This window comes from Brachypodium distachyon, chromosome 4 (assembly GCF_000005505.3).
Source record: "Brachypodium distachyon strain Bd21 chromosome 4, Brachypodium_distachyon_v3.0, whole genome shotgun sequence".
In the NCBI taxonomy this organism is placed as follows: Eukaryota; Viridiplantae; Streptophyta; class Magnoliopsida; order Poales; family Poaceae; genus Brachypodium; species Brachypodium distachyon.
In genome coordinates this window covers 35,517,328-35,587,199 of record NC_016134.3, presented here as the reverse complement: position 1 = coordinate 35,587,199, position 69,872 = coordinate 35,517,328, and the positions used below count along the sequence as shown (strand labels likewise).

Genomic DNA, 69,872 nt, shown 5'->3' with positions numbered 1-69,872 from the left:
TGGTGGTCCTCGCTACGGAGCCTTCTCCGTCTCCATCTCCGTCACCCCGCCTCGCTCTGTCTCCACCCGCCCGGTGCCTGACGTCTCCGACGCCGCTTGGCGCCTCACCCGGTCCTTTGGACTACGAGCCCGCGGAACGAGACTTCTCACCCGCGGCGGAGTGCAGCGACGAAAATGCAGGCCAAAATCCTCCGTCGCCGCCCAAACCCGAAGCCATCTGTACCAAGACCTGTCCCTCGGAGAGCCGCAGCACAATCGGCCCCGTTGGAGCCCCGTCCAAATGCCCCATCTGGGATGCAGGTCCTCCATAAACCGAACAATTCCGATTTCCTGAGACGTAGGAAAAACAAGAGGAGGACAGGCGGCAAGTCAAGCAAGGGCTCCTCCAAGGAGGGGAAAGAGTCGTCTTCTATAGGAAAACAACCAAAGGCCGCGCCGCAGATAGAAGGGATTTGGGAAGAGACCAGACATTCTGAAGATGCCCACCCACCCCCGTGTTGGAGATAGATTGCCTGATAGATCTTATTTCGTGAATAGGCGATTCTCCCAATTTTTGTTGTTCCACCTCGGACAACGGATGGTGTCTCAGGATGACCTGTATCGCCTGCCACGGGAGATGCAAGAGCTCCATGAAAAATACATGAATGTGGCATCATTAGGCGCAGACCTAACAAATCTGAAAATTAGGGTTCGAGTGCCAAAGCATTATGGCTTCTTTGACTCCAATACGGGGGAAATTCAGAGGGAAAACGACGTTACCTTCGGCATTGACTTCCTCGATTTGTTTCACCTCTTCAACCGCAAGTGCCTCGACAATGACATATTAAGACTGCGGTGTGTACACTACACGAGGGAGGCCTATAGGGTGAAGCAATATGGGATGGCCGTCATCGACCCCCTTCTCTTCAACGCCACTTTGCTTGGTCCAGACCCATTGTTGGCCGAAAGTAGAAGGTTGGCGATTGAATACCTCACTCAATTCATGTTGAAGCACCAAGACCGCCATTTTGTATTGATATTATACCATCTACAATAAGTTGTTTTCAATTCGCGTGAATACATTCATCTTTTTCTGCCGGAAGACTTGCTTGTTATATTATTTGGCTAATACAATGTGCGTCCTTTTGTGAAATAGCGGCCATTGGGTGACAATCGCCATCTGCCTCGATCTTGGAGGGGTCACATATTTTGATCCACTACGACGCAAGGAGAATGAACCACAACGTGACTTTGAGCCGATAAAAAATGTCATCCACACAGCCTATCGCGACGCGGTGAAATGGTACGCGATGCCTGGCTTCAGCCGCAATCGTGACGCTCCCCTAAGGCACAATTTCAGGTTCCCCTGCGAGCAACAGCCTGAAGGATCCATCTACTGTGGTTACTACTGCGCACACACTATTCAGCAGTTCATCAATGACTTCCGGCCGAAGGGGAAGAAGACCTTCGAAGAAGTGAGGAATTGGTTTCTGGCCAACGCCGAGTTAGGGCACAACTCAGAAATTCTCGTGTACGAGATTTAGAAGGACATCGGCGAAATCCTCAACAAGGAGGTTCTCAAATCGAGCGGGGATTACTACGGCGGCGGGATTGTCATCAAAAGTGGTTAAATTGTGTGGAACACTTCTATTTGTGGCTCATTTTTCAAACACTTTGTATACATGCATGTGACTTGAATGTTTAACTTGTGCTGTATATTGTGATGCTGTATTCTTGCTATTGTCTGTGCTGTGCTGTATTCCTGTTATTTCTGTGCTATAGGAATATTTGTTTTTATAAATAATTAATTTATTTATTTTCGGAAAAAATAGTACCAGTGGTGGTTATAAACCACCGCCACTGAACATATAGCAGTGGCGGTGAGACACCACCGCCATTGGAAAAGGTTCCAGTGGCGGTGGCCACAGACCGCCACTGGAAATGTCCAGTGGCGGGTACTTTGCCCGTCACTGATGTGGTCCACGCACTTTTCGGGTGGTGCCGGAGGGATTTACAGTGGCGGTTTTTGGGTTTTCGGTGGCGGGTATTTTACCCGTCATTGGTGATCTCGGTGCAGTAGTGGCGGGTATTTTACCCGCCACCGGTGCTAAAACCTCCAGTGACGTAGAGTTGGTGGCGGGCGTGATCACCGCCACCAACCCCATTTTTTGACCGCCACTGGAGGGGTTTTTTGGAGTAGTGGAGTTGAACTAAATACCAGCCCTAGCTTGCCACCAAATTACAACTTTTAGTTTAACTTTGAAGTGAGTTGAACTAAACTAGCTCTTGCCACAAAAATTAAGATATCCCGCCCCTGCCACAAGATAGGCCCGGCCACGCCAGAACGCAGTTTTCCTAAGCATAGATTGGTATCCACATACCATCCCTAGCAACGGGTGTTTTCATGTGGCTAAAAAAGTATGGGACCCACAACTTAATGCATGGTGCCATCCCTGGAGCACCAATCTCCAGGAAACTGATGGTTAGGATGGTATGAAAGATACAAACTTATGCTAGCTGGGCGATAGCTTTTTGGGCCACGTAAGACCATCTCCACTCGTTTCCCCCATTAATCGTCCGGCGCATGGCTATATGGGGGGGGGGGGGCGCCGGCGCAAGCAATTCGTTTAGGGTGGAACGGGCAGACAACACCCCCCCCCCCAAATTTGGTTTGTCACGCCGACAGTGATATTCTGTGCTGCTTTTTAGCTTCAGCCAAGCCCCATCGCTAGCCACCCTGTGAGTAGGGAGTGGCTTGGGGGCGCCGTCTAAATTTTTGGGCCACGCCGGCTACTTTTTGGATTTAGGGGAGTGGGCTCGGTGAGTTTTTCAGCGCCGGCGCCCCAATTTGACGTTTGGAGGGCCTTTAGGGGGGCGGCTCGTCGCACCAGTGGCACCCGGGGTACCACCGTTGCTCAATGCGTGGGTCGCGGTCGCCTCTTGCTTCCTGCAAGGACGGCACCCTGGCAGCATGGTGCGAGCTGCCCGGGAAGGCACCAGCCCGGCAGGAGCCTGGGAAGGGGGTTGTCGTGGACTAGGACTAGCCGGGCTGCGAGGGTTACCTCGGAAGACAGTGTGAAGATCCCCGTTAGGACGCCCCTCGGGAAGCCCACTTGCTGGGGAGAGTGTTCCCTGGTGCAGGCGTTTACAACAAGGCCGATGCCAAGCAAGCAGAGTATCGACGCCACGTGACTGCCCGGCAGGCTCCTTTTGTGTAGGGCTGGTCAGAGCGTGGAGTGTGAAACAAGCCGAGCATTAAACGCTCCGACAGGGAGGAGGTTACCCATCTGGTCAATCTACAGTGAGTAACCTGCAGTGAGTAACCCACAGTGAATCTAGGGCGCGTGTGGCCCTAGCTACATTGCGTCTCACCGTGCATGCATGACATCGCAGCAAAGGCAGCTGCCTTGGGCCTCTGTTCGACGCGTGTCCTAGGGCGCGCCCCCATGCAGACCGTGGCACCTATGGTATCCCCTTGAGTATAAAAGGAGGACCCGCGCCACCGGTCAAGGGGTTCCGATTTCCGAAGGTTAGACTCGAGCGTAGATTGCAATCCCGAGAGATTTAGTCCAGAAGTAGCAAGTAGCCACTTAGCAGAAAGGAAAGAGAGTGCTCAGGGGCTCCCCCGACAACCTTGTAAACGCTTGTTCATTGGCTAATAAACACTCAGAAGCAGGACTTAGTGATTTACACCTCCGGGTGGCCCGAACCTGGATAAACCGACTTGTGCATTGCAGCGCCCGTCATTGGCCTCGTCGGCGATCGCCGGAGCGATCCCCCACGCCCACTGTTGAACCAAAAAGGGGGTGCCTCGCATCCCCGGTGTCTAAGCCCCGGGCTACGACGTTTGGCATGCCAGGTAGGGGGGCGTGCGGAGTGCTCGCCGGTGACCGCTGGCGTCATCGTCTACAACTACATCAGCTTCGTCTTCTCCGACGGCAGAACTCGTTGCTATGCCTCCCAAGCGGGCTAGCAACTCTCGGATCGATCCGCGTGGTGCCCTAGCGGCGCACATGCGGTCGCACGACGTGCAGCCCACATCGTAGGATCAGGAGAACCCTGAGCCTGCCGGGGTGCGGCGGCCGCGGCAGCAGTCACATCTGCCGCCGCCCCCTCCTCGGCCGTCGGCAGACAACCGGTTGAGGGGGCATGCAGCTCCCAGCGCCGGAGCAAGCCACGCGAGCGGCCATGATGCCGCACGAGCCGGCCAGCGAGTCCACTCGCGGGCCGAAGACGCGCAGCGGCAGCTGCGCCAAGAGCACAGCGCGTCGCGTGCGACGCCGACGGAATCTCGCCCCACTCACCCGAGGGCACCGGGGGACAGGGCGGAGGGCAGCCGGTCAGAGAATCGGCAGCCTCCCACCCAAACCCCGGCAGAGGCCATCATAGCCGCGCGTGTCATGGTGCGCTACGAGCCACCGCCAGGCACGCCAGCGCATCAAGCGTGGAGTGGGAGCTGGACGCGCTCCTCACACTCGCCGCCCTGCCGCCGCAAGGTGCGGGCGCCCGGGCCGGTTCAGGCCGGGGGCAGAACCCGGGACATGGAGACGCGCCCCGCGTCTCAGGGCATGGAGAGCACCCTCCCCCGCAGGGAGGGCAAGGAGGCGAGGATCCTGAGGGGTCCTCGGATTGGTCACTGACTGTTACACGGGGTGACGCGCGTGGTATCCTGAACGCTCGCCAGCAAGAAGATCTCTGCCAGCACTTGAAGCGCCGGCGCCGGCGTGAGGCAGAACACCAACACCCAGAAGAGCAGGAGGATGCTCCGATGGGCGCCGAGGACGGCTGCACCGCGTTTACTCGCGAGCTGCGCCGGGTGATATGGCCCTGCAAGTTCCGAGCACCAGCGCTCGGGACGTACGACGGGACCGTGAACCCCAAGGATTTTCTCCTGACCTACACGTTGGGGATGCACGCCATCGGCGCCGACGACAAGGTCAGGGCCAACTGGTTCCCGATGGTCCTCAAGGTATCAGCGAGGACCTGGTTGCTCAACCTGCCCGCCGGGTCCATAGCTCCTGGGCTGACATGCGCGAGCAGTTTGTGAACGCGTTCCAGGGCTCTACGCCTTGGCGCACAAGTGCGCCATGGCCGAGGAAGGGCACTTGGCGCCCGAACTTGCAGCTAAGGCTGCCGCGAGTCCCGCTGAGGGCTCGCCGAAGAAGGGCTCCCGGAAGCGCAGTGGGAAGCAAGTGCGTGCCGTGGAACCGGTGGCTACCTCGAGGCTTGCGAAAAAGGCCTCATCCGCTGGTGGGTTTGGTGGCAAACCGGGCGGTGCACCCCGCTGCCCCATCCACGCCAACGCCACCCATGACGTGCAGGATTGCCGCATCCTGCAGGGTATCAAGCAGAGGCGCGAGAAGCGCCACGAGGAGCGCCGGGCAGCCGGCGCCTGCTTCAACTGTGGGGATATCGGGCATCTCTCCCGCGATTGCCCGAATGACCCCAGAGCTGGAACGAAGCCTGTCGGCGGAGATGCCGGCAGAGAAGAAGCCCCGGGGGGTCGAGGCCAAGCCCGCGTCGGCAGGGACCGGCCTCCCAAGGGACGAGACATGGCGCGCGCTGAGGAACAGCGCGGGTCTGATTACAGCGAGGGCGACGAGTGTAACATCCCAAAAATTCAAATTCTTACATGTGCATTGCATCCATAAGCATCATGCCACAATTGCATCTTTGAATTCAAATTTAAATCTCAAAAGGCTTTAAAAGATTTTTATTTCAATTAAAACCCTAGGGTTTACACCCATTTCAGTTTTGAATCTTCAAACCAATAGGGTTTAATTATAAAAGGGGTTTATTGCATAAATAAGCTATCCCATAATTTTTGGATAATTATTTGGAGTTGAAAAACTGTTTTATTTAAATAGTTATATAGCCCTAAAGGCATTTATAGGGGAAATGTATTTTATGTATTTTATTTTGAGGGGAATTACTCCCAAAAGTTGAATCATGATAAAACATGATTTTAAAAAATTTCTAGAATTTATTTGGCCCAATTTGGAGTCCAAAAGAAATGAGAAAAAGGGAAAAAGAAAAGTCTAAAAGAAAAAAGAGAGGAGAAAATCGGACCGGCCTGGCCAAATGGGCCGAACCGGCCCAGTCCCGACCGCGCTCGAGCTGAACCGAGCCAGCCCGGTCCGCGCGCGCGGCCGCAGCCACTGACAGGTGGGGCCCACCTGTCAGGCCTGTCTTCCCCGAAGGAAAGCGGCCGCGATCTCCGCCGCCCGCGCCGCGCCGTCTCCGCCATGACGCCCGCGCCCGTTGATCCCGGCCTTCCCAAAGTGTTCCGAGCGCGTCCATTTAAACCCCACGACCTCCTCTTCCTTTCCCCTCTGACTCCCCTCGCTATCACGCCGCCAGGCTGCCGGAATTCTTCGCCGGAGCCGCACGCTTGCCGCCGCCGTTTTCACGTCGAGCCGACAAGCTCGGTGAGCCATCCTCGTCGCCGCTCGCTCCTTCGTCTTCCTCTCTCTCTCGCGCACCTCCTGACGTGTTCCCCTTCGTATTTCGTCCCCCGCAGCCGGTCGCCATCGCCGCCCGGAGCTCCGCCGCTCGCCCCGTCTTCGCGCCGTCCTGGGCGTGGAACCCGACGTCCCCGAGCCCCGCCGACCGCGTCCCCGACCCCGCCTTGACGCCCCGCTCCATCCCCGCACCTCCCCGCGCCGTCAGCTTCACCGGAGACGCTGCCCGCCGCCCGCCCGTGCCGCGCCGCCGCCGGACGCTGCTCGTCGGAACCCTAGGTTCCCGGTGGTGAGCCCGATTCAATCTCGTCCGTCCATTCTTGATCTATGGCTCAGATTAGATTGGATTAAATCTTTTAAATGAACCGGTACACGCCTATTAGAACGTGACACGTGGCACCCGAATTATAAAATGAAAATCTAATTTTAATCCCCCGATTTAATTAAATGGCACTTTTGCAGAAAAGCCCCTGTAAATTCAAAAGCTTATAACTTTTAAACCCTTTGGCCAAATTTGACAAACTTTACCTTTTTGGAAAGCTCTCAACCTGTAGAATCTTTTGAAACTGTTTAAATTTAAATTTGAATATTTAAATCACAGTCAATTTACAGAATAGTGTTTTATGCCATTTAATTCATAACTAATTATTTAGAAGCCCTTTTTAATTGAAACCAGTGCCCAAAAATTTGTTTTATTATCCTCTATCCATTGGGACAAAGAAATAAATATTTTGAATTAATTTGTTTTTCTGCAGATGCAAATAAAACCTTATTTTAGGGTTTAACTCCTAGCCTTTGCTTTTTGTTTAAAAGCCTATTGCATGTGTTTTAACTATCAATTCTTAAGATCAGTTGATCACCCGAATAAAATCAACCCACTCATGTCACAAGTTGCACTGCATTATAGCATACATTTTTTTTTGTCGTAATGTGAATTGTGTGTTTATGTATGTGTATGTTTGTTTGTTTGTATAGTTTTCTCGGAGAGCAAACTGTGTGATTGCGAAGAGTGTTCGAATATCAACTATTATCGAGGCAAGTTCCCTTTGACCATTATCCCATTATTTTATTATGCACTAGTTTTTATTAGTTGCATTGTTAGGATTATTCTTCTATCTATGCTAGTTATGATTTTCTCCCAGTAGTGTAGGATACCCTTGCCATGTCCTTACCACCAAGTGCCATCGTAGTAGTAAAATGCTATGCTATGATATTATACGAGGGTGGTTTTATTACAATGTCATACTATTGAATTACATTATAGTTTTCCTAGTGTACGGCAAAACAAGTAATTCAACGAACCGTCCTGGGTGGGCTGCTTTGAGGAATTGGAGATGTATGTGACGTCAGGTCCATTTCTATGGGCCCATTTCTATGAGTCGTCTCGGCATTTCTATTGGAGCGCCTGCGTTGCAATTGAGGATTGCCACCCGGGGTAACCAGAGACTGGACTAGTTTCCTGTTTAGTAGCTTCCAGTACAACCACATGGTATTATGGCTCTGCCAGGATGGATGTAAGAAATATGAACCTGGATCCGAGGTGACATCGGTATGTAGCAGTGTAGGTGGGGGCGCGTCCCTCAGGTGGTCTGGGGGATTATGTTCTGAAAATTCCTGTAGTCGATGCCGTTGCTACTCTACCCTGAGGACAGCAAGGGATTAACACGTCGATTTTGTTGTGGGGAATGTGTACAACCTCTCGAGAGTGTCAAACTAAGAACTTAGCCGTGTCCCCGGTTACGGACAATTATGAGCAACTAGATATTGGGGTTTTAAGGAAGGTCTCACTCATTCCAATTTTTAAATAAAATGAATGGATTGAACTGAGTAGGAGCATTGATGTATCTACTCAATGTGCCTAGGTTAATAGAAGCATGGGTGTTTCTACCCCGTGTCCAATAGAATTTAAAACTATTTGTTTAAAAATGATAGGATGAAACATTAATGCTTTTATGTAAATAGCCAAACCCCACCTGGCCATATACTGCATGTACATTGTTAGGTCTGCTGTAACTTCCAGGTGAACTTGCCAATACATTCAAATGTATTGACCACGTAGTGGCTGCAATTAACAATGCAGGTGGATCCGACGATGAGTGAGGTTCATCGTTATGTTGTGGGTCATGTGCTTACATCCCAACATGCTCTCACCTTGGAGTATTTGTGGCCCTTATGTTTTACCCTTTTTCGCTGCAGTTTTAAAAACAATGTTTTATGATGTTGAAACAGTACATGTTTATGTTGGCCCAAGAGGTCATGCGAGGTTGTAAGTACTATTTTAATCCTGGATGATGCGATGTAATAAAGTACTTTTGACCTTTTTTTCTGTATATTTCATCATGAAACTGTGTGTGCTAGTGAGTCGATCCAGGGACTAGCACAGTAAGCACAGAGATCGAACCCTCTTAAAGGGGGGGATCACTTTAACGAGCCTGGCTTCTAGAAGCCCCGCGGCGTCGCCTGCATCCATGGGGCACGTTACGCTCTCCCATCCTATAGCGCGGTAAAGCGCCTCACCCGGGAGGTATTTGCGCTGTTGTCGGACATGGAGACGCAGCAGCCGTTGAAGTGGTCGCACGTGCCGATCATCTTCAACTCTGACGATCACCCAGCCCGGCAGCTGGGGTTAGGGAATCTGCTCTTCATGGCCTCACCGATCATCAACAACTTGACGCTGACCAAGGTGCTGGTGGACAACGGAGCGGGGTTAAACCTCCTGTCCGCCAGGTTGGTGGAGAAGCTTCAGCTGCCGTTGGAGCAGATGAAGCCCACCGACCCATTCCGTGGGGTGAACCACGGGATCGTGCGCCCCCAGGGGCGCATCACGCTGCCGGTTACCTTCGGGTCCCGGGAAGCATTTAGAACTGAGCACCTCGTATTTGATGTGGCTCACACCCCATTGCCGTAGAACGGGATCCTTGGTCGGCCGGCGCTGGTCAAGTTCATGGCGGCAACCCATTGCGCCTATGGCGGGATGAAGATGTAGTCCACATACGGAGTCCTCTCCACCAAGTGCGATCTCAAGGACGCGGCTTGGTGTGTTGGCGAGGTTGTCAAGGCCGCCGCCGCAGCCGATTCTGGTGACGAGGGCGTCGCCGGAAGTGAAGGCTCGCTGCCGGGCGATCACCCAACAGCGAAGAAGGCCCGTGTTACCCCACAACCACTAGCCAGGGGAAGCACAAGCTCGAGCTCACGCCCCGGCAAGGGCCAGAAGCTCAAGGAGGAGGTCACCAAGGTGAAGAAGCTGCCCGTCCAAGCCGGCAACGAGCAGCGCACCGTCACCATCGGTGCGAACCTCGATGCCAAATAGGAAAGCGCCCTCATCACTTTCCTCCGGGAGAACTCCGACGTGTTCGCTTGGGAACCATCAGATCTTCCCGGAGTCCCTGGGGAGGTTATCGAGCATCGACTGGCGGTGCGTCTAGACACCCGCCCCGTCAAGCAGCAGGTCCGCCGGCAAGCACAGGAGCGCAAAGACTTCATCAAGCAAGAAGTGAACAAGCTAAAGGCTGCGGGGGCTATCAGAGAAGTATTGTACCCCACTTGGTTAGCAAACCCAGTTGTAGTACCCAAGGGGGAAAATAAACTACTCATGTGTGTAGACTTTACCGATTTACATCGTGCATGTCCTAAAGACCCTTTCCCTGTACCCCGCATTGATCAAATAGTAGATTTCACTACCGGTTGTGATTTGTTGTGTTTTTTGGATGCTTTTTCCGGCTACCATCAAATTAAGATGGCAGTAGAGGACGAGGAGAAAACGGCGTTCATCACCCCGGTTGGCTGCTACTGTTCCACGTGCATGCCTTTGGGGTTGAAGAACGCGGGCTCAACATTCCAGCGTGCCTTACGCGAATGCTTGGGACCCCAGCAAGACCGAAACGTTGAGGCCTACATGGATGATATCGTCATCAAGTCAAAGCGCGGGGACTCGCTTATTGATGACCTGCGGGAGACGTTTGATAACCTCCGTAGGATCAAGCTCAAGTTGAACCCCGAGAAGTGCACCTTTGGTGTAGACTCGGGGAAGCTTTTGGGCTTCTTGGTTTCACACAGGGGGATTCAAGCCAACCCAAAGAAGATAGAAGCTATCGAGAGAATGGAGGCTCCCCGTAAGGTGAAGGACGTCCAGCACCACAACGCCTGCGTTGCCGCGCTGGGGCGCTTCATTTCAAGGGTGGACGAACGCGCCCTGCCTTTCTTCAAGGTAATGAAGAAGAAGGGCCCAATCGATTGGACCCCCGAGGCTGAGGTGGCGTTCCAGGACCTGAAGCGGTACCTGAAGTCGCCGCTTATCCTCGTCGCACCCAAGCCGGGCGAGCCGCTGCTGCTCTACCTAGCGGTGACTGACCAAGTGGTCAGCTCGGTGCTTGTCGCCGACAGAGAAAAAGATCTCCCGAGGGCTGGGGTTGCGAGGTAGGGGGCTGAGCCAGCCCCGGCAACCGCCACAGACCCGGGAACCGCCATCGAGCCGGCGAAGTCGACACCACGCAAGAGGCTCGTGCAACATCCGGTGTACTTCGTCAGCACGGTGTTGCGCGACGCCCGCGTGTGGTACCCGCAAGTGCAGAAGCTCTTGCTGGGGATTCTGTTGCATCCTGCAAGCTGCGCCACTACTTCCAGGCGCACCGTGTCACGGTAGTGTCAGGGTTCTTCCTCGAGCGGACCCTCACCAACCGAGAAGCCACCGGGAGGGTGGCCAAGTGGAGGATGGAGCTGTCGGAGTTTGATCTGCACTTCACGAACACCAAGAGTATCAAGAGTGCCACTCTGGCTGATTTCGTTGCAGCGGGGACCTCGACGGGCATAGAAGAAGAGGAGCCGGAGACCAGCCTGCCTGGCAGGCTGGACGAAGGCCATTGGGTCAATTACTTCGACAGCGCGTTCAGCCTACAGGGGGCTGGCGCCGGAGTCGTCATCGAGTCACCCACGGGAGACCAGTTGAAGTTCACCATCCACTCGACTTCCCCAACTCCACCAACAACACAGTTGAGTATGAGGGGTTGCTCGCCGGGTTGCGGACGGCGATCGCCCTCGATATTTATCGCCTGGTTGTCCACGGGGATTCGCAACTCGTGATCAACCAGGTTAACAAGGACTACGACTGCCCGCAGATGGCAGCGTACGTGGATGAAGTCCGCAAGCTAGAATGCAAGTTAAAGGGTTTGCGATTCGAGCACATCAAGCGCAAGGATAACTTCGCGGCTGATGAACTGTCCAAGTGGGCGGCAGAGTGTTGGAAAGTCCCACCGGAGTGTTCTGGCACAGGCAGACTGTGCCTTCACTCCCAAGCCGGCTGCCGGGGAAGCCCCCCCAGCAACCGAAGGAAACCCCGCAACAGCGGGGGTCCGTGCCGCCGATGTGGCGGCATGCATGAATAGGGAAAGCCTCGCCTTGGGCGACGGACATCGCCCGCTACCTCAAGGGGGAAGCCCTCCCGGAAGACGACGTTGCCGCGGAGCGCGTAGCCCGGCAAGCCAAGATGTATGCTCTGGTAGACCGGAATCTCTACCGGAGGCGTGTAAACGGAGTAAAACTCCTCTGCATGCCCCAAGACGAAGGGCGCGCACTCCTGGAAGATATACACCGAAGCACATGCTCGCACCATGTGGCCTCCTGGGCTCTGGCCGGCAAGGCTTTTCGGCACGGCTTCTACTGGCCTACAGCACTAGCCAATGCCGAGCAACTGGTCAAGACGTGTGAGGCATGCCAGTTTCATGCGAAAAAGAGTAATCAACCAGCGCAAGCCCTGCAAGTCATTCCATCCTCCTAGCCGTTCGCGGTCTGGGGGCTAGACATCGTCGGCAGGTTGCCGAGTGCGGTTGGCGGCTATGAGTATCTACTCGTGGCCATCGACAAGTTCGGAAGGTGGAGGTGGAAGCAGTGCGGAAGGTGACCGCTCAGGCGGCCATCAAGTTCTTCAAGGGCATTGTGTGCCGGTTTGGTGTGCCCAACGGCATCATCACCGATAATGGCACACAATTTACAAGCGCCGTGTTCCAAGCTTACTGCAACGGCATGGGCACCAAGATCCACTTCGCCTCTGTTGCTCCCCCGAGGAGCAACGGACAGGCAGAGAGAGCTAACGCAGTGTAACATCCCAAAATTTCAAACCTTTACATGTGCATTGCATCCATGAGCATCATGCCACAATTGCATGTTTGAATTCAAATTTGAATCACAAAAGGCTTTAAAAGATTTTGTTTACACCTATTTGAGCTTTGGATCTTCAAACCATTAAAGTTTATATATAAAAGGGGTTTATTGCACATATGAGCTATCCCATAAGTTTTGGATAATTATTTGGAGTTGAAAAAGTATTTTATTTAAATAGATATATGGCCCTAAAGGCATTTATAGGGCAAATGTATTTTAACATATTTTATTTTGAAGAGAAACTACTTCCAAAAGTTGTATCTTGGTAGAACATGATTTTACAAATTTTCTGGAATTTATTTGGACCAATTTGGAGTTCAAACTCAAAAGATATCAAAGAAATGAGAAAAATAGAAAAAAGAAAAGGTCTAAAAGAAAAAAAAAGGGTAAACCGGACCGGCCCGGCCGCTTTGGGCCGAACTGGCCCAGTCCGACCGCGCCTGACCGGCCCCGCCAGCCCGGCCGCCCGAGCGCGCCCACACCCGCTGACAGGTGGGGCCCACCTGTCAGGAGCTTCTTCCCCGGAAGGAAAGCGACCGCGCCGCCGCCGCGATTTCCGGCCGCCGTCCCCGCGCGCTCGCCGCCGCAATCTGCTCCTCCGGCCTTCCTTTTTCACGCCCGAGCACGTATCTATAATCCCCGCGACCCCCTCTCCTTTTCCCCCCCGTTTGCCCTCGCTCGCACGCCGCCAGGCTGCCGGAATCCCTCGCCGGAGCCGCCCCGCGCCGCCGCGTCTTCTTCGACCTAGGCGACGACCCGCGCCGCCCGAGCCCACGCCGACCGTGCCCCCGTCTCCGCCGTGCCGCGCCGCGCCGTCTCCGGCCGCCCCCGCGTCGCCAGCCCCGCCGGAGCACCCCGCGCCACCGCGCCCGTGCCCGCGCCGCCGTCTCCTCCAACTCCGGCAGCCCGCGCCGCCCGGTAAAACCCTAGAACTCCCCTCGTCCGTCCAATCTAGATCGATGGCTAGGATTAGATCACTTATAAAACGAACCGGTACGCACTGTGGAGCGTCCGATCTTTATAAGTTAGATCTAACGGCTCGGATTTATTTATAAACCGAACCGGTACCGTCCAATAATAATGCGCCATGTGGCACCCGGTTTTATAAAATAAAAATGTAATTTTAATCCCCCGGAATTAATAAAAGGCACTTTTGCAGATAGGCCCCTGTAACTTCAAATGATCATAACTTTAAATCTGTTTGGCCAAATTTAATGGTCCACACCTTTTTGGAATCCTTAGGAAATGTAGAATCTTTTGGCACTGTCCAATTTCAATTTTGAATATTTGAATCACATTCAAATTACAGATTAGGGTTTTATGCCATTTAAATCATCACTAATTATTTAGAAGTCCTTTTTGAATGAAACCAGTGCCCAAAATTTTGTTTTAATGTCCTCTGTCCAATGGGACAGAGAAATAAATGTTTTTAATTAATCTATTTGGCTGATGCGAATAAAACCTCATTTTAGGGTTTAAACCCTAGCCATTGCAATTTATTTAAAAACCCTAATTGCATGTGCTTAATTATCAATGCCTTGGACCGTTAGATCACCCAAATAAAACCAACCCACTCATGTCACATGTTTTGCATCGCATCATGGGATACATATTCTTTTGTCATGTTTGTACTGTGTGTTTATGTGTGTGTATATGTTTGTTGTTTGTATAGTATTCTCGGAGAGCGAACCTTGCGATTGTGATGAGTGTTTGAACTCCAACTACTATCAAGGCAAGTTCACTTTGACCATCATCCCATTATTTTATTATGCACTAGATTTTATTAGTTGCATTGTTAGGATTATTATTATATCTATGCTATGCTATGTTTTCCATAGTAGTATAGGATACCTTTGCCATGATCTTACCACCCATTGCCATCGTAGTAGTAAATTGCTATGCTATGCTAATATACGAGGGTGGTATTATTACAATGTGATACTACTGAATTACAATATGATTTTCCTAGTGTATAGCAAAACAAGTAATTCAATGAATCGTCCTAAGTGGGCTGCTTTGAGTTTTCGGATGTCGTGACGTTAGGTCCATTTCTATGGGGCCCGCTGAGTCGTCTCTCCATGTGATTCGGGAGCGTCCATGGTCGCCTCCCCGTGCGATTCGGGGAGCGCCTGCGTCACAATGTGGGATGCCACCCGGGATAACTAGAGACTGGACTAGTTTTCTGTTTAGTAGCTTCCAGTACAACCACATGGTATTATGGGCTCTGCCAGGATGGACGTAAGAAATATGAACCTGGATCTGGGGTGACATCGGTATGTAGCGGTGTAGGTTGGAACGCGTCCCTCAGGTGGTTTGGGGGAATATGTTCTGAAAATTCCTGTAATCGATGCCGTTGCTACTCTACCCTGAGGACAGCAAGGGATTAACACGTCGATTTCTTGTGGGTAAAGTGTACCACCTCTCGAGAGTGTCAAACTAAGTACTTAGCCGCGTCCCCGGTTACGGACAATTATGAGCAACTAGACATCGGAGCTGTAAGGAACGTCTCACTCATTCAAATTTCCTAACAAAATAAATGGTTTGAACTGGGTAGGAGCATTGATGTTTCTACTCAATGTGCCTAGGTTAATAGGAGCATGGGTGTTTCTACCCCGTGTCCAATAGAATTCAAAACTATTTGTCTAAAAATGATAGGATTTGAATAATGATGCTTTTATGCAAAATAGCCAAACCCCACTTAGCCAAACTATGCATGTACTTGGTAGATCCTTTATAACTCTAGTGAGCTTGCCAATACATTCAAATGTATTGATCCCGTAGTGGCTGCAATTAACAATGCAGGTGGATCTGACGATGAGTGAGGTTCGTCGTTTTGTCATGGGTCATGTGCTTACATTCCAACATGCTCTCACCTTGGAGTAGTGTGGCCCTTATGTTCTACCCTTTTCCGCTGCAGTATTTTGAAATATTGTTTTATGATGTTGAAACGGTATTTGTTTTATGCTGGCCCCAGAGGTCATGCGAGGTTGTAAGTACTATTAAATTCTGGATGATGCGATGTAATAAAGTACTTTGACATTTGCTTCTGTATATTTCATCATGGAACTGTGTGGGCTAGTGAGTCGATCCAGGGACTAGCACAGTAAGCACAAAGATCGAACCCTAGTAAAGGGGAGGATCGCTTCACGCAGAGGTGATGCGGGGGCTTAAGACGAGAACCTTTGACAAGTTCAAAGGCCATGAGAAGCACTGGATTTAAGAACTCCAGCCCGTGCTGTGGTCGATCAGGACCACACCTAGCCGGACAACGGGTGAAACTCCTTTCGCCCTTGTCTACGAGGCAGAAGCGGTGCTGCCCCTCGAGCTCAAGAATGTATCCCCTCGGGTACGCGCGTACGGCGAGCAGAGCCAACACGAGTAGAGGGTTGACGATCTTAACTTCATCGAAGAACTTCGATGCCGGGCTGCTGTACGAGCTGCGCGCCCTCAGCAGGGGCTTCGTCGTTATCATGACAGGCGAGTCCGTACCTGGGAGCTCGACGTTGGAGACCTTGTCCTGTGCCGGATACAAGGAACGAAGGCCGGGAACAAGTTGGCTCTGAAATGGGAGGGCCCCTTCCGGATAGTACAGGTGACCAAGCCGGGGGCTGTCCGGCTGGAAACCGAAGAAGGCTTGCCGGTGCAAAACAGTTAGAATCTTGAGCACTTGCGCAAGTTTTACCCGTGAAGCGGCAGAGCCTGTCCCATAGGTGATGCTGCTGCAGCATGCCTCTTGAACTAGTGTAGCCGGGCAACCCCCGGTTGTAATCCGCTAGTTTCTATGAATAAAGATAAGTAATTTCCTTTGAATTTCAAGTTGTCTCGTTATTGCATGTTTTTTCTTCTATCTCCTGCTCTGGGTGCACAGAAGTCTCTTTTCATCCTTGGCTGTGAGCAGGGGGCTGCACGAGCCTCGCAAACAAAAATCCCGTTGCCGGATCATCCCGGCACGGGGTCGTACCGTTGCCGGGTTCCCCGCAACACGCACCACGCAGCAGCTGCGTCTTGGGAATAGGAGAGTGCTCACATCCAAGTTTGGTATCGACCCTTCTGTGCCCGGGGGCTGGGAGGCAGGAGGGCTATCTGTGCTGTACCTTTTTTCGTGCATTTCGAAAAAAATTGCAGCATCTCGGGCTTGGTAAGGATCTGACATGCAGGATAAGGTTAGGGGTCAGACACACTGTGATACTCGTGGAGTACTAACGGGCCGTGTCGTCTAGCGGGCAGCCACTGGTGCATGGCGACCGCTTCAAGGTTCTTACCGCAGGAGGGTGTCGCCACGTGTGCCGTGGTGGCTCGGCGCGTGCGGTGGCAGGATTCTCCACCGTGCCTATAAAAGGGCATGGTGGCCACGGAGGAACTCAAAGCAAAGCTAAGAAGGTGGCGAGTGATGCAGTAGAGGAGCAGTGGTGGTGCATTTCTCCACGCACAAGCGCCGAGGGTGTTCCCTCCATCGCGTCCCTGCCACGTCACTCCAGCAGGCGTTCCAAGTGCAGAGCTGTTACGTTCGACTAGAGAACAGGCAGCTGAGTGCATTATCCTAGGCGCCTAGCTTTCTAATCTTAGCGCTAGCTCGTTGGTGTGGGTTGGGTCTTGCGTGTGGCTGGAGCGTTGGAAGGACGCTTGCGGGGGGGGGGGGGGGGTGCACTCCTCATGCGGCTTGCAGGTCCGTCCCGCAGACGCGTGCTTGGGAGTAGCTAACCCACAAGTGGAGTGGCTCGCCGGCACTGCGGGTCCGTCCCGGGTCCCTGGTCTGGTTAAGTGGGTAGCATGCGAGTCCCCGGCAACACAAAGCATAACACACGAGGACAGGAAGACCCACCCCGCGAGTCAATTTCAGGAGCAAATACCAAGTAGAACCAGCAAGCGGAATTTCTAAAAGTAGCAAACGATTACATGGGCTAATGAAACCATAATTGTTTAACGGCGCCAAGCGCCACTTGCAGGAAACAAAAATAAAACAAAAGATAACAGGGGACTACGACGACTTGCTGCCGGGGTCTTCCGCTACATCCGCTCCACCACCTCGTCGACGAAACTGCCCACCACCCTGGTGTGGGAGAGGCCGTCCACGCTGTCCGACCACGCGTCCAGCAGCGCCTCGAAGGGGAAGTCGGGGTGGTAGTAGTGCACCCGGGGGAGGATCATCTCGGCGATCTCCCTGGCACACGTGCTATCTCCCCGTCGCAGAACTTGCAGATCCCCACGTCCAGCGCCCCGAACATTCCCACCATGTCGGAGAAGAACAGGATCAGGGTGCTGACGTCCGTGCCGTCCACCTTCGCCGCCTGCAGCTCGAACCTCGGCAGCAGCGCGCGAACAGCCTGGGCGATCTCGTGCAGCTTCTCGGTCTCCCTCTGCCGCTGCTCCACCAACTTGTCGTGGTTGGTGCATGACAACGCCACCGCAAGCTTGGCCTTGCGGAGGAGTTCCGTGAGCCGCACGATCTCCTTGGCCTTGCCCACATTTTCCTTGCCAGTCTTAACGAGCTCGCCCTGGGCAGTGGTCAGCTCGGACTCGAGATGGGCGCTCTTTTCCATGGCGGAATTGAGCTCGCCCACGAGTTCGTGCTCTTGGGTCCGGAACTTCTCCCGCAGCTCCTTTTCCTGCCGCGCCGACGCCGCCGCCGCGTCCTCTGCAGCCTTGGCCTGCTCCTCCAGCTTCGCGCGCAACGCTTGGAGTTGGGAGGAGTAGCCGCTGACCAGCTCACTGTTTTCATTGAGGAGAGCTTGAGCTATGACCAGCACGTCTTTGTGCTCCTTGTCGGCCTTCTCCCGCGCCGCGGCCAGCGAGTCTAGTACCTGGTGGTGCTCGACGCTCTGGGCCTTCAGCTGCCGGAGGAGCTCCGCCTCGGGGACGACTGGCGTGGGGGCTCGTCCCTAGCTAGCCGGGCCGGCCGGGTCTCCTCCCTTAGCCGGGAGAGCTCCTGCCTCTCCCTCTCGACATCCAGCCGCACCTCACCCAGCTGGAGCTTCGCGAGCTCGTGGCGCTCCCTCACCTTGTCAAACGAGGTGACGAACGCTAGCTGCTGCTCCTTGATGGCGTCGAGGAATTGGTGCCCCTGATCGTAGATGCTTGGGTCCCAGGTGATTGGGTCCCAAGTCGCCCCAGCAAGAATGCCGAGGTCTGGGCTGGAGGTAGCAGCGGACGACGACGAGACCCCTGCCGCCATGGTTTGGCCGGGGGGAGCACCGTCCCTTTGCAGGGGGGCTGCCGGCTGCTCCTCAGCCACGTCCTCCTCCACACCCGCGCCCGTGGGTTGCGGGTCCGATGGAGGGGCCGCGCTCCAGGCAGGAGTTGTCTCCTGCTGGGCCGCCGCAGGACTCGCGCCCCCGGCCTGCAAGGCCGGGGACGCGCCGCTGGGTCCTCCTCCGGTAGCGGCGGCGGGCACCACCACCGTCGCGTCTGGGGCGGCGGGGCTTGGCGCGGGAGCCACCTCCGGCTCGTCCCTCAACTCTGTGTCCTCGACGTCAGAGGTGAGGTCGATCACCGTCCAGATCGGTGAGCCCCGCTAGGCGCAGGGCCTTGATCTTCTTGATGATGGGAAGGAGTTCCGCGTCTCGGCTGTAGCGGTCCCGCCAGCTGCCGTTACTCGCAGGCAGCTCGGTGGGCGCATGAATGAACTCGTCGGGCTCATCCACGTGAACCCAACACCATCTCCCGTGCCACTCCTACTCGATCTTCTTCTCGCTCTGCACGATGAACTCCGACTTCATCTTGTCGCGGGCGTGGAACGAGACCCCCGACGACATCGCTCCCGACTGCTCGACACGCGGGTAGAAGTAATGGCGGAACAACACCACCGATGGCATCACCCCGACAAACCCCTCACAGAGAAATTGGAAGACGGCGAGAAGGAAGAGGGAAGTGGGGTGGAGCTGCGCAACCTTAAGCTGGTACGCCGCCATGAGAGCATGGACGAAGAGGGAGTACGGAGGTACAAACCCAGTGAGGATGAAGCGGCCTAACACCCGAAAGTCGTTGTCCTGGTGGTCGCCGCCGGCGGGGAAGATGGGCGTCTCGCTGTACTCGTTGAACGAGTTGGCGACGGCGTGCCGGATCTTGTCGACCTCCTCGCCGTTGTAGCCGGGCTTGAAGAAGGCCCGCGTGGCCCTCATCTCCCAGTTCTTCTGGTACTTCTTCGAAAAGGGCTTCTTGGGGGCTTTCTCGCCCTTGTCGACCGCAGAGCTCGTGGAACCCTTCCCTCTCTTGGGGGCCTTGGGCGCCATGGAGAATGTGGGTGGCGATGAACAGGATTAGGGAGCGCGAGGAGGAATGGGGATGAGGAAGATGAACTCGGGGCTAAGTGGTTGCCCCTCAGTGCAACGGTGGGGTTTTATAGCACCCCCGCGATGAGCAACGGATACATCCACACCCTACGGATGCGCTGGGGATAACTACGTTTTAAGGGGGGAATGCGAGATGTGGCCTTAACCACCCGCGATTAAGGGGAAGGTTAGGGCGGAAATCTCGCCCCCGCCGCTCCGCCCGTAATGGCGGAGTCCCTGGAGCGGTGCATGGTCAGGAGCCCAAAACGACTCGGGACCCACGCGTCGGTTAGGGCGTAGCCCGACAACCGACCAAGGATGATTTTGCCCGGGAACAGGCGTTGCCGGCCCACGCCCGGGGGCTACTGTAGCACCAGTGGCACCCGGGGTACCACCTTTGCTCAAGGCGTGGGTCGCCTCACTTGCTTCCCGCAAGGACGGCACCCTGGGCAGCGCGGTGCGAGCTGCCAGGAAGGCACCAGCCCGGCAGGAGCCTGGGAAGGGGGTTGCCGTGGACCAGGACTAGCCGGGCTGCGGGGGTTACCTCGGAAGACAGCGTGAAGACCCCCATCACGCCCCTCGGGAAGCGCACTTGCCGGGGAGAGTGTTCCCTGGCACAGGCGTTTACAACAGGGCCGATGTCCAGCAAGCAGAGTATCGACGCCACGTGGCTGCCCGGCAGGCTCTTTTTGTGCAGGGCTGGTCATCGCGTGGAATGTGGCACAAGCTGAGCATTAAATGCTCCGACAGGGAGGAGGTTAGCCGTCTAGTCAACCTACATTGAGTAGCTTGCAGTGAGTAGCCCGCAGTGAATCTAGGGCACGTGTGCCCTTAGCTACAGTGCGTCTCACCGTGCATGCATGCCAGCGCAGCGAAGGCAGCTGCCTTGGGCCTCTGTTCGACGCGTGTCCTAGGGCGCGTCCCCCATGCAGACTGTGGCACCTGTGGTATCCCCTTGAGTATAAAAGGAGGACCCGCGTCACCGGTCAAGGGGTTCCGATTTCCGAAGGTTAGACTCGAGCATAGTGACGGGTATTTTATGGAGGGATTTATAGTAGCGGTTTGTGGGTCTTCGGTGGCGGGTATTTTACCCGCCATTGGTGATCTCGGAGCAGCAGTGGCGGATATTTCACCCGCCACCGGTGCCAAAATCTTTCTGGAGTAGTGATTGCAATCCCGAGAGATTTAGTACAGAAGTAGCAAGTAGCCACTTAGCAGAAAGGGAAGAGAGCGCTCGGGGGCTCCCCTGGCAACCTTGTAAACGCTTGTTTATTGACTAATAAACACTCAGAAGTAGGACGTAGGGTTTTACACCTCCGGGTGGCCCGAACCTGGGTGAACCGACTTGTGCATTGCAGCGCCTGTCATTGGCCTCGCCGGCGATCGTCGGAACGATCCCCAACGTCCACTGCCGAACCAAAAAAGGGGTGCCTCGCATCCCCGGTGTCTAAGCCCTGGGCTACGACATGGCTGGAGATGCTCTAACCCACATATACCAAATTCACACCACCACACGTACACTAAGAGCATCTCCAAGAGCTACCCCATATTTGCTTCCCCAGAACCTATATTTAGGGATTCCCTATAAAAGATACACTCCCCAAATCCTTTGCCTCCCCAACAGATTTCTCATACTTCATTCCCTATATCACATCAAGATTCGGAAAAGACAAACTAAGGGCTGATCTGTCTCTCCCTCCCACCATTTCCTTTCTTTCTCTCACCTCAGATAGATATGGGGAATCCCCATTCCAGTCCTCAATTATGGGGAATCCCGAGCTCGATTTGGGGGATGGCTAGAGATGGGGAATGAGTGGGGCATCTGTTGGAGGGATGTTTTTGACCAAAATCCCTAAATTTAACTATTGGGCATGGGATGGGGAAGCTCTTGGAGATGCTCTAAAGCTTGAGCTGCCCTATGCCCTTTCTAGTGACACGAGAAGAGACTAAACGTCATGTAAAATGAGATCCACGTCTGCACGCTAGAGAACTTTTTCTTTGAAATATGAACGGCTTTCTGGACCGTTAGATGTGTAAATTTAACGGTCACCTTTCTACGCTCCTCTTTCTGCCACCATTGCTACCACCCTTACTGCTCTAGTAATTGTTCCGCCTCCATCACCATGGTGAGCGTGTCGATCGACAGCTACTCACATTCCACAATGGTTTTCATCTCCACCTCCGTCGATCTGGAGGGTTCCCATCGGTTTCCGCAACTGAACCCTAGGCATATTTAAGCCTTAGGCCTTGTTTGGCACTAGTATGTTTTTTAGTCACTGGTGTTTTGATATTTGAGGGTTTTGGATGTTCATCCAAAACTCTCAAAAACTCAAAACACTAGTGTTTTTTTTAGAAAAACGCTAGTATGAGAAGTGTTTTAATTTAATACAAAAATTAATGAACTATTTTGTGAGGGAAACTAGGGATATATAATTCCTTCTAAGTCTTTTCTACCAAACAACCATTTGGGGTTTCTAGTGTTTTTCATTTCGGGACGGATAATACCCTAGAAAACACCTTAAAAACAATGCCTTAACGGATCATTGATTGCTCGCTCCACACCTGATCAATTAGGCTAGCTCCTCCTGATATTACTGTCTTTACACACAGCTAGCGTGCTCGACCGATATCGATCTCTTCTTTCAGCGCCTGCATGCAGAGATCTGTGTATAGTACCTAACGCACACGTGCAGCTATAGCAGCTGGTCGATCACTTTAGTTTCTTTTTCTCCCTGATGAGGGCGCGCGCGCATAAAGCACACAGTAGTACACTGGTCGTTGCAAAGCAAAGATATTGGTCGGCCGGCTGGGAAGGAAAAAGAAAGATGGAAGGGGAAGACTAAAGAGAGGCGCCACACAACACAGGCTACAGTGCCTAGCCAGTCTATGTTTGCACTAATGGCTTCAAGCTAGAGTGCTCACCTGGCACGTGCAACGACCACACAACACTTGCCTATAGTATATACAATTGCTTGTTGCTCGCTTAATTCGTATGCATGTATTGTACTTCCTCGTTCAAAAAGATATCTTAACTTTGACTAAATTTGAATGCATTTATATACCAAGTCGTGTCTAAATACATTTAAATTTTAACGAACTTTCGACATATTTTGTTGGATACGGACAGAGTACATGTATATCGAGCGCTGTGGCTGTGGTGCATGCACATCGCACAACAGTACATATTTAGTGGATGTCATGCATGCAGGGTCCTGTCCTGGCCGACAACACGTACGCATGAGCTTTGGTCCATCGATCTACCTCTTTTCTCTCTCTGTCTCGATTCTGTCTTGTAGGTTTTGGAACGCCCCAACGCAGTACTGCTAGCAGCGCGCACGAGGTAGATACCTGGCTATGCACACTGCCTATGCATGCTTACATCAAATCATCAAAGCATGTACAACTTAATACATATTCTTTCTACAGGATCCACTGATCGAGCCGAGAGAGGCCGGCCGGCAGTGATGCAGGGGAAACGTACATACTACATTCCATCCATAATAAACGTTGAGGATTTAGTACAAATGTGTTGTGTAAATTTGTACTTCTTTCATAAAAAAAAACATGAATTTGTATAACTTTTTATGCAAATTCACGTCACTTATTTTAAGACGAAGAGAGTACTAAATTCCTGACACTTATTATGAATCGGAGGGAGGTACATTTCTTTATCACATGTACCTGATGTGAGGTGGGCAACTAGAGATGCAATGCATCTGCACGTACGATCTGGTTCTCTGCCCCTGCAGTTTTGGTGCGTGTGTGTCCCATCTGCTTATGGCCGGGAAGGATTTGTAGTACTAGCACAATATGGTAATACGCACCACCTCATGCATAAAATGGGCCGCTGGCCGTACCGTACGTACGAAGGAACCAATCGGTCGACCTTCTTTTCTTTCTCACCGGCAGACGATAATTAGGTACGGAGACGATAAGGGATCACCGTACGTGCAGTGCAGATCGATCATCGATCGAAGGGACGACTATGAACAGCATTAATTATTCGGGGGGTTATCCTCCTTTTGGAAAATAAAAGCAATATTACCAGCGAAGACCTTGACGCCATTGCTCGATTACTTGACTGAAGACCTGACTCCACTTGAGGGCTCGATGCGACGATTGGAATCGTACTCAACTCAAGAACTAGACCTTGGAGTTCCTTCAAGAGAAGATGGAATGAGAGTACGACCCCTTTTATGGGTAATACTCTTTTGCTGGGAGGGTAGAGGATAGAAGTGGAAGAATCCTTAAATGACTTGGAGCTCTTTTATCTTTCTTCTTTCATTGACACTTGGGTCCTTTTGATTCCTCGTGTGGTTAGGTCAATTATTCATGGGGTTTATTCATACTTAGATCCTTGACTTGTTTGACTAACTTGTGTGGCTTGACCGGCCTTGTTGACATGTTGAGCAAAGGGAAGATTTCTGTTGACTTGGTCTCTTACCACGTAGAGAGAAAGCCCGGTCCATAAAGAAATTATTTATATCCGAACAGGTAGCAAATTCAAATTTGAAGCAAATAGCATCACACGGGTACGTAGTATATATATCCACAGCTCGCTGATTTTGTCATTTTTGTTTCTTGAAATGTAAATCGAGTTTGGATCTGACATTTTCTAGAGATGTCAATGTAACTTGCGTTAATGTTGTCAAAAAGTTCCAGAATTTTTCATTATTGTTAAAGAAATCGATCAAATCGTCTACCAGTACACCTTATACGTCCAGTGCACTCCATGTGCCACATGCCGGGTGCACTAGCTAGCACTGTACAAAGGATGCAGCTGTAACCAAATAACAGTGCTACGTACCGTGGCTACGAGCTGGGACAAACTTCCCCTACTCAGGAAAAAAAAAGCCCCCGCGTCGCTCTGGCCAGGGTGACTCGGGCGGCGGCCAAATCTACCACAAACAGCCACCGCTCCCTCTCTTCCTCCTCGCCGCCACCGGCGGGAGCCGCCGGGCAAAGCCCGCACGGTGACGGCGGCGGCGGGGCCTTGGTTCTCACGGGCAGCGGAGACCTCAGGGCATGTGTGGTGGCAGCGATGGCTTGCGGGCTCGCGGCGGCGGTCCTAGTCCTTCTCTCTGGCGGTGGTAGGCGGTGGAAGATGGAGTTGCCTTCAGCGGCCAGCGGCGTTCGTGCGGCTGCGTCTCCAGGGCGCCCGTCGGCAGCGCGACCGGATCTGCCTCAGCATGGTCAGATCCGGCACACGGCGGTGTGGACCTGCTCCTTCAGGCTCGGGCTCCACCAGATCTGGCCATTGTTGGTGCTGGCTCGCCTTGATCCGGCACGGCTGGGTCTCAGCGTGGCTGCTGTGCGCTTCGCTTCATCTAGGTTATTTCTTTCATCGTGCAGCATAAGCTCAACTGTTCTAGGGTCCTCGTTTTTCGGTTGTTGTGTAGTTCTGCTCTGGGTGAAAACCTGTGAGGCTCTGTCTTCACCGATGACGACGACGTCCATGGGCGTAGTTTACCTTCTTGGAGGCGTTGTCGAGGAGCACTACACTTCCACTCTTTTGTGTTTGGTGTTCTCCAGGTGAAAACCTTAGATTGGGCTTATGTCTGATTGGGCGACGACGACGTTTCATCGCCATTTTCCTCCTTGGAGGCGTCGCCATGGAGACCCTACCTATCGGTGGCATCCGGTTGCGTGCTTGGCCTTTGGCGTGCGCTCTGTCTCGAGTTTGTTGGAAGTTAGGTGGTTCCTCTTCTTGATTCTTATTTAGCCTAGGTTTTCGGTGGTTGTCTGATGAAAGAGTGCGTTTATTTTCTTTTGGTGTGTTCTCGGCGTGTGATGCCTTTCGTCTTTGCAGTTGGCACATAGGTGTCGTGTTGTATTCTCGGTGGTGTGTGGCCTTTCGGCTTAGCCGACGACACAAAAGTGTGGAGGTATGGTCTCGTCCCTTCGACTTCATCGGCGGCACATCTTTGCCGCGGTGGGTCTCGACGGTGAATGGCCCTTCGACTATGCCGACTACAAGACCGTGGAGGTATGATCTCGGTTGTGAGTCGCCCTTCGACTTCATCGGCGGCACATCGGCGTCGCGGTGGGTCTCGGCGGCAAATGACTCTTCGACTATGCCGGCTTCATATAGTAGGTGTCGTAGTGCGGCCTCGGCGGTGTGCTGCTCTTCGGCTACGGCGACGACATAGTGTCTTGGGTGAACTCGGCTGATCACTGCCTTTCGCCCGCATCATCGGTGCTCCTTGTTGTGCATTTCTTTTGTCGTTGGCATGTATCGGTATCGTAAGCTTTTGTTGTGTTTATCTGGCAAATGCTGCCATTGTAATCGTTGTATCCCTATTCTTTCATTTAATTAAAAATGGTGCAGGCTGGTTTATGCCCGCCATAGTTTCCGTCAAAAAATAATAAGTTAGTGTTGTGAGCGTATGGTTTTCCAGATAAACAAAAAACACTTGCGGAGTAACCCGAGTTGGATCAATCACTATCTTGCCGTCACATTCTGGCATCATGTGCATCATCCTGCACATAACATAAAGTGGCAGCAAAAGCATGCTGCAGATCTACTGTCTACACCGAGGAGCAAAGGCGAACTGCGCACACTTGCATGCACGAAAGCAACAGGGCCGGATAAGCATCACAAAAATGGAATGCGACCCCCGTCCTTGTGTCACGCGGAGCAATGCACCTAGCAGCTTGTTGGCAAACCGGCCGCCCGGCCTGCAAGTGCAAAGCAAAGCAAAGAGCAAATGCAGGCCAGCCACACGACATGCATGTCAGGTAGCTAGGCAAATCATGGCAAAACCTGACGGAAACGACCTGAGTACCGCAGCCACAAGCCCACAAATGTTGACTTGTGCGCGCCAGTTCTCGTACTGCAAAGCGATCTTCTCGTCGTTGTCTGGTGATGTGCGTGTGTGGGCATGAGAAAGGCCGGCGCGTGCATGATGAACAATGGATTCCCGGCCGCATTTGACAGGACCGATGAATTAGTAACTTGAGGTGAAAATGGGAATCAGATAAGATATATTATTGCTGCCGCACGGCATGACGCTACCGTACATATGTACATGAACATATATAGGCCAAAATGATGTTTACAGGAACCTCGAGTAGGTGCAAGAACTGATTCCTCTAAAAAAAGGTGCAAGAACTGATAACAGGGTGACATTTTGCTTCCTTGGCAATGAAGAGCAGTTAACAACCACAGGTTCTCGTTACACATGCATGCTTGCTCAATTCCCCTGTCAGTTGTCAAGGACCTCTGTTATGAAAACTGGCCAGGGCTCGCAGCTTTCGCCACAAAATTAAGTGATGCCAGTGGTTATTCAAGTTGGCACTACATATTAGTGAGTATCAACAAAGCCGCACGGTTCCTTTCTATCATCACTGAAGAGTGCGGCATAGCTCTTGGTTTTCTTATGATCTGTTCTGAAACGAGATTTGTTCTAGTTTTCCTCTGAACTTTGCAGCCAAACCAGTTTGTTTTTGCTGCTTGGATTCAGTGTGGTCATCTTTGCTGACTCTAGAAGTAGGTGTCCTAGAACTGTTGACAAGTGTCAAACTATGAACTTTTAAACTATTTCACTTAATGGAGCTGCCGAATTCACTGCATCGTTAACGGATAACTTGATCTCAATAGGTACACGACAAATAGGGCATGACTGGCACTTGTTAAAGCAGGGTCTGCAAGAGCAACAAAACGAGAACTTTTTCAACTCCACTTGCAGATAAATAAAAGACCCACAAGAATGTATCAGTATGTAGATTCAAGTTGACAATAATGACTGGTCACATGCAAACATGAGCATATTAGTGAATGAAAAACAAGCTTACTCGCATAGAACATGATGGCGGCATGGAAGCAAAACAATGCAGACGTCCCTCTCAAAGCAAATTCGACACAAGATCCGTTCCTGTGTTTACACAGAAAGAATTAGAAGTCTTAGTTGACGAAAAGGCTCTAATTAAAACTAATGAGAACGTGTCTTGTATCTTAAGTTTTAACCCTTTTTATTATGAGATCTAAACGGGCTCTCCCAGTCATCCACAATGTGACTCAGCCTTCAAAATAAGTCCTTCTAAAATGCAGTAATGCTAACACTAGTGATTGCAGACTTGCAGCACACCAGCAAATCAAAGCAGATCCTCGTACACATTCTTGAGCTACACACGCCGGTTCATTAAAAAAAGAAGGGAAAAACAAGTATTACATTCTTTAGCGTATCACACCGCTGTTGGCTAAGATGTGCCTTTTTGGTTTGCTCTTCTAATGCTAACTGAAGCCTCTGTACCTGGAAGTATAAGTGAATGTGTGACTAATGAGTTCCATCTAAACAAATAAGCTAGTGCAGAGAATATAACAAAATAACCTCTTCAACAAGAACTTTCTTCGACATCCCTTTCACCATCTCTGGTGGATAGCTGCAAAAGGTACTATACCTGCAATGCGCAGAGAAATAAAAGACCAATCAATGGAAAGCTTAACCTATCCTAGAATAATTTATAATGCTTTTAAATGATTACTGTATCTTGTTCTGTCTATTCAGTGATGAGCTAGAGTATCTCGTTATCTAAATACACGATTCAAGATTTGCATCTATAGAGTGGTTGTTTGGGTTAATAAAGGAGAAAAGGTTGTATTAGATTAATTTTATTCCCAATTGAACTTTATAGGACAATAAATTATTTTTTATATGTTTTAGTTTAGTTTATCCATATTTTGGATCGTCTTAATTTAGGTGGGATCCTCCATATTAGATCGTGGGCTTGACGTGGTAAGTTCTTTTAGACATTGATTTTATATTGTCTTTCTTTTAAGAAAAAGGTAGTGGAGTCTTAAAGGAGAAAAGGTTGTCTTAGAGGAGTCTCCTCTACCTTGTATTCATTCATTATCTTGTCTTTTCCTCTCCTCCCACAACAAGACAAAGACCTATCTATCTCTTTCCCCCGTGATGCAATTTCCTACAACTACCTCACCCCCCCCCCCCCCCTCCCAAAAAATGATGCAGCAGAACAATAATAAGAAAAATGCTTTGTCAGCACTCTTTCAGATAGCAGCGAGCTAGCATTTACTTAAACATTTATGTCTTCGTTTTTTATAGATTTACAAACAAAAGATGCCATTTGTAGATAAGTAGAAACATGGCATATGCAAGAACTAATGCTGGTAATTTATTGGTGACCCATAGTCCAAATATTAAGATTCACGGAACTATGTCTACACAAGATGGAGCTAGATAGAATTAGGCAGTGGATACCCAACGTTATTTGTATAGCACAAATGGGCTTGTTCCTCTTTGCTGTTTTCATCAATAGTCCAAGTAATGAACCTGAAAAGCCGTCAAAATTAAGAAAATGAGGATCAACGATCATTCTCAACTCTAGAGATAGACATGCAACTCTTCATATACAGAAGAGGGCCTGAGGTAACAAGTTGACAATGGAAATCATGAAAAACCTTGAACCATGCTGTACAATCATACACAGCGCATTAATCTTTGACGAGGCAGAAATATATTCTTCACTAATAATTCCACCTTGTAACTTAATAACAAGCCTTTCAAAGAATCTCCAAACGGCAAAAAATACAGCAACCACTTGCAGCAGAAATATAGGTGAGAAAATAGCTCGAACTGGGATAAACCGTGCATTAGAAGGAGTACCCTGCAAAATATAGACAGATAAAATGTACTTGACTACTGCGGTCAAGTAATAGTTCAACAAACATACATACATTTAACAATCATATTGGCCTTCACAGGCACCAGCTGACTACAAGCTTGCACCAAAAACATTCGTAGCACAAACTCAGGATGAACAGCACAGACATGGCACCACAATCTGTGTGCCGGACAGAATATATAGGATGTTGGTAGACAGTTCAGAGATAGATATGTGGTACAAATTGAATAGAAATTAAAGCAAAGAAAGATGGCAAAGCAGTGCCTACCAAACAATTTTAACGGAAAAAAGCATTTGGAATATGGAACTGAGCAGACCTCTAAGCGCATACATAGGAGAACTTGAAAAATTACGATAGGAATTATCAATATAGGGCCACCGATGTCCTGCAGACGACATAATTTGTCTACATCAGAATCCCTTTTTGGAGAAAAAACGCAAAACTGCTGTTCCAGTTGCACTCTCTGTCCATAAGATGAATTTATTGCTATACCAAGGATTGACTTGTATACCGACCATTGGATTGGACCACCTTGTGCAGACAAGAAAAGCAAAGCACTGGGAAATCCTGTAAAAATTGTCATCAAGCATTTAAGTCATTAGCGATAACTGTTCCATGGAATTTCAGCGAGATTTAAAATGAAGGAATAGGTTTTTACCCGAAGTTAATGAATAAATCCCACCACCCCATAGTAACTGCATCACCTGTGGCATATATTATAATTTGATCACTTAAAAAAATCAGAAGTCACTACACTACAGTTAAGTATCAAATTCTTAGCCAAGGTTGACTATGGATGCTACTACTTGTAAAAAGTTAGTCCTCGAGAAATTTATGTGCTAATCTATAAAAAAACAGTAGCTAAATCTAGGTACTTTATGTAATCCAGTGAAAAGGGAAAATATAGAATGCCAAACAGCACAACTGGAACAAGCTCGATAGTATTTTTATAGCTTACCGCATAACTTAAGGAGCATGAGTGAAGTAGCTGCTAGTAGAAATACCATGGAAATGGCTACCCAGAAGTGCTAAGGAAATATGAAGTTGTTAGTAATGACCAAACTTAAGTATTCATAAGCATTAACATATTTAAAGCAATGGCATCGGACATGGACATGCCTTGTTTTCTAGTACGGTTAATACAGTATGGTTGTATGTGCATAAAGTCATCAATTCGATCATGCAGCACCGAATTACACATCAGTAACTTAAAACGACATGGGTTTTGCAAATGTAGCACCTCTAACAACACATGTAGTGAAAAATAAGATTTATCCTTGCATTCTGCTAAAGTGTACAGGTAACATGTTCCTTCACTTTTGGTGGAGTTGATTCGCCTTCTTTAACCTTTTCCAGCTTAAAAATTCTCCCGATAAAAAAAAGAAGAGAGAGGGTTGTACAACAAGAGCAGGGTGGAACTTAAGATTCAAATTTTACATAAAAATCAATAACAAGAATCGATGAAGGCAAAATATGCAGTTGATTGGAGGAGCTCCATATACTACTGTCTAATTGCAGGATAGCTTTGTCATAAAACATATGTATTTGATTGGTAGAACTAGAACAAAGGTATCACTTTAGTGGATAAAGCAACATGTTAACACGAAATTGCACTTCTGGGCAAAAAGTTACTGTTGAAATTTGAAGTCCTGCTGATTCAATTACAACGTAGGAGAACAAGTCAACACAGACCAAATGTCAAGGAACAGTAGGTGGAAAGTAGTCTCTGGATTCTTACAGGAAGTCTCTCCCAAATATCTTCATCAGTGATTGTTTCGCCATTTTCAGGCATTAGAGCACCACACATCCTAGTGAGAACGAGAGAAGAAAGGAAGCATAACAAACAGTAATCATAATTACTGGAAATGATTAGCTGACAGTGAAAGAATTGTTCACTCAAAAGAGGCCAAGTCATGTGTTCACATGGTACAGTCAATAATACGTCAATTTTTCTTCTATAATTCAGAAGCCCAGTAGCAAATAACAAGTATATAAGTAAAAAAAATCGATCACTAATTTACTATCATTTGATTCATAATTTCTCATATTTTTCTTCAGAATGTTGCAGCGGTTTTTATATGTGAAACAGTGAGAGTGGCATCATACATGTTGGTTTTTTTGCTAAGTAAATTGTATTGTGGATGAGAAGATCATCAGTTTGCAACTTTGCATTATTGTAAAATCATGACTAAGCAGTAACATCGAATTAAAACCCTACAAAGGTTCAAAATACAATTGTTATGCATTGTGGGTCAATTTGTTCTTTTCTAATGCATTGCATTAAAAATCACAAATCTGCAATGACACTCATGAGTCATCAGTATAGCCAGGCAATTCACATGGATAATAATTGTATTTTTTTTTGTGTGTTTTGCAGGGGCACATGGACTAAATGTTAGCTAGTGAACATTGACTCAAGATACAGGTGAGTAAAATTTAGGGTCCAAAACTTGTGAACCAGCTCAAAAGAGAAGAAACACCAACATTTGATAGATTATAGTAAAAATTTTATAGTGATACATACAAGTAGGTTTGCAGTATTGCTCTAAAGAATTGTGTGCTTACCTGAAGTTGTCAACCAGCGTGATTATTTCCAAAGCCAAGAGTGGAAGGAACACAAGCTTTAAATCTAGAAAAGATTCACCCCGCCCTGCAGATTTCACATACACATTCAGCTGGTAGTCTGGCATGAGAAGATAAAGAAAAACAAACGGAAATGACTGTGTTCTGGAGAAATTCACAGTAAGATTTGGATTCACCATTGATGCCTTCCAGGTAAATGCAGAGAAGCAGCTCAAAAGCAATTAGCAAGGGTATGGCAACAACGGAATGGCATGGAATCCTCTGTAAAGTTGGATAATCTAATTAACATGGTGCCACACAGTTTAGACTTCAAAACGGAAGAACGATTTTTTAGCAAAAGTAGCAAATGCACCTGGCAATTTTGAGGCGGCAATAGAGATGTAGCAGGTAATGAGAATCTATAACGAGCAACAACAGCATGGAATAACCACAGAGGGATAAAAAGCAACCTGCAGATATGTTAAGCATTTTGAGAATTCGGACATGCAGATGGCACTCAGTTCATCAACACACAAACCATATCTGGGTATTCCGACATGAAGAGTGTACACTCAGTTCATCCTCAGACAAAACACAACAATGTATAAGTAGAAATGAACACAAAAGCAACTTGTTCAGCTTATTTTATCTGGAAAATAGCTGGAGCCCAAGATTAGAAGAATAGTTGCCACCTAACTCCGATCTAATGGCTCTACCGAGTTCTGGGCAGTGGACAGTCACATGTATGCCATGCTGACCCGCATCTATAACCATGCAATATATGACAAGAATACAAGAGGTCAACGCCAATGAAAACACACCAGAAGAGGGGAAAAAAGGAAGATTGACAGTAAAATAGTAAACACATGGTTCCAGCTGGTTTCCACCGATTCTGGGTCACCAACATCTGCTTCCATTTTCCAAAATATATGTAGTATTGTGTCCACGTGCAAGCGAAGAATCTTCTTCCAAGTTTGGAAAGGCAAGATTAGTAAGTGCATGGTTGTAGAATTAAGTTACACTAATCGAATTTAAAGCAAACATAGGATAATACCAAAGATATTTCCTGAATAGTCCAAACCAATTACTGAACGGAAAGTAACCAAAATAACGCTCAGTTTGCGGCTGTTGAACTGTGTTGTGAAGACGTTATTTAATAGTTTGTTGCAAAAAAAAAAGAATACAAAAGCAGGAAGAAGTTGGTTAGCTAGGTACAAGTGGGTGGAACAAGCCGGATTACGAGAATCCTCAATACCAAAAGCAGCCTAACTTGGTAATCAATTGCAAGGACGTTTGTCAAATCACCAAATCCAAACGCCATGTGACATACCATAGAAACACGAACCTGCGTGCTAAACTGGAACGCAGCTTTCCACCAGAAACGCGTCGGCTGTTCCTATTCTCCTCCTCCTCCTCGCGAGTAAATTTCAAATCAACCATAGAGACCATACGAGCGCCCCCAACCAGGGAATGCTACAACTACACTAGAATACACAGTACGCAACACAAATGACGACGACAGTTTCAAGCGCCCAGCCCAAATTCTCCGCGAGAATTACAGCGAGCTCGCAAACGCGAGAAGTTTGCAGTGGCACGGTCATAGCTAGGGTAAGGGATGGAGGGGTGAGCTTACCACCAGCAGCCGGAGAAGATGCCGTCGAGCTTGAGGGCGAGCAGGACGGTGAAGCAGAGCAGCAGCGCGTGCGCCGCCGCCTCCTGCGCCGCCCTCCGCACCCGCCTCCACGTCCCTGGAGCGCCCCTGCTCCCCATCATAGCGGCGGTGTCCCCTGATGCTGCTTCCCGTGACATGATGCGAGCGTATGACAGTCGCCTGTCTCGCCTCCGCTCCGCTCGTTTGGGAGTTTTTGTTCGTGATCTGTGAGAGTGGAGTGCGAAAACGATGTGGGGGCTCGGCCCGTTGGATTTTGCTGCTCCTGTACCTTTCGGCTTTAGGACGCGCCGTCTCGTTATCCAGTTCTTTCTTTTTCTTTGACGAAACTCGTTGGGCAGGCTACCTCCGCACATATTTCTTTCAGAGCGCTGTTTTCGCATTTTTATTAAGAGTAGAATGGCCCTGTCAAAAAAGAATGGCCTGTGTCTAAAAAAAAAATGGCCTGACTCGAGAGATTCTTTTGATTTGGCTTCCAAAACCTCGACGTGTTTCTCCAACATTGCAAGGGTCTTTTAAATAGTTGTCTTTTTTTTTTCGCAAAATCTTTTTAATAGTTGTCGCAGATGAATCTATCCTCCGAAACACCTGCGAATTCGACCGACAATGACATCAAGGATATCTTAAATTCAATTTTGCGCATGACCCGGTACGAAAAATATCACAAAATTCTCTTCAAAAAAAATATCACAAAATTGTGGAGTACACTTCCTTTCTAAATGTAAAAAGACTGTCATATCCTGTGAATCCGCTCAACGCGGTGTATGCGTGCTTCCCAAACATCACAGGCCACCGATCTTGATCTAACATCTCGGATCTGAAGCTGTGGCAATTTTACACAATTATTGTCCGCAGCCTCGATGAGTTTGGCTTCTTTGTTTGACAAAAACAAATCTCCGTCAATCCCTCTACCATATACTGCAAGTCTACAAGCAACAACTCTGAGCACGCCATTGTCCCTGCCCATGTCAGATCTACCGGTGTTGTGCCACCGGTGAGCCCACGCTCCAGCCACGGATGGGCGACGTTGGCGTCTGCCTCACCAACCTCACTGCCGCTGGAGGAAAGCGTCGTCGTCGTTGCCTCGGGATACCGTGCCGATGAGCATGACTCATTGTTCCATCGCCGTTGCGTCGCCGTCCTCCCAGATGGAGGAGATGACGACATCCCAACATAGAACCTCCGTGCGGCCCACCAACTACGACGACGCCGTCCCTCCACAGTCCACATCACCTCCACGCGACCCGCTAGCTCTAACGAAGCCGATGACCCAACGAAGGAGGCACGGCCCAGGAGGATTGATCTACCTGTTATGGCAGCCGTTGATGGCCGTTGGCTTGCAGATCGTTGGAGTCGTGTCGAATCGTCGAGGAATTGGGGATTTGGGGAGAATTGGATTTGGGATGCGTCAAATGGTCTGGCTAATGGAGGCTGCAGGCGGCATTTTGTAAAATTACCACTTTTAGATTATAGACATTAGATATACATTGGTGGGCTGGGACATTTGGGAATGGACACAGTTCAGTAAATTAACAGGATACGTCGCCATGTAAAAAATCATAACTTTGTCTGAGTTTTAAATGTTGATCATGTTTATAAAAAAAACGATCAACATCTACAACACTAAATTAGTTTTATTAAATCCATCATGTTATATATTTTTATTGTATGGTTTTGATATTCTAAATGTTGATTTTTCTGTAAACTTAGTTCAACTTTAAAAGGTTGACGCTGAATAAAGGTATTCCCTCCATCCAACAAAAGATGTCTCAAATTTGTCAAAAATTGGATGTACGTAGACATGATTTAGTGTATAGATGTATTCAAATTTAGTCAAAATTAAGACATCTTTTGTTTGGCAGAGGCAGTATGATTTTTTATATTTAGGAACAGACGCTGAGACGGTCGAACCAAAAATCAACTACTCACAGGAGCGACATTGAAAACACCTTGGCTGCATCGCAAAGCATGGCAAAGAACAACAGCAGAAGTCCCGTCCTAGAGTACAACGAGCAATGCTAATTTCAAATGTAAGCCGAGAGACCGGCAGTTGCTTTCCCCATCTTCGTTAAACCCTCAGCTGTGGTTCTCGAAATATGCAAAATATGTACTCCGTACCTTAACTCTTCCGACTCGAAGGTTCAAAATTAAGGTGTCATACCGTCTTGGCTGGCATCATCGAACAGTTCATGTTCTGCTGCGTCTGCAAACAACATACGTTGTGGTTCTCGAAATATGCAAAATACGTACCTTAGATTTTCCAACTCGAAGGTTCAAAAACAAGGTGTCATATCGTCTTGGCTGGCCTCATCGAACAGTTCATGTTCTGCCGCGTCTGCAAACAACATATACTCCCTCCGTCCTACATTAAGTGTCAAAATATTACATGTATCTAAACACATTTTAGATATAGATACATCCATATTTGAGCAAATTTGAGACACTTAATATGGGACGGAGGGATTACAAAACAAGTCTTGTTGTCATACACGGATAGACCATTTGCAAAATGCACAGCAAAGCGAACTTGAGTTATAATCTTCACCTCAGTTTACCGACCAGACCTGCCAAATAATTAGGAAGTATCACCATATATCAACAAAATCTTACATCTACAGAACTGAACACTAAAAGTGATATAAAGTTACCAAGATGACAAGATCATAGAGGATAACCAGGAGCAACAACAGAATGGGACACTATCATTCACGCTAAGGGCTTCCTAGAATTTTATCCCAATTACTCCCAGGAATACTGGGGCAGTAGCAGTTTTTACATGATACATCAGCCATTCACAAAAAATCTGGCTACTCATCAACAACTACAGCTTGCCTGTTTCGTTTCTACTGTACAACAATTGATCCTTACAAATAGTGGCTCAAGGCAATCTAGGATCTCATGAACCTCCGTTCAGGGTTTTTTCTTTAAGGGCTTGATTTTGATCTTTACTATCTTAGTCGGCGGTGTCCGTGCAGTATCTACTGTGACATCCTTGTTCGAAACCTGGGGTTCAGCACTTTGCACTGTAGCTGGTGGAGTGAGCGTGGCTGCCAAAGTTCCTTGTGAGTCCGAAGGTTTAACTATCCTCTGTTGAGAAGAAACTCTGTCACCTTCCTTCTGCTTTCTGGCTAACTCTTTCTCCGTCTTTTTCTTCTCTTTTTTAAGACGTTTTTTCTCCAGATACTCAGGATCATCCTTCTTGTCTCGTCTTTCATCTCGATTCCGCTTTTTATCTTTCTTGTCCTTTCTCTTCTTCTCTTTTGCATCCAGCCCATTGATGGACTCTGGAGCTTGGGTTCCAACATAACTGGTGGATACTCCTTCGAGCTGACTACCAGGCTTATCTACACCTTCCTGCACATTAGTGACAGGAGAGAACTGATCCTTTGGAACAGAATCTAGCCTTGAATCGGCTGTACACTGTAGTTCCTTGGAAATTTCATGCTTGTCCAGTAGTTTGGCATTGCTGACACTTGCAGACATCCTTGATTCACGGTCATGACATGAGTTCTGCTCTTCGATGTTATGATCACTTAGATTCAGTGGCTCATTTGGTGCTCCAACCATCGGGGCATCCACTGACATAGAACTACAAGGACCTGCTTCGTTTTCATTTCTTCCACCATGCAAACCATCTCTGTGATCAGCACCATCTGCTTTGCTGGAAGATGTAGTACGTTTCACCCTAATTCTGACAACATTCCTTCTCTCGCTGCAGTTAGATATGTTATCAGCATCTTTGGAAGGTCCAGTGGTCAGCAAGACCTCGCGTACACTAGGAGTGCTAGAGGAAGGTTCTTGAGGCCTTGATAGTTGAGGAACCGAGGAATCAGCTTTAGCATGCTGATCACTGGATATCTCCTGAACCAGTGGAGAGGGGGCGACAAGCTTCGAAACTCCATGTAGTGTCGGAGATCTGAAATTGGAAATATATCATTATAATGTACAAACTCCATATTGCAAGGCATGCTTGATAACTCCAGATTTTGTGAGGACTGATGAAAGAAACTATATTAAGCCAGAGGATGTACTTAATTGATATACTACTGATACATTTTTCCTATCTTCTTTAGATGGCCATGTACTCACAAAAATCCGAGCTGACTTTACCACAAAATACTCCCTCTGATCCTAAATTCTTGTCATGGTTTGTCGTGGTTTGAACTAAAACCACGACAAGAATTTAGGATCGGAGGGAGTAGAAATGAAAGAGAGTCAAACTTATTATTGATCATGATTGGCACCAAACTTAGCATAGTTCAGAAACACTACTTGGCACAACTGATCAGCAAGGAACCAGTTAGCTTTCTAGTTTCACAATCATGTTGACTTTCTTTCATTTATTTTATACCGTTTCAAGAAGCAAACATATATGAAAGGCTTGCAATTCACAATAAAACAAAAAATGAGAGAATATGTCAAGTTACATGCGAAGTAACAATTGCTAACCTTCCAGCAGCGATTTGCAAAATGCAGAACACATTATGGCGAAGAAAGACGTTATTGTATGCCTTTCTGCTACCAAGTAGGTGAAGGAGACCAACCACTGTTGGTAATTTTATTTGATCAGTAAGGTCAGGCTCAACATTTGCTTGACATAAGCGCAATACATGAACAGCCAACTTTGTCCCTCCTGCAAATAATGCATGTCAAGAAATCAAATCGTACAAACTAAACCTAGAGTACTCTATCAATCTAACCTTGCAAAGATTTTTCTTCATAAGTATATTTCAAGAACAACAAGAGAGCAGCATCAAGGCCTTTATGGTGATGCTCCAGATCAATAAGAACCCTGCTAGCTTCTATTTGGACTTTCCATGGTTTGTCTATATTGCGGAAGGGAGCAATCAGTTCACAAATACGATCCTGCAGTAACATAAAGATAAATCACATGATTGTGATATGCAGATGGGCATCAGCTTTGCGACAAGATAGGCAGCCCATATAATTCAGACTGTTCTTACAATGCAAATGGAAGATGACACCCTCTCTGCTATACGTGCAAGGGCTCGAATGCAGCTGACAGTCAAAACACCATTGTAACCAGGCATAAAGCTGCGTCGAGGTTTTCAGGCCAGTTAGTAGGAATTGCCAAGACAGAAGGACAAGTAAATAAACAATATTACGAGGGTGATTCCACAAACTTGTCAAATTGCAGGAGCCGGTCAATACGCTTCAGAAGAGAGGATAGGAGGCCTATGCCCTGAAAACAAACTCAATGTCATTCATCAATATCAGTGTCTTGAAAGTAATTCACCAATATCTCAGAAGAATGACAAGCAAATATAAACCAAAGGGACATCAGTGCTATTTCATTTAGGGGTGGAAGTGGATTGCTCCCACAGACCCATCCCGCACAATTGGTGGCTCACTTTCTGCACATGGGCCAGGCATTGGGGTAAAGCCAAAGAATTGGGAGTGCCAAAGCAGAAAAAAAAAGGATGGGCCAGTGTATCAGCCCGACCTGGCACACCTACATCCTTATTTATTTGTCAGCGGAATAGAAGAAGTTCAACTGAAATAACAGTTGCACATGAGCCAAGATTGGATGCCCTTTATCTGTATTGACTGGTGATGTCCTAAAAATAATAAAGAAGAGACCTCCAACATACATTTATGCCGAAATTGAATTAACAAAACAGAATTGTAGCAGGTCTGTGTAAGACTGCATTATGTTCTCAAATAATCTGATTTAAGTGTAGGGAAAAGCAAGAAGTTGGTGCATGTCATGTCGGGACATGCTTACCAGCTGCATCTCACACTCAGGTCGCATCAGGCCATCAGCCTGACCAGGAGTCACACCAGGGGTGCAAGTGCAAGGGCTTGGTACTGGTGCTGCTAATTAGGAAATAAGGTTCTCTTAAAGATGATCTTGTTAGTTGGAGTTTGCAGTTCGGTTCAGGAATCCTCATGTCTAGTTAGTTGGAGGCTTGATACTCACGTAGCTTTATCCCCTTTCTAAGCTAGCAACAAAAGCCACACCCTTCCAGAGAATAAACAAGCAGGAATTAATCTCCCTCCCTCTATCTATCTCTCTCGCCTGTTAACCTTTACCTAGATACTACTCCCTCCGATCGATAATAAGTGGCACTTATTATGGATCGGAGGGAGTAGTAAATTGGAAGCTCATGCTATACCAGTTTAGTTATGGCGCCCATGAACTTAACCAGTAAATATTTTTTCCATACCAAACAGGTAACTAATTTGAGCATAGATTCTAGCCGAATCCTCTAGTTACAGCTAGCTAATTATCACCACAGTTGTATAAATACAGGTCATATTAACAAGACAACGTGTGTCCATACAAACCTGCTGGCCAAATTCTAGTTCGCCTATTGCCTGAACCATTGCAGCAAGCCAGTAGACATCGGAGTATACATTTCCATTGTTATCATTATACTGAAAACGGGGCAGTAAGAACAGTGCAAACATACTTGTGAGCAAACTGTAATTTCTGTATGTCAATATATAAATGCAGGGCTACAAGTTACAAACAGATAAAATGCAAAACCTTTAGAAGCTGAAGAACAAATTCAATAGCTTGTCTTGGGCTGCTCTTATCTGATGATCTAACAAGAGCTACTGCGTGCGGAATTGCCTAACAGAAGGAACATAAGGAAAAAATATCATCAGCGCAACAACTGCTTCATAAAGTATAATCATATCATTGAATTACTAACTCAATCAATAACCGTGTAATTCAAATAACTTTAGTACATTTTTTCAGATAACGCAAAGAGATATAAATTTTCAACTTCATGTGGAAGCTCACCTTTATATTCTTTAAGTTGAAATTAGGTTCTCGAGTTGAAATGTAATAAGCAAGAAGGCTGTCTCTTTGGAAGGTTTAATTGGAAGTTTTATTTTTGCAAGTTTACAAAAAAATATTTTGTGGCTTAAGTTAACTTGTGAGACATAGTAAATTGTCAACTTCAGCAGGACCATGCTACAATACCACATGAAAAGCACACTACTGCAGCCCCTTGAGCAGCGACATAAACTACTCACCGAAGAAAGGAAATAACAACAATGGAACACCGGAATATGTTCCTACTTCCTAGCAACACTACATCTAACATGAGTTTCAGACATTTCATCCTCATCAATGTAACACACCCCCATTTCACATCTTAAATGAAGTCAGATCTACAGTGCTGCCAGGACTAGCACATGATCAATAAGGTCTGGATTCAACTATCAGTTAATCGTGAATCCATATTTAATGCAAGGTTGATATGGATTAGTTCTTCATGGAAGGGTATAAAAACACAAAATATGTGATTGTTTAAGCACCAATTCCTGCTGGATCTAGGGGTGGTAGCTTCCCTCCGGGGTAGAAAATCTAGTCTCTGGAACACTGTTGCGGGTGGGATTCAAATGACAATATTGGCAGTTACGGATGCAAGATATCCTAATAGTCTATGGGGCATGGTTACCTCCAAATCAATAACATATGTACTCCCTCCGGTCAGAATTACTTGTTGAAATATTACATGTATCTAGATGCTTTTTAAACATAGATACATCCATATTTGGGCAAATTTGAGACAACTAATATGGATCGGAGGGAGTACTATCTTTTCTAGACTTAAGAGGGAGTGCATCTAGTTATTTTCATGTATAACCGTATGCCGAAATCCTATAATATTGATATACCATATATACAAAAGTGCATCTAACAAACTAAAGATAAGCATTTTTCAATATATACAAAATGATGACAGTGATGCTATACAAAGGGTTATGTTGCCATGGTTCAATCACATATACAATTCCTACCTCAGTGCATTACCTCAAGAACAAAGTATTCTGGAATATCATTGAAGTCGTTCGGCCTATCAGTAAAATAGAATAATGTTTATTATACGTTTAGAACCCAAAGCAAACATAGTCATGGATACATGACAGTTTCTGATAAAAAGGTTCATTGCGAAATGCAAATATTGACCTTGGCAATCCAATATCTGCATCAAACCGGCGGCTTTTATAGAATTTAACCAGATGAAGCAGCCCAGTTAAATCTGTGTCCTAAATGAAGGAAAATAAATTCAAGTAAGCAACAAGAATACTGTGTACAAATCTATACCAATGCATGATTCCTTGAAAAGCAGGATAATGCAAAATCTTCCCATTTTTTTGACTGAACAGTAACAAATGTGTACATCCCAACATGAGCTAATCGTATTAAAAGTGGGGCAATAATTATGATGTAGTCATCTAAGCAGATTCCAGACACATCAAAAGTCACTATCTTATTTCTGCTTCAACTTTATTTTAATCCTTCAAAAAAAATTCAGCATATCTTTATGCATCCAGTACCAAGTATATTAATTCTACATTTCACAGCATGGATATCTGAAGCAAAATTCAGAAGGAACCCAGCTCCAGCCCTTCCATCATAAATGTAACTAAATGGAAATATATAATATGCGCATTTACACTGCAATGAATGCTTCGTATTAATTTTAAATGAGTGTACCTCCGATGCAGTTACAGCTAACGCATATGCCGCTTCAACTCTAACTCTCCAAAAGGCCTGTGGTGTTACCAATCAGTTATGAAGTGACATTGGACTTAATATCTCAAGAAGCTTCTCTAAAGGGCGAATCAGCCATGAAGTGGCATTGGACTTCAGATCACAAGAAGCATGATGAAATACCTTCGTATCATTTAGGAAATTATTGAGCGCATTAATCACAGCAAAGGATATCTGGGGTAATTTCTCCAGAACAGCTATTGCCTGTGACTGGGAGATGACATCTTTGTCCTTCTCCAATTGATTGATCTGCCAAATGACTCAAAACTTGAAATAAACGTAAATAGAATAAAAATTTGTGCACATATCTTGATGGCATCATGTACGATTAATTATTAATTACATCATGTGTGCATATATCTAAATTGCATCACGGTTGATTGATTATAATTTCCAATTGCCCTGTATCTAAAGAGTACTGGCAGAAAATCGTTTCAAAGTGTCGTTTACAGAGTCCAACGGAGAAGAAAGAAATGCAAAAGCTAGTTTATGTATTGAGATTATATGTTCAGTAATGTACGAGCAAAGCATTCTGACATTCTAATGGACGCTTATCCTAGTATGTCGATGGTATCAAGAGAAAAAAAAACATGATTTGAAATGCATTATGTATATTTGACGCATTTACTTTTAGATCAACCTCAAAGATACTGTAAAATATGTAGACAGAGGCTGGGCAAGAGATGCAGTATATCTGATCAACCTCCGGTCATGGAAGATATTGGTCCATCTTGTAACTTGATCATCACAACTACTCCGTCCGATCCATAATCAGTGTCACTGATTTAGTTCAATTTTGGACTAAATCAACGGCACTTATTATGAATCGGAGGGAGTAAGTAGTAAAGGCTTAACACGATGATTGATACTCCATCCGATCCTAAATTGTTGTCGAAATATTACATGTATCTAGACACTTTTTAAGAATAGATACCTCCATATTTGGGCAAATTTGAGTCAAGAATTTAGGATCAGAGGGAGTACTAAATTAAAATTACAATGACCATAGTTGCTGGGATCAACAGGGCGAGCCCCGAAGCGGTTAAACCAGGAAAAAACAACTACTCCCTCCGACCCATATTACTTGTCTCAAATTTGCCCAAATATGGGTGTATCTATGTTTAAAAACTTCTAGATAATGTAATATTTCGACAAATAATATGGGTCGGAGGGAGTACATCATTTACACAAATTATTCATCACTAAATTAAAGTCAACATTGTCATTATGTTTATGTGTGATACGCACCCACATCTGAATAGGCTGGTGAAAATGGATCTCAGCAAGGTATTCCATTTCTGGGTCCACTCTGATCCACAATAAAGGTGAATCCATGCTGCAGTAGACATAAATCATATTAGTTTCAAGTAAATGGCAGGATAAGAAAATGTTGATTAGTCATAATAGACCTCGTGCGGTTCTCTTGAGTTGAAGCCTCTACGTTCTCATCAGAACCATCTGGCTTGGAGCCCTTCTTGGTTTTCTGAAACCGTTTTGCTGCTAATTTGGAATGGCATTGTAATTCTACGACCTGCAAGGCTTCACCAGCCATTGGTAGAATTGGATGATCATACACCCCATCAGTTTCATGAACACGTACACTCATCATTCCTGGAAATCCATTAGCACTATCTTGAATATCATCATTCACGTGGCTATCAGAACCAGGATCAGCTTTTGCTGTGCAACCACGTGAAACTGCTAATTCAACCACATTTCTTCTTTTGCTATATGAGATTCCCAATCTGACAAGCAGAATAGGTATGAGTAAGCATGTGTAAATGACAAAGAGATGAATGTCACGTAACTGAAAATCTGAAAAACAAGGCTCTTTTACCTCATAACTGGACATCCACAAGATTCGACCCACCGTGGAAAGAATTCTTTCAGGAATGGACGTTCCAGATTACCAACCTTATTTGCGAGGTGCCTAAACTGAATAAACGAAAGCAAACTAATAAATTCAATTGTGTGTGAACGTGAACTGAAACCTGAGATTCTGCTGCTAAATCCATGTTGTGTGTCTTTTTTCGTTGATGCGGTGATGGGAGTGATGGATGAGAATCATATAGCTACTGCAACAGAGCGCATAAATTTTTCACATGATAAATGTAAAGCATTGAACCAAGAAGGCCTACAAACCAGACCAATGTCGAAGTGAGACCACATAGTGAAACTACAGTCATCAATTAGATCTACAACTACAGCAAAGAAATGCTAATATTTTCAACAACATTAATCTTACTTAAGGCTCTTGGCTCTCTATCTTCAAAAGGGACCTGTTCCTTCTATCTTTTAGAATGAAAGAGGAGCTCACAGCCTCTCTCCGAGCACGGATAGACTCTCTTAATAAGCTTTGTACATCTACCCCCCCCCCTCCCATGTATGTGGGCCTTTGTAAATATAGTTTGCTGTTTAATAAAATTTCACTGCCGGGGCCTTCCCTACAGTTCCCAATCAAAGAACAAGCACATGTAGCGCTTAGTTTCACATATTAGAAGTTCTTGCCCACAATGGAGTGTAACAAAAACAACAGCGCAAACATTTGCAGAATGAGATACACCACTTCTAATACAGAGAATGCTTATATTCAAAATAGAAAAAGGAAATTCAAAAAATGCAAAGAGAAGAAGTTAAAAACTCAATATCATGAGCACAAAGTGGAAAGTGGAGAAATAATTGGGTAGATGAGATTGATGTACCTCCTTTGTACTTAGTGTCCTTGAGGCACGAGTTGAAGCCACTATCATCTGCAGGATCTGAAATTGAAAATGATGGGCACATCAGCATGACTCTGCATGCGCATAGTGGTCAATCAAAAGTTCTACAAGTACCAGAAAATTAGTAGGTACATGAGAACAAGAAAACATAAACTTTTTTTTGCATAAATTAACATTCAAGATCTCAGCACGTGTTGTTCATTATTAGTCATGTAGCTAATTGACTATCAATCTGTACTCCAGTGGTAATACTTCTCAAGAGGTGCGCTAGCACTTTGCAGAAGTTAAATCAGTTGCTTGGGCAAAGTGCTGCATTGATGTAGACAGCAAATTATATTAAAAAAAAGGTAAACACCAAAATACCAAAGAGGCATATGGCAACCTTCCGAAAGGAGTCTGGGCCCATCTGTTTCTCCAATGTTTGAAGTACGGCTACCTGTTTAAAAGAGAAATATGAGGGGAAGATGCACATTAGATAGTTATACTTGAAAACCTCAAAACTTACTGCCTTCAATGAACGGATTTTCCCGTATGAACCAATTGTTTGGGTTCCGTAAAGATCAGTTGAAGCAGTAGGAGATCCCAAAGCAGTTGCACCACTGATATCAAATTGACATACTGTGCAATTGGCCTATTAAAATACAAGAAAATATATTAATAATGTTGACAAGCAAGAATCTTTAAATCAGATCAAAATGTGAATGCACTGCGGCGGAGAATAATTGCAGTAACAAAACCAGGAATTTGTATTTTAATTCCTTCATCAAACTCGAACCAAACAGATAACATAATAATCTCAAAAGGTAAGGTATGAATGACCCTAGAACATTTAGATTGTTTCCATTGGATTCACTAGGTCATATCAAGGTGAACAAATATATGACAGCAATTCTACGAAGTTGGAAAGTGGTGGGAAATGGAAGTAAACATTTACATTTAGATGGTCACATGAATCCACACAGCAGCTGAGTGCAATGTAAGCTATATACTACTCCCTCAGATTTAGTACAAAGCTAGTACAAAGTTGTACCAAGTCTGAGACACCTATTATGGATCGGAGGGAGTAGGTCAAAAGAAAATAGAGAAACCAGCAGCTCTGCCTATTCATTAGAGGAAAGCAATTCGGTACAATAACCTCGTTTGGTGTGGGCAAACCAGCAAAAAAACTAACGACATGTGGACTCCCAAAAAGATAAACAAGAAAACAACAGATGAAGACCATGGTAGAGGTGAGCCTTCTGTCGTGGACTTCTTTTGGGGCAATCGGTATCAAAGGAGGAAGGGGTGAGGACACCTGAATTGGTGCAGGAGCAGGCAGGCAGAATAGCAGTATAGAAAAGTGGCTAAGCTGGCTAAGTATTCAAGTAGCAGCAAGCTGACAATCTAAATCGGTACATTTGTATAGAATAGAGTCAGGGTCTAAGTCTAAATAGTTAATAGTTGGAAAGTTCAGTTTGGATTAGGCAAAGGAGTCAGCTGAATCAGAGTCAAAGACCATGTTAGGCAGTCCAGTTCGATATAAATGGATGTATGCTATAATATTTTGCAAGCAATAAAGAAATCAGAAACCCCAAGCAAGTTTCAGGAGCTCCCTGTTCTGTACGGGACAAGCCCCTACCAGAACCTGGAGGGTGATTCTTGCCTCCACATTACGTTTTGCAATCTAACTCCTGTTCTAAAGATCTCCATCTACTTCCATTAACCCAGCTTTCGAGACCAAGCCATATCACTTCCCACCGAACAATCAGTTTTTTGCAAAGCAAATTTGGTTCAACTATAGAAGATCTGCATATAGAGCATTACAAGGATCTTACATCAAAGATATAATATGACCAAAGATGTTCTCGCTAATGGTTAACAACCAGATGTAAATATAAATAACAAGTGGCTTGATAAGACAAACACTCTTGTAATTGCTCCAATTAACTAGGTATATTTTGTTTGAACATGGCATACTAACATAATATGGTATGTGTATTTTCTACTCCTATTTACAGATTTCAAGATATAGTATATCCTTTAATGTATGTGGCATAAGATTACAAAAGGTCCCCATGTGTAATTGCAGGTGCAGGTACTATTAGGCAATACAGGTTCGAGCGAGAATACAATTTCTATTGTTGTCTACCATAGACTGTTGTAATAGCAAGATCAATTAGAATAACATTCATTTAAAAATAAATGCAAAACACAGTAACGAGAACTGTATATCAACAATTCTGGGCATTACTTTTGAACACATTTTAGCATGATGAACTGGGACACAGAAGCACTTTTTAATTACTTAACTCTAGCTTTCCTTCCGAGACAATATTAAATGACACCAACCAAACATGAATGATTTTCAGGTCATTGACTTGACTTTGTTGAATTTTAATACTCCCTCCGATCCATATTAGTTGTCGAAATATTACATGTATCTAGACGCTTTTTAGCATAGATACATCCATATTTGGACAAATGAGACAATTAATATGGATCGGAGGGAGTATGATATTTTAGTTGATTAATCATTTAATCTAGAGGATTCTGGTTCAAACTTCAAAATCAATATGTATGACTAACAACTCAATGGTAACAAGACACCAGTATTTTTGTAAGTAACATAACAAACCTTGAAACGCCTATAGCGTGCCTCGTTATTCCCTAGGTAACGCTTGATAAAAATCTCAGTGAGAAAACCAGCCAAACCATCCAGTAGCCATTCTGCTCGAACACAGTAATATCGTGAATAAATCAATATGTTTTACCTATGAAAATAAGAATATCACATATTAATTAGCAGTTAGAGATGAATTACCGTCATTTGGCTCTTCTGCACTTGTGTATATGCCAAACCATTGCCTTGCAAGGGCGTACGCTAGTTTGATTCTCGTGTCAATGATCTGAACCATTTAATATGTTAGTTACAATAATACTAACTATTATGCGTCAACAAGTCATGTTGCCAATCTGCTAAAAACAATTAATTGAAATGTTTTCGAACAAGAGCATAATATGCTAAATAACCGGACATCAGGCTGTTAGTAACAATGGATCTGAGAATACCGGCATGCGTGATTATTCAAGCACTAAACAGCAATTCATGCCAAAAGAAGGTAGCACACAGAAGCACAGAAGTATTGCACATACAATTCGTAACAAATTCAAATATCTGTCGGAATCAATTTTACAAATTGACAAGCATATCATATAATGCAGAGGAAAGCTAAGTTACAACGGAAACTTGATAGAACTAGGACTTCTACACATATCAGTGTTTAAAGCTGCTTTAGGCTCACAGTGAGCATGAGGCATTGGAAACTTAAGGACCATGACCAAAAGAAACACAAGAGAATTTGCCAGATTTGACAAGTATGCTTGGAAGAGTTACTTATTGTTGGTAGGGAAGATATCCGAGAGAAGACAAGCATGTACCTGATCTATAACTTTCTCCTCGTTTAAGATATCTGAACTGAAAATGCACATGGAGGCTCCAAAACTTGTTGGCGATACTATCATTTCAGATGGAAGAAAAATCTGCTTGTATAAACCAAAAGGAAATGGTGCAGCTAGATAATCTTCGTAGCAGCTGCAAAACAGTAAACATGAAAAAAAAAATCAAGAAAGCCGAAAGTTCGGCAATGAATGCCAAAGCAGAAACTTCTCAAGACATTAGTAAATATTCACTCCAAATAATATATTGACTGAAGTATGTTTTGTTTATCACCTGTAAGCATCATGGAAAAATGAGATGGTGTTCTCGAGCTTTAACAAAGCCGGAGATAAACACATGTGTGATACACTTATTCCGTTCCTGTCAGGAAGAACTTCAAATGGGCCAACAACCAAAGATATCCACTGTGCACTCACGGGAGTGTTCAATTTATAAACGTAAGTTTTTCTTGGAGGGTCTTCCTTGCTTAAGACCTGCATGGCACAGTATCAGCAGAATGTGCAAGCAAAAAGACCATCAGAAACTAATCTTTATGCAGTAAATCATAACAATCCCCCACTCCACTGGTTATTCCAGAAATAGCACAGGAAGAGTTCATGTAAGTTTTTGAAAACATTAACATACTACAACAAGAAAATGAAAAATTGCAGTTTTCCATTAACAAGGATTGAATTGAGTTGATCCCTGGACTCATTTGCAATCTAGATTGAAAGCATACCTGGTAAAGCAAGTCTCCGTTGCTGACCGCAACTAGATCCGTGCTAACTGTGAACTCTAGGTCAAATCTGGGAATACATCACGATACAAAGAGGATTATTAACAACCAACAACAACTAGAATAGCAAGATGGACAGCCAGAATTAGGAGAATTCACTTACGGACAACGTTGTGTTGCACTATCAATGCAAGGGAACCAGCAGTGCGCACGTCTTAGTTGACTATTACTATGCAGGACTTTGTTGACAAAATGAACGCCAGTTTCAGCCTTCTCCAAAATATAATCTACGCGAACCACTTTTGTGTTCTTCACCTACAACAACACATCACATCAACACAAATCAACTATGATGTAAATATTGATGATTAAACAAAAGCTTTAATTTACCTTGTCATCGTCAATTTGCATTTCATTCTCCTTGTCCTTCTCATTTTCAATTACGTCTTCCTTTTCATCTTCCTTCTCCTCTTTTTCATCTTTCTTCTCCTCCTCCTCCTCTTCTTCCTTTTCCTTATCCTTCTTCATCTCCTTCTCTGTCTCCATCTCATTTTTCTCATCCTTCCCGTTCTCCTTTTCTGCTTCCTCTTTGTTCTCCTTATTCACTTCCTTATCATTCTCCTCTGCAGAGCCATTGCAGACTTTAACTGCTTTGTCATCAGAACTTTGAACAGGATTTCCACCCTTTTCTTCATGTTTTTCACCATTTTCTTCACCCGGTTGCTCATTGGTTGACTTGACTGATCTCTCAGATGAAATGATGAGATTAGGTACAGCTTCACTAGTTAGAGAAGAAACATAAGCTGAGCATGCAGCATCAGCAGCAGTCTTCAAACATGATACCGACAACCAGCTCGGTTGATCGTCAACATTTTTCCAATGAGGAGAATACTCAAACTCAGCAGCTTCACCATCCACCAATATGTTCCTAATTGTCATACAGTCAGCATGTAGAGCGAAGGTATCCTTCTCAGCTAGAACCACTCTTATCTCGGTGTACCTTAAGGAATAAACCAAACATAAAGTTCAGCAAGCTCCTATGGCATCAAAACGAAGGTAGGGTACTCGCTGGAAGTGAACTGGTAGTGGGGAAATTAGCGCAGTACCATTGCAAGTAAGTATAAATTCGAAGAATACCATCCAGTGTAATGATGGCATGCGGGGTACATGTTAGTGACACTGGATAATATTTTTCAACTGAGTGATCTTTACAATTGTCCTAAGCATTATTGCTCAATTACACTAGATTTTCTAAAAAGGGACAGACACTATTTGAAAATACTGGCTTTGGTTGATCCTTACCATAAAATTCAACATTTCGTTAAGGACTTAAGGTCAGTAGATAACTCATTAAGAACTGACATAAAGACAGGTAGAGTAAGGACGTTATTATGTTGGCATCTCATGACCAACCTTTTTAATAGGCACTCTCTTATACATGCACATGACTGCTGCATGATACAGATATGATTCTATCATACTAGTATGCGATGCTCAAGGGGAAAAGAAAGATGTTATTGCTGCAAGTCCAGATACATCTGACACATAAAATATGTTCTTCGTACTCCCTCCGTCCCGAAATAAGTGACGTGGATTTGTATAGATTCTTGTGCAAATCCACGTCACTTATTTTAGGACGGAGGGAGTATAATAAACACTCTGCCAATCATCTGTATGGGTTTATGTGCATCTCAAGCAGTCAAATGTGAGATTCCTGCTATGAAATATTTACAAGTTGCAGCTTGCTGAACCTTCCTATATGCCTCCCGAACCACTGTACTTGCACATTATAGGCAATGTACAGAACAAATGGGTGTCTTACCCATATCAAGACCATTGCAACATGTACTGTCATATACTTGTATGATATGGGCTTGTTACTAGAAGATGGTCAACAAAATGAGTTACTCTGGTAGCTTTAGAGGGTTATAGACCATGTTGAGCAATGCTAACAGGCAGCAAAGACAACTCTGGTAGTGATAGCTTTAGAAGGCACTGCACTTGCTCTGTGTACATAAAACCGACAATATATATGTCTAGTGTCTCCAGACAGTTCTGGTCGAGTCAATCAGTTTAGAAACAAGAGTTTCAATTCAACCATTTCGGACACCTCATTTACACAAACACAGCATTCAGCGCCTCTTTGATTCATAGGATAACCATAGGAATAGGAAATTCCTTTGGGTGCTATTCATCCGTTTGATTCAAAGGAATGGAGCATATGAAAAACACAAGAAATTTTCCTTTGATCTCAGTTTCACACAAAAAAACACAGGATTACTACAATCCACTTGGACATCTCTTTTTTAATCCCTTTGCACAAAGAACAAGGCAATGGTATTTAGTGGCACAATAACATTGCAACTTTACTTTTGCTTTTGGTTTAACTTTAATTTGACCGTGTTTATTAGGATTCCTTTTTTTTTTCCTATTTCTGCGAATCAAACACCAAATCTACAAAATTCATGTGTTTTTCAATCCTTTGCTTCACACATGCATTCCTATCATATTCCTGTTCCTATTCCTACGTTCTCAAGGTCCTGCAAATCAAAGAGGCCTTGACTGTAAGTATTCCAGGAAAAAATCACTTTACTCCCATGAAGTGTGGTGCTTGGCTCCTTAACAACGTGAACTTTTGTTGGCTCCAATTAACACCCTTGGTGGCATGATGGCATTAGAATACATGTGTGCTTCAAAGTGCAATGGTAAAACCGATTAATATGGTGAGCCATGTAGCAGTAATAACATCCACGCGATAGAAACTAATAAGCAAGAACGGGTTCAGGTGTTAACTGAACTGGTACATAACACACAGGGTTAACCAGTTAAGTGTATCAAAAAAGCATTCAAGACATTAAGCGGAAAAACACAGTACTTCAAGGGAACATAAAAAATGATACTTCAAGGGACTAATGTGAACTTTTCCTTATGCTAATAGAAGTGCTAAAGGGAGTTATGTACATTTTAGCTGGCATATAACATAAATACAAACTTGTATGTCTATCTGATTTCTCAATTTAACAAATTTAGGTTGTTTCAATTGCGTCTCGTAGGTTTGAGGCAGTCCAATCCCTCCGTTCGGATTTATCAAATTAAGACAAAAATCACCTCCAGAATATAATGAATCACAAAACACAAGTTTACCAGAAATGGGTGCTACCAATTAAGAAACTCAATTTTGATAGAAATGCTGACCTCACAGGCATATATAAAGGAACTGCAATGGTAGCTCCTTTTGGACGAAACTATATAAAGAAACCATGCATAATAAAACAAACACCTCCACTAAGACTGACCCCAACAGTGATAATTTAGCTGTTTGAGCACATAAAGTAGCTTGAAATTTTGCAAAAGGGTCATGGAGCCAGCTGGCATTCCCATCTATATATACATTTTATAGAAGAATAAATCAGTTGTGCAAAAGTGTCTGAACCATTCCATTCCGTTTGGAATGCAGGAGTTTTGTATGAATACTGAATGTGGGAGTTAATGATTTGTTATAAATTCCTGCACTCCCAGCATGCCTCATATTTCAGTTAACTTTGGCTTTCTTTTACATTAACCCCACAAGCTATGAGAAGGGAATTGGAATGAATCTAAGTAAGACGAGCCTAAATTATATGTTTATACTAGGCCATGAACACATGAAGCCATTTTTAGAAGTTCATACAGCTCTACTGGGTATTGGCTACAGGTAAGGAGCATCAACTTTGTTTTCGTCGAAGGTACATTAGTGTTGCATAATTAAGGAGCATCAACTTTGTTTTCGTAGAAGGTACATTAGCGTTGCATAATTAACCCATGGAGTTGAGCAATAGCAGCAATACATGCACCAATTGAGCAATCCACTAGACTAAGAGCAACAAATCCTCACTAGTTACACCGTTAAGCATTCCCATTTGGCCACTGCACTATATGTGAATCAAGTGTGTTCACTACTCAATTCTCATTCATAGACAAATCAGACAAGACAACAGTTCATTTTCGAACTAGTGATCCACGGAATTGCACAATTGCAGCAACCATTAGACAAATCGAGCAAATAATTCAAACTCCAAAACACAAATACAAAAGCTCACATCACCAATATACCACTCAGTCACCAACAACAAACCCTAGCCCTCCGCCTCGAACAATCAACCCATTAAGCATCCCCAAAGGCAGCTAAAGGCGCACGCATTAGGGCATGAGCATGAGGGGGTCGAAGCTATTCGGGCATAATAATCGTTGGCGTGGCTCACCCATAAATCAGCTGGTTCTCCATGTCGATAGAGAGGCACAGCTTCTGGTGGAGCACGGTGGCGCCACCGCCGGCGCCGGCGCCCCCTTCGGGTTTCTGCTTCCGCGCCTTGGCCATCCCGAAGCTCCTCGAATGCTCTCCTCCGCGCTCCTCCCCCTCCTCCTCTTCTAGGGTTTGGAAGCTTGTCAAAGGGGGTTGGTCGGAGTACGGTGGTGTTGGGGGCTTAGTGAGGTGGTGGTGACGGAGGCGTGGAGGAGCGACACGTCATCGTGCGACCCGGGAAGAACTCTGAGAGACGCGAGACGGGGAGAGGGGGCGGGTCATTTATAGGCCAGGTGGGAGAGCGCTCGCCGGCGCTGGAGCCCGTCGCGGCTCAGATCTTTCGCCGCCCGGCGAGGGTTCTGCCTGGACGCGGTGTATTGCTTACGGTGTGGGGCCAGAAGCCTCGAGCACCGCGATGACTGACGAGGCAAGGTTATGTCACGGTAGTCTATAGACCAGGTCTATGCTGGCCGAGCTATCAACTCTCTTTTTCACAGGTATATCACCTTTTTTTTTTTACAGCTATCACCTTTTAGGCCGTGGAACGGCTTCTAGGCCGAGCAAAGGTTGGAAAGGTTGGGCGATATTTGGGCCGGAGGATGTCCGGTACATTTTCTTGTTGTCTTGCCCAAATGAACCACTGGGCCGGTTTACATTTTTTGGCTTTGTTGAATGTAGCTGCCGCGGGATTACCGATTTTCCTCCTCTCCAACCGACATCTTGGCATCCCTTAGAAAAACGCCATCTTGGCATTCTGAGATGGAGAGAATCTTGAGTCCTCTTAGACATGTATATGTTAATTTTCTGCGATGAAAAGTGCGACATAGCACAGGTTGCCGCTTGAGTGTGTTTTAGGAGCCAATCTAACTAGTATGACCAACAGGTCAAAGCTTCCAGGGCTGAGAGGCAATGCTAGAGCATGGATCTTGCCGTGAGCTGCCACACCGCCAAGATCGTTGATGCCATCTCTCGTCATCCTTCGTTCACTAGAAGTTGGTCTCGAACGTGGCCCAACCCAGCGACACTTCCGTCATGATCATGACTGCATTGCTCAACCTCTCCCTGCCATCCGCCACCCCCGCAAGATGACCAAGAAAATAAAAGTTCCCCTATACATTTAACTAGATGATGCCCGCACGTTTTTGCGGGAATGTTCCGTTAACGTGAGTGAAATTGATTAGCAAAGGAAGAGTATTTAAAATTAAAAAAATATAACGAAATTGTACGACATATTCTTTATAATTTCATATCGCAAATGATGTATAAAAAGAAAATTTATCCCAAAAAAATACGTGATTGAATTGATGAGGTGACATGGTTTGAATTGATTGATCAATGCAAAAATTAAAACGAATACATGTATGCCTTGAAAGAACATGCATGACTTGATGGGGAAAAACAACGCGCATGACTTGATGTGGCATGCATGACAAAATGATGTATGAAAAGAGAACTTTTCCAAAGGTACATGATTTATTTTTTGAGCCTTGGGCTTTGTTGAATGTGACCGTCAGCTAGCTCCAGAGAATGTGTGCATAGCCGCTGTGGAATCACCGATTTTCTTCCTCTCCAACCGTCATCTTGGCATCCCTTAGAAAAACGCCATCCTGGCATTGTGAGGTGGAGAGAATCTTAAGTCCTCTTAGACATGTATATGTGAATTGTCTGCGGTGAAGGCTGTCGCTTGAGTGTGTTTTAAGAGCCAATCTAACTAGTAGGACCAACAGGTCAAAGCTGCCAGGGCCGAGAGGCAATGCTAGAGCATGGATCTGGCCAGGAGCTGCCACACCGCCAAGATCGTTGATGCCATCTCTCGTCATCCTTCATTCACTAGAAGTTGGTCTCGAACGCGGCCGAACCCACACTACAACACAAATGTCTTGCAGAGACATTTTCATTGAGGCAATATACTCTTTGTCTCTACTTAGAGACAATTTTGAGACAGAGTTTCATGTAGAGGCAGTTTATGAGGCGCTATGGATAATGTCTTAAATATAGAGACACTAGTAGAGACATTATGATATCCCATTTGCTAATGCACAGGCGCCTGCTTTTTTTTGTAAAAGCGGGCGACCTGCTTGTCCGTCTGATCTCTGCTTCAAGATTAGTCCCGCGCGCTCTGTAATTTGGAATACATCTGTTTCGTTCGCGGGCCCGCCGATGTCTCTTTTTCAAAATTTGTGCCACCGCTGTCTGTCCATTCCTTGTCGTTGTTGGGGAGGGGGGTTGGGGAAGGGGGGAGGAAAGGCGACTGGGAGATTTCGCTGGCGGGGTCTCGTCAGCGTCTCTCTTCTCCGGCGATTTTTTGTGGTTGTGGCGCCTTTGTTTCTGTCTAGCGGGGCGATTGCTGAGGTAGGGTTCCTCCGCCCAATCCGCCATCAGCTTATTCTTCAGTTCGTCGCATGTGCTCGTCATTTTTTGGATTTGATTTCGATTTATCTGGGTGGCTCGGACTTCGTGGGTTCAAGGGATGAATAGATTGTTGGCGGAGACTGGCTTTGTTCTGATTGATCTAGCCATCCAGCTGTGCTCCAATGGCCGATTTTGCTTGGGGGATTGGTCGCTTCATGGATTTTTTGGTGGTGGTGGTGGGGGGGGAACGGAATCCTTTATGTTGTTGTTGCGTCGGCGATTATGTTGTCCATGCGGAAGAGGCTGCTGTGTTCTACATGGATGTACTATGATTCATTTACTATGGTTTGCTGTAACAATTTTAGATCTGTAAGCACGTGCAGCATGTGATTTTTTTTATTTGGATCATGTGATTTTCCACATGCTATTATGAACAATTCATAGGTTACAAATCCAATTTGAGGGTAGTTGCGTTGTGTATGTCCTGATGTGTAAGGGCAGTTCCTCCCTTCACAATACCACCCAATCACGTTTGTATGGCTGGACAGGTTGCTGTCATTTATGTGGTCTGCTTGTTAATTCCCTAATTCAGGGCCCTAAGCAGCTTGTGATTTGTTATGCTGTGTGGTTTTTTGTGCTGTGCTTTTTTAGATGGGAGGTGGTGAGGCCAGCTCTTCTGAGGATAGTTCATCTGAAGATTATGACACACATGATAGTGGGTCTCCAATGTGCAGGTCTATTAACAAACACTTCCGGAGCTGCATCATCGATGCTGGTTAGTTTTGTTACAATATCAGGCAGAATATAGTGGAATATGATATGCTAAATAGCACCCCCTGTGTTCTATATGTGTTGTTTTGCAGCAAGCTGATGTGTATTTTGTGTTCTTACTTAGAAGGGTGGCGGTAACAAGGATCCTGATGCGCCAAATTCCGTGTCTGATGTCACCCCTCCCGGCGCTGATGTCAATATCTTTGGCCATTCTATTTTGGGTCCCGGTGTGCTTGGTGTGGGTAATATGGTGAGCTTTCTTTTGCTTTTTTGTGTGATCTTCCATTCACTGCTAGGGGGGAGAATTAACTGGGTTGTCCATTTTATGACCATTATGTAGTGTGTGTCTTTAGTTGATTATTTTTTTATATGCTCACAAATTTTGATAGTGCGATGGGTTGGCTTTTGGATATGCTAAAAGGAGCTGCAGGGTGTATTCTAACTCTCCCATTGTTCAGATTGACATGTCTGATGGCTATGATGTAGGCAGCGCACGTGGTGCTGGCCCCTCTAACCTGGTCAGTTTTGTAATTTCAAAATTTCTCTAAGTAGTGTTGCTATTCAAATTATAGATGTTTAAAGGTCAGATCATTTTGTAATTTTTAGGATTGTTCATCTGGATCGTCTTCTGAGGAGTTTAATGACGCCGATCTTCTTATTGATAATATCACTGATATGGTTTGTTTTGATTTTGCTTTTTTTCCTCCTATTCATTTTTAATGCTTTTTCCTAATATACATGCCTTCTTAACCAATTTGTTTGCATTCTTTTTTAGTTGAAGACATCCTTTCGCAATAACATGAGGCGGAGGGCTGCTGGCCGCCCCCCTCATAAGGTTTACTCTTTTTATATCACTTTTTTGTTTGTTGCTTTCGTGGTTTTGCACCATTGTTTCTGAATCAATTTTTCTTTTTTCAATATAAATTTATTCAGAAGCGTAGGAAGGAGCGAGATTCTGTTTCTCCTGATTGTAAGAAGGGTGCAAGTAACGTGGTAATTTGGGGTGGTTATCTGAAATTATCAAGTAAATTCCAGAAGATAAGAAAATTGTCATTGGTGGTTATGGCTTTTCATGCTGCCTGGAGCTTGACTGTTCCGGTGTTCCCCGCGCTTTCTCTCAATGGATTGCTGATCATGTTCAGGTTAATAGCACAGATATAATTCTTGATGGGGGGTGTATTCATTTGAGTGTTCAGTCTTTCTCTCAAGTCACGGGCCTTGTTAATGGCGAGTTTCCTGTAAAGGGTCATTCTGAAGGGGCAAAAGAAGCTTTTGTTAGCTTTCTGGGCTTGTTTGAATTCCCCACAATTAAGACACTCGGCGGTTTACTCCTAGAAAATGTCCTTACTGATGAGCAGTACTTTGTTTGCTTCATGGCAGTTTATTTGGTCTCTTTTTTGTGCCCAAATTCTAATACATATCCTAGCACAAAATATCTGTCTTCACTACTGGTTCCTGCGGAAGTGAGAGATTACAACTGGGCCCTGTTTGGATTCAACTGGTACATCACAAGCGTGAAAAAATATTTGAAGGACCAGCCCAAATTGTTGTCTTCCAAGTCTAATCTTACGCTCGGTGGATGCGACTATTACCCAGCCGTATGTTTTTACTCAATCCTTATGAAGTTCGGTATGGTGTCTTATGTTTATTTGTTACTATAATATGTGTATGTTTATTGTTCCAGGTTGTGTACCTAGACTTTGTTGATTTTGGTGATCGTAGCCCACAAGGCTGTTTCCCACGAATTGCAGTGTGGAAAAATGATATGATAAAGGAGTTCTCCCGCAATGATTTGAAACATGGCCATGAGTATGGCCTTTGCAATGTAAGTTGATTTTTAGTAATACAATTTTTTCATCTGGTATGATGTGTTTTGGCCTTCATGACATGTTTCTAACTTTTTTGATTGCCTTGTTTTCTTCTTAGCTTACAAGTTTGTCCAACACTTGCTATGGGATATGCATTAGTGATGGAGCTTCAACTTCTCGATCATCCTCTTTTCCAGATTCTTTAGAATCATCTTTCAAGGATTGCCTCCCTGGTCATGTGAGGCTTATTCTTGTTTGACATTTTATCATTATGCAGGTTATCTTTTTGTTAGTTGACTTTTGAAAGTAATTAAATTTTTTATTTACAGGTTTTGAAGGATATCTGCAATTTGTATCAAATTTTCTGTTGCACTACCGACCAGGTGGTTGCATCAAGAACTGGCGATCTTGTATTAGATGTTTTGAAATGTGTCAGAGCTGCAAGTGATAATATGGATGCCTCTCAATTTGCCGATTCCAGCGGCTACCTTTACGCCGATGCTTGTGATACCAGGGATGTAGACAATGCTTTTCGTCATACCCCATTAGTTTCCGAAGGAGGGGTAGGGACTGTTAATCATGCTGCTGTTGGGACCGCAATCCCTTTGAATTCTGATAGTACATTAAAAATCGACGACCCTAACGCCATCCCCGACCTCAATGATGCTGCAATGTCTAACTGCCCACAGTCGTTGTCAATTCTGGTGTCTCTGAATCTGATGCGTTAGGTAGTGCGTTTACTTTTGCTGTTATTTTTTTCTGTCCTTGCATATCCATTTTCGGGTTTTTTTTTACATTGCTTTGTTACAGTTCCTTTTTGGCTCTCTAGGTTGCGCTGGGGTGAATGCGGCAACCAACAGTGAAGATTTACACGGAAGCAATGCTTCTATATATGGTAGTTAGAATCAATATTTTAATTTTCATTTCTCTTTCATCTGGGCATCTAATCTGTGTTTCATGTTTCTTTATGTAGGGCCCTCACACTAACGAATATGAATGTAAATCAGCGAACATGGTTAACGGACAGATGCTCATTGATCAAGCCAACCAGATCGATAAATCTGAGTTAGACATCAAAGCCGCAAAAATTGATGTTGAACACCAAGGCGAGGGTACCGTGTTCTCTCCATGCGGGGCGTGGTGTAAAATTTCTATGTTTGATTGACTGAACTTATTTGGCTTTTCTTTTAGGGGCCATTCATGTCAACGACACCGTCATCCCAGGGTGTGATTCTAAGGAGCCTGATCTTGCTGACATTGCAGTTCTGAAAATGGGTGTAATAGATAACGTGTTCTAGCGCAACCCGTGTGTATTTGATTTTGTTCTTTGTTTTTCATCATGGAATTTTTTTGAATTTGTTTCTTTTGCAGATCGTCCCAGACAGACAATGACCAAGTTTGAGAGGATGAAACTTGATAGAAAATTACGACTCCCCGACAGGCTGAAAGGTAACCTTGGTATTAACCACGCCGGCTATGAGTGCACTTTTGGCCCGGGGGTAGATGAGTTTGGGGATTGTATGGAAGGCCCCGACAAAGCGGTCGTTGTGAATGTTAATTCAGACCTCTGCAAGAGCCACCACCTTGAGGCCCCTTGCATTGACAAGGATGGAGCTAGAACTGTGCGTGCCCTTGAATTTTGATTTATTAATGTTTTTTAATCAGCATTGCACCGTTATTTTTTTGTTTTTGGGTGTTGTTTCTGATCTGACTTATTTCTTCAGGACCATCAAAGCACTCAGGTGCATAACACACGCCATGTTTCTGATTTGTATAACAAGGAAAATATCAATGTATGTGTGTGAAAGATTCACTAATTCTTTTTGTAACTTGTTCCTGTATACTGTTTATAACTTATCCTTTAATAAACCGTTTATATGTACAGCCAAACAAGTTTATTGGTGAATTAAACATTGTTCGTAATAACCAGGATAGAGGTCGTTCGGAATCTTATAAGGTAATCTATTCTTGTTATATGTGTTTTACTTTCTTGGTTGCAACTCAATTTACAATGGCTGTCAAGAAATGGAGCCAGTCCCCTGTGTCCCTTATGCACTTGATTATTCCTTGTTTTATCAATACCCCACATCTGCAGTTTATATAGCTTTCTGTCCTGATTTTTTTGCTTTCTTCAAGAGTATCCAATCACTCAGTTGCATAATACAAATTTTATGTCTAATATGAGGAAGGAAAATTGCAACGTATGTGTGTTCGTGGATCTGCATTTCTTTGTCACTTTTCATTATTGGAAGCTTATCCTTTTATAACTTTGTGTACCCCCCACCCCCCGGCCTAACTTTGTTGTGTGCTGGCATGATGATGTTATCATTAACCTCTCTGCTCCCCAATTAGCAATGAATGCTGGCATTTCCCATGATCAGAACGGACCTCAAAATCACTGTCAAACTGTTTCAAAAAAAGCCTCAATGACCCACTGCGACCATGTTGATCTGGTTGGTTTGTTCTTCCTATATGCTATTTGTTTGTTTTATTTCTGTTATTTTACTTGCTCTAAAATTCCCCTTTTTTCAGACATCTCCTTGCACGCCTAATGTCGAAATTACCGGTGAAAGATTTTTTTGCTAAAGAATGCAACTTCTTGAGTAACCAAGCAGACATTATTTACAACAAATGCCTCAAACCTACCTCTGCTTTTGTTGAATCTGCTAGTTCATCTGGGCATAATAAAAAATTCTTCGCGCCTAGGAGGCATGTTGCTCCTAGCCATTTCCGCTTATCACCTTACGAAGATAATCGTTTAAAATCCAAGGTCATGTCTCATGCTGTCAGTTATCACGCGACAATTGTCAAACTGTCACAAGACGATGATATTAAATAGTAAGATTCCTATTTGTGTTTTTATGGCCATCTTACTGATTTTGTATTTTTATATGCGTGTGGCTCATGGTTGGTGTTCTGATGGTTATGCTTCATTGTTTTCTGTGACAGCAATACAACAATTGACCTCAACAGAGTAAGACTCACCCTCTTCTCTTTCGGTGAATCATTTAAATTCAGAGGGAGAGTCGACATCTGGACTATGAATGGCTTTTGTCGGCTGCTTGGGCTTCAAGCACCTCCAAGTAAATCTAGGAAAAAATATTTTTTCAGCACACTCGGGGTTAGTTTTGCATTTATGAACAATGTCTTATCATATTCTGTTTGTATGTTTTTACTAGGGATTCTATGATCTTTGGACTCTTGATCAGCATTTTTCCGTTGTGCAGGACCTTATCTTGCAAAATTGGGATTGTGATCAGAAATTGAAGGATATATTGAAATCAGTGGATAAGTCTTTTGATTATTTTCATAAATACATCAGCAAATGCGATTTGGTGCGTGGAATCTTATGAATATGTGTAACTTTCTGTATTCTTTTGTTACTTCTTTTTTGAATACGGTTCCGTTTGATTTTTACAACAAGTTATCTGCTGTTACACACCCATATATATTCTCTATTCAGGTTTTTATACCATGCCTGTACCGGGTGCATTGGTTTGTTTTTGTGGTCGACTTCCCAGCGGAGTGCTTCACTATTTTAGATTCATATTTCAAAGAAGGCAGCGAGTACCACAAGCACACGAGGAATCTCCTTGTATGATATAAGTTTTAAAACTTATTTTTACTTTCTCTTAGTTTATCTTTTTTGCTTTATTCAATGTGTTATCTAATCAATTCATCCGTGTTTTTTTTTCTGACACGGCAGATCCCAAATTTCAGTCAAGTCTGGGCAAAATACATTCATATGAATATTGACTTCACAAAGTTCAGATTTGAACACCCCATTGTGCCAATGCAGAATAATATGTAATGTTTTTTACTCCTCTAGGCTATCATATTATTTGTGCCCTTCCATTTTGTCCTTTTGCTTTGATATTACCTCTGCTTCTCATCTTCGTCGTATTCAAATCATTTGTCTTTGATATTTTAACAGGGATGATTGCGGTATTTTTTGCATGAAATTTTTGCAACTGTTCAGCCCCTGGTCGCACTTGAAAGACAAGTATTCATTCCGTGACATCAACAATTTCCGCGTGCAAATATCAAATGGCATGCTTTTCAGCCAGCACAACACGTCTTTTAGAGTGAGGAACATGGTAACTGATCAATCCGAGGAGTAAGGAGATTTTTGTGATCTGTTCTTCAATCCAATTAGGTGCAAATCTGCCTTTTTATTTCTCCTTATGATCCTTTATCATACCTGCTAGTCGCGTATTTTTCTTAGCACTGTGTTTCCACTGACAAGCACTGTTTTCTTTTTGATAGGTTTGGACTGGTTTCAACGCGCAGAAGTTGACCGGTGGACTGAATCTACTATTTTGTGTTTCCTATTCTTTAGTTTCATGTTCATAGTATTGCTTGGGCTTGTGGAGACCTTTTTTTTAGAAAATTTTCCGCGTGTACTTGCAGCGCCACAAGGAATACATTTCTGCCCATCCACGCTGGATGCCATGCAGCGTCCGGTGCACTGTACACGGTAGAAAAAATGGTTCTCAGGGTAGCCACTCTAGCCTTGCTAAGCAACACTAGACCTACTGATAAGACTCCTGTCGGTGCATTAAATGCATTGCGCCTGCCGTCCTGTCCTGACTTCACTGTTCTACGGGTCCCGCCTGCATGCCCGAGCGCGGGTTGCTGGGGTGCACCTTCCCGGCTAGCGCACCGGCTAGTTGCCGCGAGGCTTTCCTTCGGCTTCCCAGGACCGGGGTTCCCGGGAGCATCTTGTACTCGGCCCTTAGCTTTAGCTTCACTAGTGGTCGTCTCCTCAAGACAGGCTTCTTGGACTCGTCGCTTCCCAGGAGTCCTTCCTTATGGGGCTTCGTCACTGCCGACCCACGCGTCCCGTAGCAGTGGGACCACGTCGGCCACTGGTAGGGCAGTAGCCCCCAGGCGTGGGCGGCAGCCTTGAAGCTTCCAGCAAGTGCTATCCTCGGTCGGTTGCCGGGCTACGCCCTATCCGACGCGTGGGTCCCAAGGGGGAAACCCCCTGGCACCCAGCCTCGTGGGCCGCATTTATAGTTCCATTTCTCTGAGCGAAACGGTCGGGCGCACGATTTCGTGCCTTATCCCCCTTAATCACCAGAGAGTTAAGGCCACGTCGCGCACCCCCCTCTTAATCTCCGATTCTTTAGGCCTCTTTATTGCCGATCGTGGGGGTGTCCGTTGCAGTCCGCCAGCCCCGATAAATACTCAAGGCTGGCGGCGGGTATTCCCCATTGTGTCTCGCTCTTGCCATTGCCTCCTCCAAAGCTCCCCGCGCCCCAACTCCGACCAAATCTCCTCTCTACCTCCGTCGATGTCTTCCAAGGGCCAGAACCGTCCCGAGGGGAGCACCAGCAAAGGGGAAAAGCGCGAAAAGGCCGGCAAGAAGGAGCTGTCGGACAGAGCCTGGTAGGATGACGAAATGCGAGCCAAGTTCGCTTTCTTCTCCCCCGGGTACAACGGCGAGGGAGTCGACAAGCTGGTCCTGGCGCTGGCCACCAAGCACAACGAGCATGGGCCAACGCGGGTCCTCCCTGTCGGCGCGGAGCGCGACGGGCACTACTTCCGGATCTTCGGGAGGTTCATCCTTGCCGGGTTCGTGCCGCCGCACTCCTACTTCCTCTCAACCATCATGGAGACCTACGGGCTCATCATGGCGCAGCTTCACCCCACGTCGTTCTTCACATTGGTTGTTTTCCAACACCTCTGTGAAGCGTTCGTGTGGGTGATGCCGTCGGTCGCGCTATTCCGACACTACTACTACCCAATGGTGGAGAAGAAGGCTCCCCTGTCCTCGGGGGTAGGGTTCCATTTCCACGACAGGATCAAATCGGAATTCATCGAGCTGGGGAAGAAGAAGGTCGAGCACGAGTGGCGCCGTGACTGGTGCTGGGTGCGCACCAACGAGCTCCAAGAGTGCCCCTCGGGCCTCCGAAGGGCTCTGACGACTGGACGCTCCGCGACCAGAAGGACGAGGAGCTGGCCCCAATCTGTGCGAAGATCAAGGCACTCCATGAGGCCGGGCTCACGGACACGGATGTGGCGCGCCACTTCATTGGGAGGCGTGTGGCCCCCCTCCAGCGGTGCTCGCATCCGGCGTGGATGTACAACGGGGCCGGCGACCGGACCCGGCTGCAGCGCACGAACCTCCTGCCGGAGGAAGTGCAGTGTTGGGTGAAGGGTATCACCGGCGAGGACGAACCTTACAGGCTGCTCCCGCCTAGAGCGTACTCGCTCCACGCCGGGATCCCGAACTCGGGAGCCCGGGATCTCCCACTCTGCGATGAGTGGGGGATCGTGGAGGACCCCTCGGCACAACCCTCACCCCCGCAGCCCAGGTCCCGGATGGGCAAGGAGCCGGCTGCCGACTCGGGGAAAGGGGGCGAAGGCCAGGCCTCCACCAAGGCAGAGGGCTCGGACTCCGACGACTCCTCGCTGGGCGTCGGAGGAGACCTCAGCGACAACGACGACGACGTTTCCCCGGCAGCCGTCGAAGTCGTGCCAGAGGAGGACGACGAGGAAGATGACGTCCCCCTGGTGAGGCGGTCTGCGGCGGAGCGGGCGGGCAGGCGTCCGCTTGCCCGCAGCTCCAGGAGCCTCACGGCGAGACGGGGGCTAGGGCTTCCGGCGGCAGTGGCGCGGCTGCAACAGCCGCCTCGACCACCCCGTCAACTCCGACAGCTCCTCACGCGCGAAGCGGCCCTCCGGCGAGAAGCATCCTGGCGGACAGGGTGCTCAAGCTCAAGCCAGTGGGGTAAGTCCAATGTTGTCCAGAACAGTTTTGATTTCGCGAAATTATTTTTTGCCTGACTAATCTATTTTTGCGTTTTCCAGTTCGTCGAGGAAGAGGGGGCAGGCCAGCGTGTCGCCGGCAGCCCCAACCAAGAAGCCGGCGGCGACCAAGACGCTGCTGACGCAGCGGTTGCGACGGCGGCAGTGGCCCCTGGGTACCCAAGGGTCCCCGATTCGAGCTCGCAGGGCATCGGCCCGGCGGCAGGTACGTGCAAGTTCGAACACTTCCTTTACCTGTTCGCGCCAATCCCCATGCTTGATGCAGGTGCCGTTCGTGCAGCTGCCGGAGGGGCTCCGGCTCCGCCCGTGCCTACAGAGGTGCGGGTCATCGACCTGACTGGCGAGGTCGACGACGATGCTCCGGCGGAGGTTGCCTCCATCGGAGCCCTTCAACAATCGGTCACGGCGCCTGCGGGGGCCGTGACTGCTGCCACAGGTGACGCCACGCAGGGGGCGCCATCAGGGGCGGGCGACACAGAGCAGCCTCTGCCAGCCGGGGCGGGCGGTGGTGCCTTGGAGAAGCCCCCGAGCCCCTAGCTCGCCCCTTCGGACGAGCATGGAGCATCGGGGCTTAGCCATGCCGGGGGCGCGCCATCAAATCCCGACGCGCCCTAGGGGTCGCAGACGGTCGCGGTGGGGTCCTCCTCCTTCGCCGGACCCGCCTTCAGCCTGGGAGCAAGGGAGCTCACTGGGTGAACTTGGGGTCGGATCACCTTCGACCCCAGCGTGTTCCAGCAGGGACACCAAGTGATCGACAACATCCAGCAGTAGCGGATGTTCGTCGCTTTTTTCAACGACGCGCAACAGCACCACGCCCGTGTAGTGGTGGAACTGGGCACAGTGTGACGAGAGGCGGAGAAGCAGCGCACCGAGCTGCAGCGGCTCTGGGAGGAGCTCCAGTAGGCGCGGCAAGCCGGGGCAACCCCTGCTGTGCAAGGGGTGCCGGAGGCGCAGGTCCTCCAGCAGCTGTGGGATATCCAGCAAGAGCACCAGCGGGAGCTAGAGCTGGTGAAGGCCACACACAACAAGAGCGAGGAGGAGCACTAGGCGTCTCTGGACTCGTTCTAAGGACGTCTCCAGGAGAAGACGGACTTACTGTCCGGCTACTCCCTGGAGATCCAGCGCCTCCGCCGCGAGGTCAGAGAGCTGGAGACGGCGGCCGCAACAGCAGCCGAAGCCTCAACGCGTCGGGAGAAAGAGCTGCAGGACCAGGCCCGCTCCCGGGAGCGTGAGCTTGCGGGGCAGCTCAAGGCCGCCCAAGATGCCCGCTCGTCCGTTCAGGGCAAGCTCGACATGGTGCGGCAGGAACTCCGGCTGATCGACGACAACGCCAAGAAGGCGTCGGAGATCGGTAGGCTGAAGTCCGAGTGCCGCGAGCACAAGCTACAGGCCCAGGAGGCTCGCGGTGCGTGCACAGAGCTGCGGGCCCACAGAAGAGGGGAGGTGGCCAGGCTGAAGAAGCTGGCCGACTCGGCGGTGGAGGCGCTACAGGGGTTCAACATCCCTATGGCTTCCTTCGATGGGGCAAACATGGGGAGCTTCACTTCGTTCTTCGCAGACTTCATGGGCCGGCTGAGCGGCCTACAGAGATGTGTCACGGCCTTCGAGGACCGGCAAGTCAGCCTTGCGGCCGAGCAGGTCGCCGGGCAGATTCTCACCCGGGTCCACTCCGCCCACCCCGACTTCCCGTTCGAGTCGGTCTTCGACACCTGGTCGGACGAGGAAGAGGCCAAGACCCACTGGGAGGCAGTGTAGGGTGTCGTGGATGAGATGGTGGCGCGAATGCAGGGCAAGGTCGACGAAGACGAAGCCGCTGCTGAGGAGGTTGCCGGAGAAGCCCCCGATGCCGAGGATGCCCCCGACGCAGCCGCCCCAGGAGCACCTCCCGCGTAGTTCCCTTCCTTCTCTTTTTTACTTCACTGCAAGTGGCGCGTGGGGCCTTAGAACTTTTCATGTTAGCTTTCCCTTGTCATTATCAGTGTTACTCGTCAACATGTTTTGCCCAAGCTTTGATATATATCCAATGCTACTTTTACTTGCTTCTTTGCCTAAGACTAGCTTGCCGGAGAGGGGCTCTGTCTTTCTCATGTTTTAGCCTTGCGTAACCGGTGACTCGCCAACCTCATGCTTGGCCAGACTAGGGACCCAGGACGGACCCGCGGTGCCGACCTAGGACCAAACAGTAGCGGCTAGTCACTCCGCCTGTGGGTTAACAACCCCAGCGCGCACGCCTCCGGGACAGACCCATGAGCCACGTGCGGGGGGCGTCCTCACCCCACAAGCGTCCTTCCTACGCTCCGGCTACACGGGGACCGAGCTTACCTCAGCAAGCCAGCGTTGCTAAAGGGGAAAAACCAAGGACCCAAAATGAGATACTTAGCTTCCCATTCTCTTTGGACTTGTAGCACCTTGCTGAGAGCCGTGGCAAGGACGCTGTGGCAGTGCACCCTCCAGCGACATGTGCGGAGGCATGCACCACCACAGTGTCTTCGTGACGCCCCTCGCCCAATGCATCGTCATTTCTGGAGTCGCTCCATAAGAGATGTGGCAGGGCCGCGATGGTGGGAACACCCTCAGCGACAAGCACAGAGGGATGCACCACCATCGCCTCTCTGTGACATCTCTTGTTTTCTTGCCCGTTGCCGGTGTTGCACTTGCCCTGGTCTCCTTAAATAGCCAAAGCGTTGTTCTTGCCACCACACGCCCGGGACCACCAGTTGCCGCGTGGAGGCACTGGCCATGTCTCAGTTTGCTGCATCAAGCCCCGAAGTAATTGCCATATATGTACAACTTACTCGCAAGACGACAATACCCGTGACCACCCCACGAGCGTCACAGTGTGCCTTCGCCTCATCCCTATCCTGCATGTTAGATTCCTGCAGTGCCCAAGGTACATAGCAAAAAAATTCGAAATGTACGAAAAACAATAGAAACTGGACAACCTCCTGCCTCCCAGCCCCTGGGCACAGCAGAGTCGACCTCAGACCTGGGTGTGAGCATCTCTACATTTCCATGGTGCCTCTCTGGCACGTAGCACGTTGCGGACAGGTCCGGCAACTGCTAGGCCTCGTTTCGGGGCGTCCCGGCAACGAGCTTGGTTTTCAGGGTTCCGGCAGCCCCCTGCTCACAGCCAAGGATGATGAGACAATTCTGTACACCTGAAACAGGAGATAGAAGCATTCACAGACAGAAAAGCACATATTTACCAATGCAACACTTATCTTTATTCAACATTGTGCTAGCGGATTACAATCGGGCCTTGCCTCGCTTAAAGAGGCACGCTGCCGCAGCGTCACCCGTGGGTAAGGTGCCACCGTTTCACTGGTAGAACTTGCGTAGGTGCTCAATGTTCCAACTATTGGGCACCGGCAAGCCTTCTTTGGTTTCCAGCCGGACAGCCCCAGGTCTGGTCACCTGCACTACCCGGAAAGGGCCTTTCCAGATTGGAGTCAACTTGTTCCCGGCCTTCGTTCCTTGTATCCGGCACAGGACAAGGTCTCCAACCTCGATCCCCCGGAGACGGACTCTCCTATCGTGATAACGACGGAGTCCCTGCTGGTAGCTTGCAGCTCGTACAGCAGCCCGGCATCAAATCTCCTCAATGAAGGTAAGGTCATCAATCCTCTGCGTGTGTTGGCTCTTGTTGCCGTGCACGCGTACCGAGGTGACCCATACTTGAGCTCGAGGGGCAGCACAGCTTCTGCCCCGTAGACGAGGGCAAACGGAGTTTGACCCGTCGCCCGACTCGGCGTGGTCCGTAGCGACCACAGCACGGGCTGGAGTTCTTCAACCCAGTGTTTCCCGTGGCCTTTGAACTTGTCAAAGGTTCTCGTCTTGAGCCCCCGCAGCACCTCTGCGTTGGTGCGCTCAGCTTGCCCATTGCTCCTCGGATGAGCAACAGAGGCAAAGTGAATCTTAGTGCCCATGTCCTCGTAGTAAGTTAGAAACACCGCACTAGTAAATTGCGTGCCGTTGTCGGTGATGATGCCGTACTAGCCGCTTGCGGGGGGCAGCCTGCGGGGGCTGTCCCCCGGATCCAGGGGCAGAGGAGGTAGCCGGGGGTTCCTCCGGATCGCCGGGAGCCCCCGGCCCTTCCTTCTGAGCCCCCGGAACTTGCTCTTCTCTTTCGGCAACGAGCACGGAGCTCACCACCTGGTCCATCGCTGCCAGGTACAGCAGCAACGGCTCGCCCGGCTTGGGGGCGACGAGGACCGGTGGCGACTTCAGGTACCTCTTCAAGTCCTGGAACACCGCTTCCGCCTCGGGAGTCCAATTGATTGGACCTTGCTTCTTCATCAACTTGAAGAAAGGCAGGGCTTGCTCGCCCAGCCTTGAGATGAAACGCCCGAGCCCCGCAATGCACCCGTTGAGGCGCTGGACGTCTCTAACCTTGCGGATTGCCTCCATCTTTTCGATTGCTTCGATCTTCTATGGGTTGGCTTCGATTCCCCTGTGAGAGAACAAGAAGCCCAGCAAGTGTCCCGAGTCCACACAGAACATGCACTTCTCGGGGTTAAGCTTGAGCTTGATCCTGCGGAGGTTGTCAAATGTCTCCTGCAGGTCACCGACGAGCGAGTCCCTACGCCGTGACTTGACGATGATATCGTCCATGTAGGCCTCGATGTTTCGGCCTAGCTGGGGTCCCAGACACTCGCGCAGGGTGCGCTGAAATGTCGAGCCTGCATTCTTCAACCCGGAAGGCATGCACGTGTAACAGTAGCAGCCAACCGGGGTGATGAA

The 69,872-nt window shown here is 47.0% G+C and overlaps 5 protein-coding genes across 8 annotated transcripts; 3 read left to right on the top strand and 2 right to left on the bottom strand.

Moving 5' to 3' along the window:
* Nucleotides 1-26,822: 26,822 nt before the first annotated feature.
* LOC100822157 lies at nt 26,823-34,023 on the bottom strand. The gene is given in 15 exon segments (XM_024463402.1): nt 26,823-27,508; nt 27,659-27,738; nt 28,036-28,116; nt 28,195-28,264; nt 29,083-29,154; nt 29,283-29,488; nt 29,824-30,021; nt 30,023-30,074; nt 30,166-30,211; nt 30,466-30,535; nt 31,246-31,315; nt 32,073-32,157; nt 32,267-32,351; nt 32,443-32,539; nt 33,703-34,023. Coding segments are annotated over 15 exon segments (1,500 nt in total). The 5' UTR covers nt 33,879-34,023; the 3' UTR covers nt 26,823-27,396.
* Nucleotides 34,024-36,415: 2,392 nt separating this feature from the next.
* On the bottom strand, nt 36,416-53,810 carry LOC100821849 (transcription initiation factor TFIID subunit 2). 4 transcript variants are annotated; one of them, XM_003576468.4, is made up of 25 exons: nt 53,387-53,804; nt 49,536-50,145; nt 49,309-49,460; nt 49,149-49,215; nt 48,704-48,903; nt 48,412-48,565; nt 47,795-47,879; nt 47,609-47,700; nt 45,500-45,625; nt 45,377-45,430; nt 44,977-45,033; nt 44,112-44,209; nt 43,684-44,019; nt 43,523-43,610; nt 42,398-42,523; nt 42,218-42,274; nt 41,687-41,766; nt 41,531-41,573; nt 40,250-40,336; nt 40,048-40,137; nt 38,883-38,941; nt 38,703-38,793; nt 38,439-38,604; nt 38,188-38,371; nt 36,416-37,654 (listed from the first exon to the last, which is right to left on the bottom strand). In XM_003576468.4, the coding sequence occupies exons 1-25, from the start codon at nt 53,500-53,502 to the stop codon at nt 36,649-36,651; spliced, it is 4,224 nt and encodes a 1,407-aa protein (XP_003576516.1). In that variant the 5' UTR covers nt 53,503-53,804; the 3' UTR covers nt 36,416-36,648. The 4 variants fall into 4 exon arrangements, 3 of the variants coding, with proteins under 3 accessions (XP_003576516.1, XP_024318691.1, XP_024318690.1); XM_024462922.1 differs by lacking the exons at nt 36,416-37,654; nt 38,188-38,371 and having other exon boundaries at nt 38,434-38,604; nt 53,387-53,810; XR_002966056.1 differs by lacking the exons at nt 36,416-37,654; nt 38,188-38,371; nt 38,439-38,604; nt 38,703-38,793; nt 38,883-38,941 and having other exon boundaries at nt 40,087-40,137; nt 41,518-41,573; nt 53,387-53,810.
* Nucleotides 53,811-57,587: 3,777 nt separating this feature from the next.
* Nucleotides 57,588-59,086, top strand: LOC104585097. Its single transcript, XM_010241063.1, has 4 exons — nt 57,588-58,148; nt 58,235-58,375; nt 58,477-58,596; nt 58,688-59,086. The coding sequence occupies exons 1-4, from the start codon at nt 57,924-57,926 to the stop codon at nt 59,084-59,086; spliced, it is 885 nt and encodes a 294-aa protein (XP_010239365.1). The 5' UTR covers nt 57,588-57,923.
* Nucleotides 59,087-59,177: 91 nt separating this feature from the next.
* Nucleotides 59,178-61,322, top strand: LOC104585096. The gene is made up of 7 exons (XM_010241062.1): nt 59,178-59,253; nt 59,332-59,470; nt 59,550-59,642; nt 59,730-59,980; nt 60,083-60,151; nt 60,244-60,315; nt 61,308-61,322. The coding sequence occupies exons 1-7, from the start codon at nt 59,203-59,205 to the stop codon at nt 61,320-61,322; spliced, it is 690 nt and encodes a 229-aa protein (XP_010239364.1). The 5' UTR covers nt 59,178-59,202.
* LOC104584675 lies at nt 61,311-62,504 on the top strand. The gene is made up of 5 exons (XM_010239852.3): nt 61,311-61,479; nt 61,586-61,693; nt 61,822-61,953; nt 62,065-62,165; nt 62,293-62,504. The coding sequence occupies exons 1-5, from the start codon at nt 61,399-61,401 to the stop codon at nt 62,477-62,479; spliced, it is 609 nt and encodes a 202-aa protein (XP_010238154.1). The 5' UTR covers nt 61,311-61,398; the 3' UTR covers nt 62,480-62,504.
* Nucleotides 62,505-69,872: the final 7,368 nt, after the last annotated feature.

Bases quoted from the DNA above. Each gene is read 5' to 3' on its own strand.
- LOC100821849 (XM_003576468.4), bottom strand. From the start codon at position 53,502: ATGGCCAAGGCGCGGAAGCAGAAACCCGAAGGGGGCGCCGGCGCCGGC. The intron at 48,904-49,148 runs GTATGCTTTCAA...TGTGCCATGCAG, and splicing joins ACGGAGACTTGCTTTACCAG to GTCTTAAGCAAGGAAGACCC. The intron at 38,372-38,438 runs GTTAGATTGATA...CATTATTTGCAG, and splicing joins TGAAGAAAAATCTTTGCAAG to GAGGGACAAAGTTGGCTGTT.
- LOC104585097 (XM_010241063.1), top strand. From the start codon at position 57,924: ATGGCAGTTTATTTGGTCTCTTTTTTGTGCCCAAATTCTAATACATAT. The intron at 58,376-58,476 runs GTAAGTTGATTT...TTTTCTTCTTAG, and splicing joins ATGAGTATGGCCTTTGCAAT to CTTACAAGTTTGTCCAACAC. The intron at 58,597-58,687 runs GTGAGGCTTATT...TTTTATTTACAG, and splicing joins AGGATTGCCTCCCTGGTCAT to GTTTTGAAGGATATCTGCAA.
- LOC104585096 (XM_010241062.1), top strand. From the start codon at position 59,203: ATGCGGCAACCAACAGTGAAGATTTACACGGAAGCAATGCTTCTATAT. The intron at 59,471-59,549 runs GTACCGTGTTCT...CTTTTCTTTTAG, and splicing joins TGTTGAACACCAAGGCGAGG to GGGCCATTCATGTCAACGAC. The intron at 59,643-59,729 runs ATAACGTGTTCT...TTTCTTTTGCAG, and splicing joins TCTGAAAATGGGTGTAATAG to ATCGTCCCAGACAGACAATG.
- LOC104584675 (XM_010239852.3), top strand. From the start codon at position 61,399: ATGAATGGCTTTTGTCGGCTGCTTGGGCTTCAAGCACCTCCAAGTAAA. The intron at 61,954-62,064 runs GTATGATATAAG...CTGACACGGCAG, and splicing joins AGCACACGAGGAATCTCCTT to ATCCCAAATTTCAGTCAAGT. The intron at 62,166-62,292 runs GTAATGTTTTTT...ATATTTTAACAG, and splicing joins GTGCCAATGCAGAATAATAT to GGATGATTGCGGTATTTTTT.